Source organism: Crinia signifera, chromosome 3 (assembly GCF_055691185.1).
Source record: "Crinia signifera chromosome 3, ASM5569118v1, whole genome shotgun sequence".
Taxonomy (NCBI): Eukaryota; Metazoa; Chordata; class Amphibia; order Anura; family Myobatrachidae; genus Crinia; species Crinia signifera.
In genome coordinates this window covers 259,673,419-259,739,046 of record NC_139219.1, presented here as the reverse complement: position 1 = coordinate 259,739,046, position 65,628 = coordinate 259,673,419, and the positions used below count along the sequence as shown (strand labels likewise).

Here is a 65,628-nt window from a genome sequence, read left to right as displayed (position 1 = left end):
ACCCTTTTCACAAGGCCACTGTCCATTTTTGATGGCTTGATAGCCCAGTGGTGACGCCCCTGCTAAGGATACATTGCTAAAAGCGCATACATATTACCTAGGCTCCGTGCGAATCCTGGATGGCATGGCCTTGTTCCAAGGTCCATGAGAGTATTGGACCTTATAAAATGATTCAGTGTGAACTTTGGCGCTGAACCCCTACTCTCAACTGGGCAAAATGCATGGGGATTTATTTACTCTCCCAGAGTATTTCCTGAAATAACGGGTGTTAAGCTATGTAACACTGTGACATGCCAGTGTCCCTCATCCAGTAAACTAAGAGAAGAAAGTTATGGAGCTTTTTTGCTGTCCAGTTCTATAGGGTAAGGAAGCAGACTGTAAGGCAATGGAGTATCTGCAATGGGAGCAGGCTGTGACTTCGGTTCAAGGGGAACACCCTGAGCCTAGAAATAATTACCACACTGTATAGATAAGTGCAAACACTCTGCCTCCCTGTTATGTAGCTTTCACATCACATAAAACATTTTGAAACGTTTTGAAAAACTGTAATTTTAAATGGTATTTTAAACGGGTCTAGTGTTCATATTGCAGCAGATTACCATTTAAAAATACCGTTTAAGTACCATTCACATCACCAGTCAAGCCGTTTAACCTCTGAACACGTTTCTACCCACAGCTTATTTCCTGGTTCAGGGAAGGGACACAAGACAAGGGACAGCCTATCACAGTGCTCTAACCTTTATTTTTTACTAAATACCATTTCATTGCCATTCAGACAGCACAAAAAACGGCTCTGAATTGGCTTTAAAACGGGTAGGACTCTGCTTTTTAAACGTGTTGAAATACCAGTTAACTTTAAATGGTATTTCAACTATGACACTTTCACACTGCAGCCTTAAACGTTTTAAAAGCCAAAAAAACGGCAATATACCGTTTTAAAAGTGTGATGTGAAAGCTACAATAGTGTAGTATGTAGGAGTAGTGTGTGTATGTGGAGGGAGGGACTTAGTAATAATGCCTTATTTGTCTCTCCTTGTTATACTGTGTTAGTGTATTGATGTTCATGTGTATTTATATCATTAAATGAAGAAATGTGCTCTATACATGTTAATAACACAGAAAAATACATTTTCTTATTAGGAAATGCTATATTAAACATTAATTTATTTTCCATTTACTTATATAATGAAAATAGGTGTGGGTCAGAATGTGAACATGTTGAATGTCGTCATTGTCAGTGGCGATTTTTACCTATGGGCTGCTGCCCCCGAGGTAAAATCCGCCACTGTCTCTGCCTAAAGTGAAGCCAGATGCAGTCTGTGAGACTGTTCTGGCTTCACTGTGACTGGCAGTGACTTCCTATTGGAAGTCCGACCTGCCAGTCACTCAAGGCATCCCATCGGGAGGTGTTCCCTCCCTCTGGGATGCCTCTTTCTGCGCAAATGTGCAGCAGCCCCCAAAATGGGTTCTGCACATGCGCAGTATTGTGGACCATACTGCGCATGCGCCGGAGCCCGGGAACCTGATCAAGCCTCCGGGGGCTGCTGCAAAGGCAGCCCAACGGAGACTTGGGCCAGCGCATGCGCAGTATATATGAAGTTACTGCGCATGTGCTGGCCCCATACAGGGGACCAGCGCCAGTGGAGCGCGGCGGTGTTGGCGATGGCAGCGGAAGGGGGGGACACATTGCGGCAGCCCCCCTCCTCCCAAACAGTAAAAAATGCTACTGGTCATTGTGAATGTCAACATGGGTGTTATGTTAATGTCATAATGACAGAATTTCAATATTGTGAATGTCAAAGTGTTTACATGTGGTTGTAGAGTTTTTAGCTAAATTTAGCCCTATCCCTAGCCCTAATTGCAGCTATTCCTTACCCTGACCATAAATCTGAAATATTCATTATGTTGCAATGTATTACTAAATTGAAAACACTAAATGATCTATAAGAAGGCTTTCAATGGCTGTTCATACTGTATCAAGACAAAGGGCCTTATTCTAGTTCACTCTTTCTGACAAAATCCTTCTTAGATGGACAAAACCATGTGCACTGCAGGGGGGCAGATGTAAAATGTGCAGAGAGAATTAGATTTAGGAGAGTTATTTTGTTTCTGTGCAGGGTAAATACTGGCTGCTTTATTTTTACACTGCAATATAGATCTCACTTTGAAGTAAAAAGTGAAGCAAATCTAATTCTCTCTGCACAAGTAACATCTGCCCCACCTGCAGTGCACATGGTTTTGTCCATCTAAGAAGGATTTTGTCAGAAAGAGTGAACTAGAATAACCCCCAAAGTCACTGGAACAGAAACACAGACCAGCATGTGTATAAATAGCTGACCAGGTCAGTTGGGTGCCAAGCAGTGTTCCCTCTAAGCTGTGCGCACGTGCGCGCGCACACACCTTGACGAGCGTGCGCACAGACGTTACAACTCAGCGCACAAAGCAGCAGTGGTCCCTTTTTGCAGTTGTGGACTCAATTAATGTGTGTTTCACCCATTAACTACATTGTGTGCTGTGTTTTGAATGTTTAAATGCTTAATATCATTTTGAAGTAAAGTTAACACAAATGCTGAACGTCATTTTCCAGTTATATATAAGTGACGCACAAAAATGTAAATTTCCTTTCAAAGTTGCACAGCCAAAATCTTTTGCCGCACACAGCCTTCGTAAAATTAGAGGGAACATTGGTGCCAAGAGAACCATATAAGTTGGCTTATATGTGGTATAGGTTTCCGCACACTGTAGGCCCAGACTCCATTCCACTTTCTACAAAAATAAAAAATTTAAGTTTTACAAAATAATAGTAAGAATAAAATTAGTAAATACAAATTTACATAAAACAAAACAGAAAAAAAAGCATTCATTTTATAATATAGTCGGGTACTCTCATCCTGAACCAAGATACATTGGCTTTACAAGAGGAAATATCACAGAATGCCACCTGTAAAGGCTACTGACAGTAGGGGGATTTGATAAGTAGAAAAAATCCCTATATCCTTGGAAAATATCAGAGGATTTAGGGATTCCAGCATTTGAAAAATAGACTCCCGAGACTTATATTTTCTCTGCAGCATGCGGACATTAAGGGATTCTGTTGAGCTGTTGAGCTTTTGTCCCAATATTTAATGCATTATTGTACAGTATGTAATGTTTTCTGCATTATGCTGCAAGAAATGGCATAATGTCCCTTACAAATCAAAAGTCTGTAGATGCCTTGGTTAGGAGCATCGGTTAGGAGCGATTCAGTTTTTGTATATAGAAGACCATTACTGCTTCCTCACATTCTGTTAATTGCGTAGTTGAGACCCAGCAGAAGGCGGTGGAGTAACATTAGGCAAACTGGAACTGTAGGCTTAGGGCACCGCTGTGCAGTGAACCGTAGAGAAACAACTTTAGGGTAATACAGTATTCATTACTACTATTTTCTCTATACCAACCATTAACATAATAAAGCCAGTTAGAAAATATTGCGGAAAGTGACAATAGCACTCAAAGCGGTTTGTAAATTAGGACATTATAATTCACAGTAGCTCTAAACTCTGTTTCTTTTTTTAACCAGCCTGTTACCCTTATTAGACCTCCATTAAGGCCTCCTGAACATATTGTTCTTCTGTCCAAGACAAAGCATAAAGTGGTGAGCCTTGTCAATAATAGTGATTTGCAGTTTACAAAGAAGCAAGGGTAATAGCAAATGAGGCAATGTAGAAAATGTTTGTAATTGTGTAATTTCCTAGCTACAGTATGCCTGAGACTTACATATTGAGGCAAAAAGCTTTAGAAGTTGCTTCTTATATTAGCATCCACTGATCTGCACCAGGTTGCAGACAGTCCAGTGTTCACAATAAAATAACATTTAATACACCAAAAAACATACTTATATGCTTAGGGATGAATTCACACGAGGTCAAATTGCATTTGGAACTAATTGCATAGGCATCACATTTACCATGTACATTATACTGTGCTGAGCGAGAAGAAAAGAAATATCATAACAAATATATAACTGCTAACAAAAAACTCCAAATTGCAGACAGCAATGTTAGTATCGATACTTGCAAACTTTCCCAAAATATACTGTCTCCCTGATTGTAGTTTTCAAATGTAGGCACAGAGCCTGTGTTCTCTGCAGTAGCACTGGTCACAGACCTCTTGTCTGCGGGCCGCATGATAACATTTTTCAAGAGCCAATGGAAACCACCAAAGGGTGAAAAGAAAATTAAAATCTACATGGGGCTTTGTCAGGGATGGTGGCGCTCCAACTCCCACTGTGGTAGTTACACCTTAGGGCAGTGGTTCCCAAACTTTTTGGAATCACGGCGCCCTAGAGCATAAAAATATTTTCAAGGCACCCCTAGGCCAGATGTTTCTTATCGAGAAATTCTGCAAAAAAATATTAAATGAAGTGCATTGTGTGTATATGTCACAGTTATCTGGTGGGGGACAGGATTTGCTTCTGTTTGTGCACATATATTATGATTGGCAGCCACAAGCACTGGTTTTGCCTGGTACATTGACCATAAATATTATGAATTGATCTTGGTCCACCAACACAAGGCACCCCTGCAAGGCACCCCAGGGAGCCTAGGCACACATTTTGGGAACCACTGCCTTAGGGCCTCTATCACCAAAGATAGAGCTATGTACGCATCTGATAGTTGTTCTTTTTCTACCACTAAAAATAAAAAAAATCAGATTTAATCAATATGTCTTTAAGAGAACATATATTACTTAGGTAAAAACCTGGCTATATTCTTGTTTATTCTGAATTTACCTAGTCCTATTTTTACAGATCTAAACACCTATCAAACTTTTTGTGGTACGAAATAGAAGGGTCGTATCAGAACATGAATTTCCTGTATGATTAGCTCATTTTGTGTAATAAAATCTGCAAATTCATTGTGTACAAGTCTTTTCCATCAGTATGTATTAAGATGATCTTCGGTAAATAAAATTACAGTCTACATTACCAGCTGCAATCATTCACCTTCAGATGACTGTGAATGCGCATCCTGTCCAAAAATCAAAAGACTACATGCACACGGTCCAGTGCGTGTGCGTGGGGTTCCCCTGCGTACAGACCATGTGAAGGCTAGCCTTCACTAGCCATCTGCAAGGTGATTGGCAGGCGCCCTGTGTTTGGGGGTGGAACAACAGCATTTCTGAGAGTGCCCCAGAAAAGACAGGCATTGAACCGCCATTGGGAGAGTAAGAGAACATCTTCTTCTGTTCACACATTGCATTTAGCAGGATGCAGTTTTTCAGGAAAAAATGAGTGGGGGTCCCCTGTATTTTACGAACGAACACTGGACTCTTTGCGCCGGCCCTGGTTCCCAAAATAAGGGGTCAAAATGAGTGGGGGTCCCCCTGTATTATAGGGACCAGCATCTGTCTCTTAGAGTCCGCCCTGATTCCCAAAATATGGGGGACAAAATGAGTGTGTGTGGGGGGGTCCCCTGTATTGATTGGCATCTCTAAGATTGGGGTCTCTACGTGCTCTACATGAGCACTACACTAGGCATTGTGCAAGGGTCACTACTAGTAGCATTATGAGTTATAGGCACTACTGGGGCATTGAGTAAGGAGAACTATTGGTGGCATTATAAGTATAAGAAGGAGTACTGGGGATATTACATGTAGCATAATGTGGGACTGACATAATGTGATATGGGCATCACGGTGTAATGGGCTTCACTGTGTGTTGTATAATATGTACATACTGTATGTACATTGCATTATGTAGCATAATGTGTAATGGGCATTATAGTGTGCAGCATACAGTAATTTGTAATGGGCATTATGTGTGTGTCATAATGTGTAATAGGCTTTATGATGTGCAGCATAAAGTGTAATGGGCAGTACGATGTTATTGGTAACATTATGTGGCCATGCCCCTTCCACGTGAAGCAACACATCTAAATGTTCTTTAGCGCTTACTGTCCCTGTTTCAGTAGGTGGGCACCAATTACCTTTCTGGCATAAGGCACCAAAATGTCTAGTTACGCCACTGTCAATTGCACATGTTAGATGCACCACTCGGGGCCGGATTTCCTGTTAGGCAACCTAGGCGCTCACCTAGGGCCTGGCGGGTACCAAGGGGCCCACAATGGGCCCCAGAAAATCAGGAGAAATATGGATGTACAGCGCTAGGGTTAAACTGAAGAATGTACACTACCACTGTTAAAATAAATTTTATGACATTTATTAATTCATCAAAATTTATACAATTTAATGAGAATTCTCATAATAAACAATCGAATAATGTTTAAAACAACTCATATACATAAAAATAAGATAGATTGGGTTTCTTTGCTATGAATTAGCTCCACAAGGTAATTAAAAGAATAATTCACTGCACCAGCACGTAATAGTTACCAGAATGGAGACAACATGGTGTTGGAGGTCTCCTTATCAATGTAGCTGCATAGGTTTCTGTTCAAATTCCGGATAAGTACCCAGTGGGTCCAGGTGTTCAGAGCAGTTTTGTTGTAGGCAGTCCTTTTGGTATATGCATACCTTGCATGACACTGCTTGAAGCTGCTGAATGAACAGAGTCCTGGCAATATGTGGAAAACTGGTCCGGGATAAAGTGCAGGATATGGTGCAGTCTGGTATTGTGCAAAGGACCAGGTTGAGGTATGGTGGAAATAGAGCTCAACGCGTTTCAATGCAATCTCACGTCTTCACCAGAAAATCAGGCCTTGGCCCCCTCACAAAAGTTCCCAGAAGTTTCATGCGGGTCCCAGGTGCGTTGCGCCATGACATCAGCGCGTCGCTGCACTGCGGACACACCCACACAGCCATTGCAGGGCAAGTGTATTGAGCAGGCTGCAGAGTACACACAGACTCACGATTTTTGGGATAGTTCAGCCCACAGCTCCAGAAGAGTAGGTGATCCTAGTGAAGCAGTCAGGATGGTGTCATGACAATCATCGGAAATTGCGTGGCGGAAGGAAGGAGGCATGACTAAATGACTGGAATTACATCTTTAGCCCTGTCCCGTCTCCCATGGACCCATGGGAGACTTAACAATGTATGCAACAAGGTCTATAGATAGCACTAGTGACGTGTGGTGGTGGCTGGGCACTGCCACAGAAATCCACCTCACCCCTCCTCCCCCATCTGCCACCACCACCCCCCTACCACACACACACACACACACACACAGAATATGTTTCATAGCTATATTCTTTGTATAATTTTAAACACAATTACCAGCAGATTTATGAAGTGTCTTGTCTTATACAGTATTTAGAGAAATTATGTATAGTGTAACTGTAGAATGGAGCCCAAATACAGCAGTATAACTACATGAAGCTCAGCCATCCATATGCCTTTCATGATAATTAGCCCACACATACTTCTATTGAATGCAAATATTTAACATGTCGTTAAGCAGCTGTATTAGAAACTGTAATGGAAATGTGTTCATTCAGTGTATGTGTTTATCAGATGACTCCTAGAACTGTAATGAAAAATAAATGGAGTAATGGTGTGACAGGTCTACAGCTTCTCAGCGCCTACAGAAATAGTAAGACAGCACAACACACCGCAGAGGTTATGTAGAAAGTATTGTAAGCAGAGCAGATCTTATTCAGATAAGTAACAAACGCAAGTGCTGCTAATAGAATCCTTAATACAAACTATGCAGGGTGACACTGCTTACTGCTACCATGCAAAATGCTGATTCATTACAAAACACATTTATTCATACAATGAGAATGCATGGGGCCCAGTGGTGTAACTATAGTCCCACAGCCCCCGCGGTGGTGGGGAGGCACTAAGAAGGTGGGGGCGCTGGGGGGGGGGGGGTTGTCTGCGGGACTGTAGTTACCGCCGGCACTCCCCCCCCCCCCCCAGAAAAGTTAACACCCTCCTTACCCCGTTGCCGCCACCGCCTCTAACCCCAACACGCAGATCTGTCGGGTCCCCGGCTCTCCCGGCTACCGCTGCTAATAAGTGACACTCAGAAAATGGCTGCCCCCATACAGCAGACAGTTTTCAAGGTTGCTAGAGTAGCCCGCCGCCTTCCTCTAGCATCCTCAAAAACTGTCTGCATTATGTGGGCAGCCATTTTCCGAGTGTCACTTTATTAGGAGCCGAGAGAGTCGGGGACCCGACAGATCTGCGTGTCCGGCGGCAACGGGGTAAGGAGGGTGACAACTTTTCTGGGGTGGGGGGGGGGGAGGCGGCCAAAATTCCCGGGGGTGGGGGGCGCTTTAAATGTATGAGAATGGGGCCTGATGAGAATACATGGAGCCGGATTCTGATTTGCGAATAAAGTCAAGCTGGCCATACACTGTTGTCCGATATGGACACTTCTCACCCGATTCCGATGGATCGGACCGAGAAAGAGGGTGAAAAGTGGCCAAATTGGATGTGTTTGACCCCGATCAGATCTGATGCATGGTCCCAGTTCAAACCTTCTGCATGTCCAACCTCCAACTTGGACCCCTTCCTGGCAGCGGTCAACAGTTTTAGATGGAATACGTCACATGTCAAAGGACCACAAGGTCCCGGGCTGCTCAAGGGGGATGGCCTGGCCAATCACTGCTGCAAGAAGTCACAGTAATGTACCTGTATAACCACCCTAAGAAAGAGCAAGTAACTGTGCACCTGGGCAAAACCATGATGTAGTGCAGGTGGGGCAAAATTTAAATGTTAATATACAAAGAGGCTTCAGGCTCTCTCTGCTACCAGTCAAATATATTAATGAATTAAGCTATGACTGTGGCAGCATGTGCATGAGCAAACCTTGTGAACCAAATAGTGTAATTACTGCATTTTGCTACTGCGCTATTTAACCTGAGCACGGCATGGAATTCACAGACACACATCATATAATTAATATAGCACTTTTAGAGTGCTCATTTATCAACACAACAATTAACTTATATATATATATATATATATATATATATATATATACATATAGATACAGAAGTACCAACACACTCGCCATTCCTAGGAATGGGGTGCAAACAGCACCCACATCCCAGGGTGGGGTGCGGTGGCCTGTGACCACACACTAGTAAATACAAACACAGGGGGCCCAGCACTCACTACAACAAACTAACTCACCTTAACATTCAAATAATCAACAAATAAATAATGGGGTTTTAGTTCATGAATTGATCAATGCATTTAAGCTTGCAGCCCATCGCCAAGGGACCCCATTTCACTGCAAGTCCTACACTAACTGGTTTTCTTGGGAACCTGGCACCTGCTTACACATCATAGCTAAAATGAACATGTGTTTTTTCTCTGGGTTAATGCTCAACTGCCAAGTAACATGGCTTTTATAAGGTGAGACAATCCCAAACACAGCACCTGAATTAGTATTAAAGGGGCAGCTGTCACAGGTTTCAGGTAAATGAGCTTATCAAGGGTGCATGAGAAAGCTATGATCACAGTAACAGAGGTTAATTAAAAATTAACCCATTTATTTGTTGATTATTTGAATGTTAGGGTGAGTTAGTTTGTTGTAGTGAGTGCTGGGCCCCCTGTGTTTGTATATATATACATATATATATATATATATATATATATATGTTTTCCAATAGTGGAAAGGCGCCTATAATACAGAAACACAGTCCATAAGTGATAATTCTTTTTCAATGATGCAACGAGGATTTCATCCAATATTAGTTTTTATTTTGTCCTTCAATGGAGAGTCAATAGTACAATCAGATGTATAAAAATCGTCCCAATGCGTTTCGTCTTTAAAAAGACTTCATCAGGGGTACCATGATACAATCTACAAATACAAACAATTGCATCAATAAACATACATATATCACAAAATATTAGTTTGCAATTTCTCATAGGACTGTGTGAATTAAAGAATAGTAGCTTATTCCATGGGTGAATACCTTTCCGTGAAGAAAAGTCACTAAGATGCAATTGTTTGTATTTGTAGATTGTATCATGGTACCCCTGATGAAGTCTTTTTAAAGACAAAACGCGTTGGGACGATTTTTATACATCTGATTGTACTATTGACTCTCCATTGAAGGACAAAATAAAAACTAATATTGGATGAAATCCTCGTTGCATCATTGAAAAAGAATTATCACTTATGGACTGTGTTTCTGTATTATAGGCGCCTTTCCACTATTGGAAAACATTTTGTGGGCTTTATTCCTTGAACCCTCAGGGAATTTTGTGGTCAGGCAGCCAAGTCACGATTGTTTTAACTTGTATACCTTGTTATATTTGCATTTCTGGTAGCGCGTTTAGGAATATTGGGGAATATATATATATATATATATATATATATATATATATACATATATATATTGAAGTAAATTGTTGTGTCAATAAATGAGCACTTTAAAAGTGCTATATTAATTATATCCCCGGTGGCAGGGAGCCACTGAGAAGGTGAGGGCGTCGGGGAGTCTGCGGGGCTATAGTTACCCGCTGCCGCCTGCCCCTGATGTCGTTTTTAAGGTTGCTAGAGGAGGCCGCCGCCTACTCTAGCATCTTCAAAAACTGTCTGCATTATGGGGGCAGCCGTTTTCTGAGTCACTTTTTATATGCTGCAGGAGCTGGGACCTGACATAAGCGCCGGCCGCGCAGGAGGTAATGTGCACGGGGAGGGCACAGGGGGGTGGGGGGTGGGCTTGTTAACCCTAGATGGGGGAGGTGTTTGTTAACCCAAAAGGGGGGGCACTGCCCGAATTTGCGGCAGGGGGGCAGTAATTTAATAGTTACGCCACTTCAACCACAGAGAGGTGTATGCCAATCACACCATGGCATGGCAAGCGATTAAGCTTAAACAAAAGAAGGATAAAGTGCAAGTAATACAAATTGTTCAACCAAACCCAAGCAACACCGGGTACCTCAGCTGGTATATAATATAAGTTTTCAATAATAAGAGAGGTGGATCAGTTAATTATGTCTTAATAGCTGCACAGTTCGATATGATACTATTCAATATGGGTTAAGAGTTCCTTTAAAATAAAAGGGTATCAGGCATCTCCATATAACATATGGGGTGAAATGTAATAGGATGAGAGATTCAGAAAGTGAGAGATTTGGTAAGAAATCTCCAATTTTTTTAAAGCGTCAATCAAGCGTCAAAACCAGTTTGATTTTGCAGTGTAAATGATTGCCGCTTTAAAAAAAAAATTCTCAAATCTCTCACTTCTGATTCTCTCATCCGATGACATTTTCCTCATGGTATTTAGGGAAATAACAGTCAATCACAGTTAATGTGTTCTGAGCCCACTCTCAGATCCAGGAGGAAATGCTAGTAACGATAGATGATATTTCTCCACTCTGCTGTGTCCCAACCACACTTGTTCACCAGACTGGATGCCAGTACACACTACAACGATCATGTTACTCTGTCCTAGGAGTGGCATTGTGTGGATGCTATTGAATCATCATTGCCTTGTACACTCTAGAACAAAGTTCATGCCACTTTGTTCTAGGGAATGGCATGATGGACGTAAAAAATGGTCTGACAGTTCGCTGTACCCACTGCACGATAGCCACAAAATCGCTAACAATATTGCAGCACGGACAACAGTGCAATCATGCATACACACTGAGCAATGTATGCAATATGTTGTTACGGAAAACAGCATACAGTATCAGCCTGACGTCTCCAGTGTGTATCGGCTTTAGTCAGCATGATAACAAATCAGATACATTAGGGTTGCTACATCACACTCATGAAATTAAAATGGAAAACAAAAGGCACAAGTATGAATGAATATACCATATATTATGCACTAGGAATATATATCCTCCTAAGACATTTAAAAGCGGAAATTTACTAAGATAGTTCAATTTGACATGGGATGTTGCTATGGGCAATCAGATACTATCTATTAATAAATATGAAGCAGATTCGGTACTTGTTTCCTAGCACGGCCACACCGATTTACATCGGGGTGGTCGTGTCGGAAAAATCGGGTCGATCGCATCGCATGCGATTTGGTCGCATGCGATGCGATCGACGCGACCGACCCGATTTTTTGATTGAATGAAATGTAAATCGGGTCCCTGGGACCCGATTTTACATTGGATTCAATGTAAAATATTCCCAACCCCCCAAATTTAACGGCGTAAACCCCACCCCACGATAGACGCCAACCCGAAGCGTGGCGAGCGCAGCGAGCCCGCGAGGGGCGGCGGTGTGCGTCCTCCGACCTTTTCATTCCCCTACTATCCATGTCGGCGTGGAGTTGAGAATAGAATAGTGTGGCGAGCGCAGCGAGCCACCGAGCCCGAAGCGTGGTGAGCGCAGCGAGCCCCGCGAGGGGACGCGTATACCTGTGAAGTTATACGCGTCCGCTCGCCACGCTTCGGGCTCGGTGGCTCGCTGCGCTCGCCACACTATTCTATTCTCAACTCCACGCCGACGTGGATAGTAGGGGAATGAAAAGGTCGGAGGACGCGCACCGCCGCCCCTCGCGGGCTCGCTCCGCTCGCCACGCTTCGGGTTGGCGTCTATCGTGGGGTGACGACGGGGACATCTATAATGTGAAATGGGTCATATTGGCCCATTTCACATTTAAATGTTAATATACAAAGAGGCTTCAGGCTCTCTCTGCTACCAGTCAAATATATTAATGAATTAAGCTATGACTGTGGCAGCATGTGCATGAGCAAACCTTGTGAACCAAATAGTGTAATTACTGCATTTTGCTACTGCGCTATTTAACCTGAGCACGGCATGGAATTCACAGACACACATCATATAATTAATATAGCACTTTTAGAGTGCTCATTTATCAACACAACAATTAACTTCTATATATATATATATATATATATATATATATATATATATATATATATATATATATATATATATATATATATACATATATATATATATATATATATATATATATATATACATATAGATACAGAAGTACCAACACACTCGCCATTCCTAGGAATGGGGTGCAAACAGCACCCACATCCCAGGGTGGGGTGCGGTGGCCTGTGACCACACACTAGTAAATACAAACACAGGGGGCCCAGCACTCACTACAACAAACTAACTCACCTTAACATTCAAATAATCAACAAATAAATAATGGGGTTTTAGTTCATGAATTGATCAATGCATTTAAGCTTGCAGCCCATCGCCAAGGGACCCCATTTCACTGCAAGTCCTACACTAACTGGTTTTCTTGGGAACCTGGCACCTGCTTACACATCATAGCTAAAATGAACATGTGTTTTTTCTCTGGGTTAATGCTCAACTGCCAAGTAACATGGCTTTTATAAGGTGAGACAATCCCAAACACAGCACCTGAATTAGTATTAAAGGGGCAGCTGTCACAGGTTTCAGGTAAATGAGCTTATCAAGGGTGCATGAGAAAGCTATGATCACAGTAACAGAGGTTAATTAAAAATTAACCCATTTATTTGTTGATTATTTGAATGTTAGGGTGAGTTAGTTTGTTGTAGTGAGTGCTGGGCCCCCTGTGTTTGTATATATATACATATATATATATATATATATATATATATATATGTTTTCCAATAGTGGAAAGGCGCCTATAATACAGAAACACAGTCCATAAGTGATAATTCTTTTTCAATGATGCAACGAGGATTTCATCCAATATTAGTTTTTATTTTGTCCTTCAATGGAGAGTCAATAGTACAATCAGATGTATAAAAATCGTCCCAATGCGTTTCGTCTTTAAAAAGACTTCATCAGGGGTACCATGATACAATCTACAAATACAAACAATTGCATCAATAAACATACATATATCACAAAATATTAGTTTGCAATTTCTCATAGGACTGTGTGAATTAAAGAATAGTAGCTTATTCCATGGGTGAATACCTTTCCGTGAAGAAAAGTCACTAAGATGCAATTGTTTGTATTTGTAGATTGTATCATGGTACCCCTGATGAAGTCTTTTTAAAGACAAAACGCGTTGGGACGATTTTTATACATCTGATTGTACTATTGACTCTCCATTGAAGGACAAAATAAAAACTAATATTGGATGAAATCCTCGTTGCATCATTGAAAAAGAATTATCGGTACTTATGTAGTATCTGGGCTGCCGATTTCTAAATCGGGTCGGATCGGGAGATCGCATCGCATCGCATGCGACCATGCGATTCGATGCGATGCGATGCGATGCGATGACCCGATTTTTCCATAGGAATCAATGTTAAAATGGACTGAGTCCATTTTAACATGGAATTCAATGGGAAAAATGGGTCCTTTTCATACCCCTACTATCCAAGTGGGCATGGAGTTGGATATAAACCTGTGGCGAGCGTAGCGAGCCACCGAGCCCGAAGCGTGGCGAGCGAAGCGAGCCCCGCGAGGGGACGAATACCGTCCCCTCGCGGGGCTCGCTTCGCTCGCCACGCTTCGGGCTCGGTGGCTCGCTACGCTCGCCACAGGTTTATATCCAACTCCATGCCCACTTGGATAGTAGGGGTATGAAAAGGACCCATTTTTCCATAGGAATCATTTTAACATTGATTCCTATGGAAAAATCGGGTCATCGCATCCGATATCGGATGCGATGCGATGCGATATCGCATCGCATCGCATCTGATTGTATGCCTTAACTTAAGGCATACAATCAAAAAATCGGCAGCCCAGATACTACATAAGTACCGAATTATCACTTATGGACTGTGTTTCTGTATTATAGGCGCCTTTCCACTATTGGAAAACATTTTGTGGGCTTTATTCCTTGAACCCTCAGGGAATTTTGTGGTCAGGCAGCCAAGTCACGATTGTTTTAACTTGTATACCTTGTTATATTTGCATTTCTGGTAGCGCGTTTAGGAATATTGGGGAATATATATATATATATATATATATATATATATATACATATATATATTGAAGTAAATTGTTGTGTCAATAAATGAGCACTTTAAAAGTGCTATATTAATTATATCCCCGGTGGCAGGGAGCCACTGAGAAGGTGAGGGCGTCGGGGAGTCTGCGGGGCTATAGTTACCCGCTGCCGCCTGCCCCTGATGTCGTTTTTAAGGTTGCTAGAGGAGGCCGCCGCCTACTCTAGCATCTTCAAAAACTGTCTGCATTATGGGGGCAGCCGTTTTCTGAGTCACTTTTTATATGCTGCAGGAGCTGGGACCTGACATAAGCGCCGGCCGCGCAGGAGGTAATGTGCACGGGGAGGGCACAGGGGGGTGGGGGGTGGGCTTGTTAACCCTAGATGGGGGAGGTGTTTGTTAACCCAAAAGGGGGGGCACTGCCCGAATTTGCGGCAGGGGGGCAGTAATTTAATAGTTACGCCACTTCAACCACAGAGAGGTGTATGCCAATCACACCATGGCATGGCAAGCGATTAAGCTTAAACAAAAGAAGGATAAAGTGCAAGTAATACAAATTGTTCAACCAAACCCAAGCAACACCGGGTACCTCAGCTGGTATATAATATAAGTTTTCAATAATAAGAGAGGTGGATCAGTTAATTATGTCTTAATAGCTGCACAGTTCGATATGATACTATTCAATATGGGTTAAGAGTTCCTTTAAAATAAAAGGGTATCAGGCATCTCCATATAACATATGGGGTGAAATGTAATAGGATGAGAGATTCAGAAAGTGAGAGATTTGGTAAGAAATCTCCAATTTTTTTAAAGCGTCAATCAAGCGTCAAAACCAGTTTGATTTTGCAGTGTAAATGATTGCCGCTTTAAAAAAAAAATTCTCAAATCTCTCACTTCTGATTCTCTCATCCGATGACATTTTCCTCATGGTATTTAGGGAAATAACAGTCAATCACAGTTAATGTGTTCTGAGCCCACTCTCAGATCCAGGAGGAAATGCTAGTAACGATAGATGATATTTCTCCACTCTGCTGTGTCCCAACCACACTTGTTCACCAGACTGGATGCCAGTACACACTACAACGATCATGTTACTCTGTCCTAGGAGTGGCATTGTGTGGATGCTATTGAATCATCATTGCCTTGTACACTCTAGAACAAAGTTCATGCCACTTTGTTCTAGGGAATGGCATGATGGACGTAAAAAATGGTCTGACAGTTCGCTGTACCCACTGCACGATAGCCACAAAATCGCTAACAATATTGCAGCACGGACAACAGTGCAATCATGCATACACACTGAGCAATGTATGCAATATGTTGTTACGGAAAACAGCATACAGTATTAGCCTGACATGTCTCCAGTGTGTATCGGCTTTAGTCAGCATGATAACAAATCAGATACATTAGGGTTGCTACATCACACTCATGAAATTAAAATGGAAAACAAAAGGCACAAGTATGAATGAATATACCATATATTATGCACTAGGAATATATATCCTCCTAAGACATTTAAAAGCGGAAATTTACTAAGATAGTTCAATTTGACATGGGATGTTGCTATGGGCAATCAGATACTATCTATTAATAAATATGAAGCAGATTCGGTACTTGTTTCCTAGCACGGCCACACCGATTTACATCGGGGTGGTCGTGTCGGAAAAATCGGGTCGATCGCATCGCATGCGATTTGGTCGCATGCGATGCGATCGACGCGACCGACCCGATTTTTTGATTGAATGAAATGTAAATCGGGTCCCTGGGACCCGATTTTACATTGGATTCAATGTAAAATATTCCCAACCCCCCAAATTTAACGGCGTAAACCCCACCCCACGATAGACGCCAACCCGAAGCGTGGCGAGCGCAGCGAGCCCGCGAGGGGCGGCGGTGTGCGTCCTCCGACCTTTTCATTCCCCTACTATCCATGTCGGCGTGGAGTTGAGAATAGAATAGTGTGGCGAGCGCAGCGAGCCACCGAGCCCGAAGCGTGGTGAGCGCAGCGAGCCCCGCGAGGGGACGCGTATACCTGTGAAGTTATACGCGTCCGCTCGCCACGCTTCGGGCTCGGTGGCTCGCTGCGCTCGCCACACTATTCTATTCTCAACTCCACGCCGACGTGGATAGTAGGGGAATGAAAAGGTCGGAGGACGCGCACCGCCGCCCCTCGCGGGCTCGCTCCGCTCGCCACGCTTCGGGTTGGCGTCTATCGTGGGGTGACGACGGGGACATCTATAATGTGAAATGGGTCATATTGGCCCATTTCACATTTTTCACATTTTCTCACGATTTCAATGTTAAAAAATATTTTAACATTGAAGCCTATGGAAAAATCGGGGGCATCGCGTCGGGACCAATGTTAATGGTCCCGACCGATGCGATGCCCCCGATATTTTACCTTTCCCGACACGATTTCAATGTTAAAATATTTTTTAACATTGAAGCCTATGGAAAAATCGGGGGCATCGCGTCGGTCGCGTCGGGACCAATGTTAATGGTCCCGACCGACGCGATGCCCCCGATATTGTGTCTTAGCCGGCCAAGTGGACCTGATTTCAAAGGAAATCGGGTCCATCGTGTGGATCGTGTACCTTAACTTAAAGGTACACGATCCATAAGATTGTGGCCGTGCTAGGAAACAAGTACCGCAGATTCTGATTGGTTGCCCATAGGTAAATTCCCCCCTTAAAATCTTAACTTATTACTATATGACAAAAAAGGTGTCAGATGAACATCACAAATATTATTTAGAGAAATATAGTTAAACATATATGTGTGTGTTTTGTGTTACTTTTATATTGTAGCTTCCGCAGCATCATACAGTAATACAGACTATTTGCTACTAGCGCTGTATCCAGTATTATTCCTTGAATAACTTAACATTAATGAACCAGCAGGTCGGCAGCAGTGATAGTCTGTGTTCCATATTTATTAATGTATGTTGTATTTGTCACTGGATTCAGTGTATAAGCTGTGGCAAATGGTATTTTCTGAATAATCTATTTGTGGCTGTTAGCTTTCCAGTTTTATTGTTGTATAGAAAATCGGTCAACACGGCAAACACGTAAATAACATTTTCCTCCACTGTGTAAATGTAGAGTATGTAACTTTCTTTGTATAAAAATATACTGTTGTTTCTAAATTCTGTTATCTATTTTGTAACTTTATTTTGCTACGAATAAAGAGATATAGGGTATCCAATTACGTGCCTCGGGTCTGATTCTGGTTTGATCGGTCCCCGGCGTATTTGCACTGGGGACCGATGTTTTGGCTCTGCGCATGTGTATATTCACATATGCGCATGTGCAGGGCCACTCTGTGGATGCCTTCGGTGACTTGCACAGTTGTTGAGGCGTTTGCACAAGGAGGTTCGGGATTTCACATGGTCACATGGCGATGCCCAGTGTTTCCTGGAAGTGACTACAAAAATGGGTGTGCCTGGGCATCCCCATGTGAATGCATGTAGGCAGCAACCTGCCAGGGGGTGCCGCTGATGACACAGGATGTCAGCCGCCCACCCCGTTCTAAAAGCCAGACACCGCAAATATAGGTCAGTTGGGACTGACTTATATTTCCGAACAAGGGAAAAATAATTTGATGGTCCATAACTTTCAAATGATTTCACCCCCATATGCTCTCCTGCGAATGGGTGTTTATTCTAAACAGCCATGCGCACTGCGGCAGGGATATTTGCATGGCGGTGCAGTTCCCATTCGCTCACATGGCTGGAGGCGTTAGATGGCTCACTAAACAGCGAATTTACGCATGTATATATCTTCTGAAAATACCGATTTCCAGGGAACTGCCAGACTTTTGAATCAGGCCCTACATGCGATGATACATCAGGAGCAAAAAAAGGGAGTTTTTTTATGATTATTCCCAATATTTCACCAATATTTTTTGGGAGATATCCAATTAGATCTCCCATTGAAAAAAAAAGAAAAACAAAATACTTTTATGTGCACGAACACAATGGTTCAGTAAACAAAATCTCCAATCATGCCAGCTTATCTGGGCTAGTAGGATGGCCCTCAGCAAATTAATTACCCATGATCAATGATCACGGGTAATTGGTTACGCGTCACGCCACCTGGTAATAAGGGCAGTTAGCTATACTTATCGGTGCCTGCTGCCCCTGGGCTGCTGCACTCACCACATTTTGCCGGGGGAGCCGCTTAGCACATATAACCATACATGTTATGATGTACAGTATCTCCTATATAATATCCCATTATTATGCTGTGTGTATAACGCTGGGCGGAGTCATATGGTCGCTAAGCAGTTTTGGGTAAATATCTCTCAGCAATGTATTGCTCAGGGTATCGTTTTCATCAGCGAACATTGATTTTGGCTGAAAATTGCAAGCTATTCTGTCTCATTCTGTCTCTTCCTCATTTGACTAGAAATCGCTGGTCGCTGGTACACAGTGCATTGTGCACCAGCGACCAGCAAATTTTAGCCATAATTGCAGGAGCATGTTCTTGCGACCAGTGAGCACTGAGGGCTGACTGCGGTAGCTGGCTCCTAGAGATCTATCTCCCACAACCCCAAAAAAACACACTGGCAATATAGTGGCTCAGTGACCATTTAGCCAACGATAATGGCTTAAATCGCCCCGTGTGTACAGATTGGGGCTAAAAGCCTATCAGTGCAGCACTCACCGTGATCGCCCCTCCACAATCTCTCATCAAGAAAAAAGCATCACTCAGAGACTTGCAAGTGATAAAGCAGTGTAAGTAAGTAAGCACCACCTGCAGCACACCCGCCCCTTCCACCCCCACAGAACCACCGGACACCCTCCCCCACCTGTGGCCACCCACATTCACCACTTGACCACCTGCAGTACTAATGCACCCATGACACCCCCACACCTGGACCTCCTAAACCCGCAGTACCCCTGCACCCAGCCACCCTAACACCGAACCTGCCCATCCCTCACCTGCAGTACCCATGCACCCATCCCTTCCTTACCCACACCACCACCCCCGCAGCTCCCACACCTACAGCACCCCTGCAACTGCACATCACTCAAACGGTACACCCCCACACTTGACCAACCCACACAGGGCACCCTGCACATGTAACTTCATCAGCCGCAGCACACCAGCACCCGCCCCTCCCACACCCACAAAACCATGATACACCCTCCCCCACCTGCCGCAACTGCCACTCCCCCATGTGGTACTAATGCACCCACCCATGGCACCTCCGCATCCGGACCTCCTCAACCAGCAGTACCCTTGCACCTAGCCGTGGCAACACCACACCTGCCCATCCCCCACCAGCAGCACCCATGCACCTATTCCTCCCCCACCCACACCACCCCCGCTCCCACACCAGAAAATCCTCTATATAATACAAGCCATAAACCTGCAATATATTTTTTGGGGATATGGAGTAGTCCTTACAGAGACATTCAAAAGGTGTGAGGTCAAAGAGGAAGGAAGCTTAGAATCTGTCTAATTTGAAAATATTCAAAGGAATTAAGGGTTCGAGCAGGGGATTTATCTTGGAAAATTGAAAGGGGAAGCCAGATAATGCATCTATTTTAATTACAGAGAGAACATAAATATCCAAGCATTATTTACTAGGATCAGCATTATTTACTAGGATCATGGTTGCCCTATATGAATGTGGAAAATATTTAGTAACCACGTTCCTCAGGGCACACAAACAGTGCAGGTTTTAGTGATATCCAGGTTTCAGCACAGATGGTTTAATCAGAATAACTCAGGTACTAATTAAGTCACCTGTGCTCAAGTCTGGATATCACTAAAACCTGCACTGTTGGTGTGCCTTAAGGACCGTGGTTGGGAATGCCTGTTTTAGCACATAAAGGAGTGATTTGGTACATTGAGTGGCCTCTAGTGGTCACTGGCGGTACTTCATCTAATAATGGTGAGTATATATACATTGATGTTATTATTTAGGAACTACAGTACTACAATATTTGGTACTCTTTACCTAGAACGGCGCCCATTGCGGGCATCGCATGTACATCACATGCCATTATAATGGCATGCGATGCGACCGATGCGATGCCCGCGATGTCACATAGAAATGCATGTTAAAATGTAAATCTCGTCGGTCGCATCGCATGCGACCAAAAATCACATGCGTTGCGACCGACGTGATTACCGCGATTTTACATAGGAAACAATGTTAAATGGGCCAATTGACCCGATTTTACATAGGGAACAATGTTAAATGGCCCACAGAGCCCAAACAGCCACCCTCAAGTGTGAAATGGCCCCCCCAATTGTTAACGCCACACCACAATCAACGTCCGTCAACCGGCGGTACGCGTCCTCCGACCTTTTCATACCCCCACTGTGAAGGTATCTGCGTCCCCTCGCCACGCTTCGGGCTCACTGGCTCCCCTCGCCACGCTTCGGGCTAGGTGGCTCGCTGCGCTCGCCACACTTTCTATTCTCAACTCCACGCCGACGTGGATAGTGGGGGTATGAAAAGGTCGGAGTACGCGTACCGCCACGCTTCGGGTTGACGTTGATCGGGGGGTGGCGTTAACAATTGGGGGGGCCATTTCACACTTGAGGGTGGCTGTTTGGGCTCTGTGGGCCATTTAACATTGTTCCCTATGTAAAATCGTGTCAATTGGGCCATTTAACATTGTTCCCTATGTAAAATCGCTGTAATCGCGTCGGTCGCATCGCATGCGATTTTTTGGTCGCTTGCGATGCGACCGACGCGATTTTTTACCTTGCGATGCCCAAGATCAAAATCTTGGGCGCCGTTCTAGGTAAAGAGTACCCAATATTTTTTTACTATTCTTTATTTATATGGGATCCGCAGCAACCAAATACAGAGTACAGAAATGAATACATAAAACATTTTACAGTGACTTATAGATGAAGACAATAAAGAACAAGAACAAGGTACATACACTTAGCTGCATCAGCAGATAACAATGAAAAAAGTATCAAGGTGACAGAAAATACCCACGATTATTTAGCATTTTTGAGGTTTTCCCTGCAGTGCATAGTTTTTAAAGATTGATGAAGGATTTTGACCAAAGGGACCTTGTGACTTCAGTTCAGGGAATGTGCATTATCATGGCTTATACAAGGGCTGCCACTAGGTATTTTGTGGACCGGGATGGATTTTTAGTCCGGGCCCCCCTTCACTTACCATCTGTCTCCGGGTTCCAACCCCTTTTCACTGTGCTTCCTCCAGATTAGTGTTCTGTGGTGCTCTAGTACAGTTAGCCAATCAGATCTCGCAAGTTCTGATTGGCTACCAGCGTCCGGAGGTGAAGAAGCCTCCGGGACTCTTAAGGGCTTCATTCAGTGCACTGAGAGTGCAAGCAGCACAGCAGAGGTAGTTGCAGGGGGTGCGGTGGGCAAAATGAGTTGCCTGGGCCCTTTTCTCTCTCAGAGAGTCCAGGAAAGCTGTACCCACAACACCCACCTAATGGCGGCCCTGGCTGATACCATGGTGGTTTATGGTTAACATCTTTGTGGCACTTGGGGTTTCCCATATTGGAAATTACATTGTTTTATCTAAGTATGGGGAACACTTACAGGGTGACACTTTTTGAGCAGATTATTGGGGAGAGTGGTTCATCTATTATCTACATTGTTCAATTTCAATCACATCTACATGCTGACATTGAGGGGTCACGTCAATCTAATTAAACGTTATGCAGAATTTGTTGTAAGCATTAATAGGCTGGTGTGTGCCCTATGACCTTCAAACTTTTTTGTTCTAGGAAACAAGATTGCCACATAGACAAGCTCATTGGTCAGATGAGCAAGCTTCCCCGTTTTACCACTGTAATAAGATAGAGGAAAGAGGGGCATAGTTTCCACTCTTTGAGCTCGAAGTTATATGACCACATGAACACTTAGGCAGAAATTTTAGAAGCTTACTGATGGAAATCTTTGGGCAAAGACTTCGATAATACATGAAGGTACATCACTTTAATACAAGGAGAAAATACATTGACATGGATCTTTCCAAGTTATATAAGCGGTAACAAAAATCTAGTATGGGATATACTAGATCCTGCAATATAATGATAAATAATTTCTTTATTGTGTTGTGTATTTGTGTGTAAAAGTGTGTCTTTTGATGTAAATTTTCCTGTTTCTAGATTTTAAACAAATCAATTAAAAGTTAAATTTTAAATAAGAGTGCTCCCACAACACCACAGAGTAGTAAGTGGTGCTGGTCTTTTTGTTGGAGCACAGTCACAGGAGCTGGAAACCTGGAGTAATGAAGCAGGAAGTGACATCCAACAGGAGGTTAGACAACTAAAGCACTGACAAGGGAGGAATGCTTTTCCTAGCATACTTATACCTGCAGGAGGGTGAGGATTGGCTGATGAATTACCCATGGAGCAGGCTGCAGCAGATTGGCTGGGCAAAGCCATGTGATGCTGGCAAATATGGCTGTGCCCATGTTTGGCTGAAGAGAGAAAGTCTGTTTGTATGCAGTATGGCTGCGGCCTACTACAATAGCGCATACTTGCCTACCTGACCCTCTCCATGCAGGAGAAAATGTTCTGTTTCTGGACCTCCCTGGTAATGTATGATTGCCATCACCTGTGGGGAGCTAGGTAAAGGTGTTTCACCACAGGTGTTGGCAATCATACATTACCAGGGAAGTCCAGAAACAAAGCATTTTCTCCCGCATGGAGAGGGTCAGGTAGGTAAGTATGCAATAGTGGCTCCAGACAGTGTGGAGGACTGGGAAGGTTATCCAGCAGAGGGAGCAGGCTGAGCAGACACCATGACAGCGACGCCGGGACCACAGGAGAGAGTCTAAGGAGATGGCATACAGTGTGCTGAACACAGGCAGCGCCGATGGAAACCGGGTCTGGCGTGTTGAGCAAGTGTGAAGGCACTTAAAAGGTAAAAAGGTGTGCTTTAATACCCAGACCTTGACACTAACTTTCTTTGTTATAGGGAATGGGATTGTTACTTAGCAACAGCCCCTAACCTATACTTTGCTGGGACTGTTGGTTGCTCTGTCAGTATTTATATATGTGCAGGATTTGAAACATTCAACGATACACAGGAAATGTGTGTAGACACAATAAAGCAATAAATTGTACTGTCTATATCAGGGGTGGGGAACCTCAGACCCGGGGGCCCTATGCGGCCCCCGTAGCTGGTCTGAGTGGCCCTCCCACCTGCCCGGCGGCTTAGTACAAGTACAGGAGAATTCTCGTGAGAGGTTGCTAGTTGTAATGAGATTCCTCTTAATCAACACCAGCCAGAGACTGTCAGTCCTATTCAGCGGCAGCCATCGGAGCGTGGGACGGCTGCAGCAGGACAATTTGTAAGAGAAATTTTTACATATGGCCCCCGAAGAATTTTTTCCCCATACAAATGGCCCTTGGCACAAAATAGGTTCCCCACCCCTGGTCTATATTCGATAGATGGTCTGTCATTCCAATTACAGACACTAATTTCATGCAATCCACCTTCTATTCAATTTTATGCAGTGAATTGGTACAGTATCTATTCCTTAATAGGTGGGTGGTTTATGAGTGTGTGCAGGATTTGAGCATTCAAAGATGCACAGTAAATGTGTACAGACACAGTATTTCAATAAATTGTATGGTGTGTAGATGGTCTGTCAGATCAGTTGCAGAGACCTATACTTATTTGACACCTCATCTATTCAATAGTATACAGTGAGTCAATGGATTGGTACAGTACCTCTACCTTATTCCACCTCTTTTAATCTGTAATGTACAGTAAATAATCAGGTTAGTATTGTATCTATATCAAGACAAGTTGATGGATTGTCAGAAAATTTGTAAAATAAGTAAGTACTATCCACCTATACAGAAAAACACATAAATAAAGGTAAATGGCTATTTGCCACATAAGTAAAGCGTGTAAAATATGGTGCGCTGCAGCCCCGGGTCAGCTCCGGCAGCTGCAGCAGGATGGCACATTTAACTTCTGGCGTACCGGGGCAGTAAGCGACAGCTGTGCCACGCTGCCATCGAGTGCCGGGGGGGGGAGGGGGTGTGAGGGAAGCGGCCACCAGCAGGCTTGGGTGCGCCACAGCCCTGTGGCGAGGCAGCAATAATGTTCCCCCGATGCGCAGGGGCTAGGGGGCAGTGGCTGCGACACCTAGCCTTCCAGCACCACAGAGAGGGAGCTCATGCAGCCAGGATGGCTTTCCTGGGCTACCAGAAGCCCAGCGCTGAGCACAAAATATCAAATGACACAAATGTATGAAACACTGACATGCAATGTATTGTATATGTATTTAAAAGGTGTTGTGTGGCTTTTGGAGCCTGTGCAGTGCCCAGGGATTCAGTATTGAATCCCGGCGGTCGGGATCCCGGCGTTCAGGATCCCGACGCCGGAATCCCGACAGCCGAAATGCCGACAAGGGGGGGACGTGGATCGCCCCCCCTTGCGGGCTCGCTGCGCTCGCCACGCAGCGGGCCCGGTGCCTCGCTACGCTCGGCACGCTATTTTATTCTCCCTCCAGGGGTGTCGTGGGCACCCCAGGAGGGAGAAAGTGTCGGCATTTCGGCGGTCGGGATTCTGAACGCCGGGATCCCGACCGCCGGGATCTTAACTGCATCCCGTGCCCAGGCCCAGTGTGTACAATGTAACACATGTGTGCTTTAAATGTATTTTAAAGGAAAAGTGCACTTACTATAACTGCTGGATTCCCCCACAGTCTTTACGTCAAAAACAGAATGCTTTCCCAGGCAGCCTCCAAGCTGGGAGCTGCAGGGAAGGTAGCAGGTAACATCAGCTTTCTAATAAGCTGAGTGGTTCCTTGGAGCTCCATGGGGCTCTCCATCAGCAGGCAGGAAACCCGGGCAGGGGATCAGGGCTGCCCATCGCTGGAGCTCACGTCTGGGCTAACAGTGTTCAGCCGGTCCCCTGGCAGGCTCCTGGAAGTATGTTTTGGAGGGAAACCTTCCCTCTAGCCAGACAGACCCGGACCTGGGTGGTACCTGGCCCCCCAGGTGGGCTGCGGCTCAGAGGAGTAACCACTCCCCTCTGTCCATAAGGACAATGCTGAATGTGTATGTGCCCAGCGCATGCACGTCTCATGCACTTAAGCTGATTGGTTGAAGACCACAGGGTGGGCTTACCCCCTGTGGTAATGTGAATTGGAGTAGCATAAAAAGAGGGCCTGTGAGCCCTGGTTTTTGTATCTCTAACTGACTTGAATGCTGTTACATCTGCATGTTATGCCTCCTAGCAATAGAAGAGATCTTTTAGCAAATGAACACATTTCTGCCTCAAGGTGACCATCTTGTGACCAACAGAATATACCGCAATAATTCTGTTCTCCAGCTGTTCTGGGTATACTGCCCAGCGTCCTCCGAAGTTCTGCTCTGCCAGCTACCGAAACAGAGGTTTGGGCCGTGACCAGTGGGGAGCCAACTGACGCCAGTCAGGGGGGTGTGTGTGTGTGTGTGTGTGTGTGTGTGTGTGTCAGCAGCGTGTCGATACACACACTCCAGCAGGTAGTATTTAGGTGCCAGCGTTTGGGCCTGAGGAGGTATCCGTGGTCCCAGGCACCACTTAGTAGGAGTCTGGTTGTGACAGCGGTGTCCACGCCCTAGCAGGCGGTTACTGACGGTAACAGGGAGTCCCCTATTGGCCAGGTCCCATGAGACCAGGAACCGCCATCTGTGGACCCGAAGGGCGTAGCGAGAGCGTAAGGGCAGGCGTCCGGTCACAGATGGGTATATGCCAATACCTTAGTTTATCATCCGACAATCTGGAAATGGATCCATCAATACCCTAGAGAGTCAGATGCAGCCAACCTCGAACTTCATAACAGTGTTATATATCATTATATCATTGTGTGCCATCTATGAGGTGCGCACATATTACATGTGACAAAATCACAAATGCATATTATGTTAATGATACAGATGAATTCACTTTAGAATAGAGATAGAAATTAACAAGAGTGTGAATGCAAATAGATAGACATTGGTGACATAGATCGTTCCCACCAGTGGTTGGGAAAGCTGCTGCTTTCGCAGCACCGTCCCAGAGTTATATAGGTGGGTGTTGGTGGGGAAGTGAGCGTGCCTCAGTAAGGTCTCCGGTACTGGGATGAAAATAGAGGGTATCTGCTGTCCTTTTCTTTTTCACCTATGAGTCCTTGTTGCACAATTGCAGGAGCCCATAGGTGTGATTACAAGGGATGAGAGTACCCGTAGGAGTGTATAGAGAGGGTAGAGAATTAGTAAAGTGTTGTGGCTAGTAGAAAGTGTGATGCTGCTTCCCACATGTTATAAATAACAGAGGTGGAGAGTGAGCGATAACTTTGCTAATGCCACAAGCACTATGAGGGGAAGAAGAGGTGAGAGTGGAGTTTATGGGGTGCATCCATCTGGAGGCTTGGTAGGCCTCAGTGTGGTGTGCCCCAAAAGGGGAGAGGCTATGCGGGGGTGCACCTGTCAGTAGTTCTAGTAGGAGTCGCTGATCTTAAATAGGTGACTCCTAGGGAGATAGTGAGTTCTGCCGTGCACAGCAGAGACTCAGGTAACACAACAGACGATCGTTTCACCGTTTGGCTTCCTCACTCTGTGGTGCCGCCTGACTTCTGTTGATGTCCCAGCATCATTCCAGCTCCCCTGCGATGTGCTACTATTGTTCAGCATACTAACCTTCAAGAATTAATGGTTAGTTTCAACATTGATTTTTCATTCTCACCATCAATTGTTCATCTCATCATTAATTCTACATCTCATCATCGATTCTTCATCAAATATCATCATCCATCCTGTACACTTCGATCAGTACTTTCTCTGCATACCAAGTCATCTATTGCTGCACCTCTGGTCCGTTACCAACTATTGTGCATCTGCCACGACTGTCACCATCTATGCCATAACACCATCTCCACCCTGTGTGTATATAGCTGTTGTTTTAGAGACTGTCCTTCATTGGGCATTTGCATATGGATGTTTATTATTAAAGCCATTACCATCTGCCACTGTTAACACCTTTGCATGCTTAAAAAAAAATAAAGGCGACTTCCTTTAACCTTGTTGTCCTGGTCACGCCTTTGGGCTCAGTAGTGGCCGTGCATGTCTAGAAACCCTACACAGGCCTCCTGGTTTGTATACATTCCTGCACTTACACCTGAGGCTTCCCAGGCTCTGCCTCAACCCACAGGCATGGCAGTTTGCAGGTCATCATTTCATACAAACTACTGTTTGTTTGTTGGGAGGCTTCTAGTCTAGCAACAGATAGAGGGCAGACTACCATAACTTGGTATCTTTGTGAAAAAAAGTTCATATATTTTGCTGATTGGTTGGTGTCCAATAATGCTTGAAAAGTGTGCACTCAGATGAACAAGCAGCTTGCATTATGGATTTTGCAGCTATACTAAAGGTGGTAGAATCCTGGGAGGAGTGTCCCTTAAAGTTTGAAGTGTTGATGCCAATGCTGAGGGGTTTGCAGCAAATAACTGTAAAGCTTCACCTGTTAGTTAAACATTAAATTTCATATATGATGTAAGGCCAGTTACCAAAGACTTGTGTTTGTAATTTCTCAACTATATGTTTTTCTAAGGAGAATGTTTTGGAACGGTAATATAAATTATGGTTAACTAAGCACCCATAGGGTCAATGAGTGTCCAAACTGCCATCTTGCAGAAAAGGCATCAGTTTTGGACATGCATAGATCGGAAGGGGTTCTGATCTATTCAATGCCATATGTTTTTTTTCCCGCCAGGTCGCAATGTTTCGACCTGCCGAAAAACAGGTGGATTGACGGAATAGCCGCTAATCCACCTGCTTTTGACGGAAACGCAGCCAACACCGAATGGGAGGAAACTAGGGAGGTTATATAGACCTGTTCGCTGCTCTGCTAAATTGCCTGCGATCAGGTAATCGCTGCCCACCCAGAGTGAAATCCCACCCCATACAAGCCTGAAAATCAATTACCACGGCTTGAGGCTCATTACACTCAAGCTGTTAGGTGGCAAGTCTGCCAACAAACACATTCCAATGTCTCTAGTTGTGTTCTGTTACCTTAATGCCAACTTCTGTTTTCTCAGATATACTTCTATACATGCAGTTTAGTCAGTGTGAGGGGTACATAAGAACTGTAATCTGACTTCTAATCCAAATCATTAGATCTTAGGCCTAATTCAGACGTGCTCGCAGGCAAATTTGTTCTCAAAATTGGCAAAACCATGCTGTACTGCAGGTGGGGCTGTACCATCAGAATCAGCTTTACTGGCCAGGTATACTTGCGCATACTAGGAATTTGGTTTGGATTGCTGTGCAACAGCCAGTTAGGTAACAGTGAAACAGTGGCAGTACAGATATACATAACAGGTATATAGGTATACACTAGATGTACCCTGGGGATTATAGAAGCAGGGTACGTATACCCGCCGAGCTGCTCAGCACCTTTGCAGCCATCAACGGCACCAGTGGTCGTTGCAGCAGCCAGGCAGGCAACAATACAAGCAGAGATAGTACAGTTATCATACAGGGAACACATACCTGCAGAGCTGCACAGTGCATAGGCAGCCATTGGTGGCGCCACTGGTCGTTGCAACAGCCAGGTAGGAAACAATATAAGCAGATACAGTACAGTTATCATACAGGGAACACATACCTGCAGAGCTGCACAGTGCATAGGCAGCCATTGGTGGCGCCACTGGTCATTGCAGCAGCCAGGTAGGTAACAATAAAGGGAGAGACAGTACAGTTACCACACAGGGAACACATACCTGCGCCTGGGCAGCCATCAGCGGCGCCAGTGGTCGCCGCAACAGCCAGGTAGGTAACAAATATGCAGGAACAGTACAGTTATAGGTTGCTATGAAGTGCAGAGAGAGTTACATTTTGCTGAGTTTGCAGGGTGAATATTAGCTGCTTTATTTTTACACTGCAATTTATATTTCAGGCAGTATTTACCCTTCACAGACACAAAATACCTCAGCACTAGATCTATTCTGGAAAAGGTATCAAAGGATGCTGAATAGCAGGAGTATTGCCTCAAGTCACAGTTTCTATCCCGCCCAATGTCTATCCAGCCTGTTTCATCAACAAATTTAGAAAATGGAGTGGCCAATTTCCTCACATGCTCATCATCATCTCTCTCCCTTTTTAACCTCCTACCTGAAGCTGTGTACACACGGGGGCGATAGGGGCTGAAATCGCTGGAAATATGGTCCCTGGCGACCATATTGCCAGTGATGGGATTGTGCCCGGCGATAAATCGCCGGGTGTGCGCTCCCGTTCTAATCGCTGGTCTCCTCCTGCTCCTGCGACTAGCTGATTACCTCTGCGGCACCGCCGGCAGAGGTTCCCTTTCATCAGCGACCATCTCTGGTCGCTGATCAAAAGGAGAAACTGAGCAAAATATTGCTGAGCAATATATCTCCCCCGTGTGTATGCACCTTAAGTCTTTGCACATGACATTGTTAAAGTCTCCCATACAGATGACCTGTGTGTCACTAGAGCCAGATGTAAATTTAATTGCCTGCCGTAAAACTTTATTACTTTGGGCCTTATTCTAGTTCACTCTGACAAAATCCTTCTTAGATGGACAAAACCATGTGCACTGCAGGGGGGCAGATGTAAAATGTGCTGAGAGAATTAGATTTGGATGAGTTATTTTGTTTCTGTGCAAGGTAAATACTGGCTGCTTATTTCTACACTGCAATATAGATCTCACTTTGAAGTAAAACCCCACCCAAATCTAATTCTCTCTGCACGTTACATCTGCCCCACCTGCAGTGCACATGGTTTTGTCTATCCAAGAAGGATTTTGTCAGAAAGAGTGAACTAAAATATTCCCCTATATGGGGGAGGAATATATATTGCAAGTATATTCACTCGGGTCTATTCTTACTAAGACCGCTACCTCCCTGGAATACTGAGTGTGAGCTGAATGATATATATTATTTATCCATGGCCTCTTTAGAGTCTGGACCTTGTCCCCAACTAGATGGGTTTTGTATAGACACATCAAGTCTGCTCCATATTTCTTCAGTTAGGACATAACCAGAGATCTTTTGATCTTATTATTTAATCCTCTGACATTCTAGCTCACAATTTTTAATAGCAAAGTTATATCTAGAGAGAGAGAAGGTGCCCTGGACAGAGGAAGAGGATGGAGGGGGTAGACGGATGGCAGCACAGTGAACCCCCCCCCCCCGGCCAGGACGGGTGCACCGCTTCGGCAGGAGAAGCGGCACTGGATCAGGCTGCAGGCGCACTGCCTCATAAGGGAGATGCGGCACTGGACCAGGCCACAGCCGCCAGCGCAACACCAGCAGCGCACAGCCCGGCCCCCGGAGCACCAGAGGCTCTAGACCCGGCCGCAGGCTTGGTCCCCCGGCATGATGACCCTCATCAGCACACGGAGGCAGCTCCTGGCTGCAACAAAGGAAGATCAGTCCTGCAGGCCCCAGCCGCTGTTCCTCAGCATCAGCGCAGATGGGGAGCCCTCTATGCTGCGAGGAAGTAGGATTAGAATATAGGGGGCAGCGGCGTAGAACTCAGCCCGGGGAGGGCCCAACTCCAACCCCAGGCTTCACTGTCTCTACCTAGGCCTCAGTGACTCTCTCCCCCCCACCACCACCGGTCTCCTACAGAAGGTTGGCGCCGCAGATGGCTGCCTGGGATCTGTGCACTCAGCCACGTGTAACCTTATGTATAACCTCATGTCCCGTGTGATATCTGTAATGTCCCTGCTGTAACTGAGCTGTCTTTGCCCATAATGCATTGTCCCTGCTTATATCGTTACCTACCTGGCGGCTGCAGCGACCAGTGGAGCCGCTGATGGCTGCCTAGGTGCTGAGCTGCTCGGCGGGTATGTGTTCCCTGCATGTAATGTCTCATCCCTGCTGATGCTGCACTGTAAATCCACAAAAAAATTCTAGTGTGCGCAATGGCCAATAAAGTTGATTCTATTCTAATACTAATAGTTAACTGTTCTATTTTAATCTATTTTTACTTTTTATTTCACTGGCTAGTGATTTATTTAGAATTATTTATATTATGTTTGATTCCCAGCGCAGTGAACCGTCCTACATTTATTAGATTATTTGGTTGATTACGCTTACTGGTTTTCGCGCTAGTTCTTTATGTTCTATTTTAAAATCTAGTATTAATTTTTTTTAACTTTTTGTTTTTTTTATTAAAAAAAGAAAGTCAATTCTAAACAGCACAGATAGATAATTCAACTTGTTATGGGAGATTAACTTGACATATTTATTTCGATGTATGTGTATGACTACAGGAAGTCATATGCTCTCACACTAAATAGATTCCTTTATCCAGCAATCAGGATAAAAAATCCTTGTATTTATAAAACATTAAAACCCTTTATTTAAATGTGTTAAATACTTTATTCGTAAAAAACTGTTAATTGTCCAATTATTTATTACCTTCCACAATTGTCTGTTGTTTTCAAAATTAAATATACTTACATATAACAGCAATGTGCATTTCACTATTAAACAGATATAAATTATACTTTGACAGTACTTAGCAGCAGTATCCAATTACTAAATGATTCCAATATTCAGCCATTAGAACATCCCCTATTTACAATGTCTACTCTACACATTACAATTTGTGTGAATAAAACAGCACATACATGTACGTAATGAGAACATGCTTGTGTTAACAACTGATGACAAATTAGAATATAACTTTAGAAGACTAGCAGCAAGTAGCAAAAACTCAATAATATAACTAAGATAAGGTTGTGGTATATTACAAGGACAACGTCTAGGTCCCCCCCCAAAAGCTCGATATACACAAGGTCAACCTAAGCAAAAGATAGACATAGGAGAAGGTTGACATGAGTTCATCATTGTTTTATAGTGTCAATGTCGACACCTTAGCACGTAGACCCCCTATTAGTGTACCGCTATGAACACAATGCTTCAGGCCACTTAGATCAGGCATGGACAAACTATGGCCCTCCAGCTGTTGTGAAACTACAAGTCCCATCATGCCTTGCACAGTTTTGCTATAAGGGATTGCTAAAACTTTGGCAAGGCATGCTGGGATTTGTAGTTTCACAACAGCTGGAGGGATAATTTTGGCCATGCCTGCCGTAGATGGTAAAATATGAAACGGTTAAAAGATAAAAAAAAAATCCCAACAAAACTAATGTCAACCTTTTCATGTCTCAATCATAGCCATGTCAATCCTTCTGCATATGTCGACCTATGATTGTCCACCTAGACATGGTCTGTCAATCATCAGGATACGCTGAGGTTATCAAATGGGGATGTTGCCAGTATAACATATGAGAAATCAAGCTTTCTGCAACTTACCATACCTGGATCATAAAGGTCTGTTCACAATGGTGAGGCATAAACTATGCAAGGGATAAAAGATCATCTCATTCCCTTTGTATCCTGCCTCATTTACATTAACAATCATTTGTATGTGTTCCTGCCCTGGTTCCCTACTGTTACTTGAAGCCCTCATCATTTATAACAAGGTAGTCAATATACCGTAGTTCACAGAGGAAGACTCAACAAATCCATGACAATTCACTTCTCTCCATGATGCAGCGTTAAATTGATTGTATGCCAGTTTGCGTAACATAAACCTAACTATGGAAATGTGGACTTTGCATGAGCAGAGAGAGCACTTATTTGCCAATGCAGAAACAGAGCAGGGGAAAGTAATGACTTTATATAGCAGTAATGTATTGCTGCAATGTCCCGATCGCATGGCGGCTGGGCCAGGGGAAAATAAACATGATTAAATAGCCTAATCTTGACCATTTTTGGTCAGGATTTGGGGTAAACTGACTTTTTTTTAACATGTTTAATTTTTCCAATGTACCACCGACCATCGCTGGCCAATGATGTATGGGGGTCATAAAGCAAGGCCGGCTCATGTAGAACGGCAGTGACACAAATATATACCTGTTAGGATAAATATATTTTGCACCGGCTGTAAAAAACACACAATGTTGGAGAGTTGGTGTAAACTAGACATAAACATTTGTGTCACTTATGCCCATTTTACATTCTAGGGTAATTGCAGCAATCACAGGAAAAGAACCCAAATTGCAGGCGACACAGCGGGTCTGGTGCAATGCGCAGTCCTGTGCACATCGCACCAGACCCTCTGAGTCACCCCTACTGCAGACGCAATGTCTTGGATTGCTTCAGAGATCGGCAGGCTTGGCTGCGATTGCATGAGCACTGTGTGCAATTTTTTCTGAGGAGATAAGTCGCCGCAGTGTATGGGGACCTTAAATCTTCCTGTACAGTAAATAGGGGCAGATATCTTGTTCACAGTTGTGTGTGACTTTTTTGGAATTATCAGCAGAGGTACAGATGTAGCCGGCCACATCTTTGCAGGGGATGGAGAATCTATCGCCATCCCCCGCCGGCGGCCGGCTACCACCAGGGATGCGCGCACGAGACGCTCACGTCCCTGTGGCAACGGAGCCCAAAAAAGTTAGAAAAGACTTTGCTGTGCACAGCGGTCCACTATTCTCTGGGGCAGTTGTGCAACTACAATGTCTGTATGAGGTTTTTGTTGCAGAGGTTGCATGGAGTGAAGTAAATGACTACAAGTGCAATGCAATGCTAATCTATATATATCTAGGGTACGTTTGTGTGTCTCAAAAACACTGCCATCTGTTGGCAGCGACTGAAACTACATCTCTTTCTCTCTCACACATGCACAAACACAGAGGTAATCACAAGGTAGCAGACTAGCTTTCGAAGCACTTGCTTTGAGCGGGCTTACTAGTACAGAAATAGTTTGTCAAAGTTTCCTCTTTCAGGTGATACTAATCTTCAAAAGCAAAACCTGAAAAGGGCAATTTATGCTCATGTGAGTCACATTTATTGCCATACCAATAAAAATGTGATGTATAAATCCTCGGCATGATATATAGGAATTCCAGCAATGTTATTGGTATGACAATTTATACAGTCATTGACCGTCCTACACCAAGCTGCAAATAGGACATTTGCATGGTTGGGCAGGGCACTCAAGCAAGCATGGGTTAGAATTTCCACTAGCAGCTCAAACACCACCAGACTTCTACACATTCTTATATTAAATGAATGATTGTAATTTGTGTAAAATCAGCTTCCACAATAATAATCTCATGCGTAAATCTGATCATTTTTTAATCCATTCAGAAAGAATAAAAAATAAAAGCAGAAAAAAAAAGGTTGGTTCACAAATGTTGGAATTTTGACACTGGAAAAGAAATCATTTGTATGACTGTTAAAAAGCAATTATAAATTACACACAAACTTCAAATCAGAAGACCAACAATCCACTCTAAGGGCCTTATTTTGGTTCATTCTTTCTGACAAAATCCTTCTTAGATGGGCAAAACCATGTGCACTGCAGGTGGGGCAGATGTAACATGTGCAGAGAGAATTAGATTTGGGGGGGGGTTTACTTCAAAGTGAGATCTATATTGCAGTGTAAAAATAAAGCAGTCAGTATTTTCCCTGCAAAGAAACAAAATGACTCACCCAAATCTAATTCTCTCTGCACATGTTACATCTGCCCCCCCTGCAGTGCACATGGTTTTGTCCATCTAAAAAGGATTTTGTCAGAAAGAATGAACCAAAATAAGGCCCTAAATGAAAACTTTTCGCATAATGCAATTGAACCAATTTGTCTTTTCAATGTGGCCACCAACCTTTGACAGTACTGGAAAGATTGGCACTAAAGATTCCAAACTTAAAATAGATAAACAAACATTGATCAGATTGCAAAGTGTGTAACCACACACAACTAGATATGTGTAACCAGATTTGGGCTCACTCTATACAACAGTGGGTCCTGGGAAGAAGGTTGAATGGTGTAGTCTCTGCAGACACTCAGCTTACATCAAAGCAAACCAAGGCAGCACAACTGAGCTTTATAAAGGTAGGATGCTCTTAAAAATAAAGAATTAAATTATAAAAACACTGACACTACAAACATACATAGAAATTTGGTCTCTACATTGCTCACAAAACATTACACAGCAATATTCTGTTGAACGTGGTTGAAAGTGCTCAATGCAGTTCCCCCTGCATGTACAAAACATTTGACCTTTTAGTTCTGCATCATACAAGAATGCTACACTTCCATCTGCGGGACCAGAATTTTAAAAATATTTTCTGCAATCTTCTTTCAACAATCAAAGAGGACAGCCATTATTTTTTATGGTAAATAATTTAAGGATACAAAAAGAGGGATTGTACATATTGAGATTTTTAGATCTCAATAATATGCAACTTAAGTTTCTACAAAATGTTGGCAATTGTTAGGTTTGTTTGAAAACGTGAGTCACTAAAAATAAAAAACATCTAGACAGCACTATTCCATAGTAGCCACATAAATATCCACCTTCTTTTACAGAAAACACAAAACACGTATCATGGACAACAAGTAGATATGGTCACGTTGATGCCCAGGTTCCCATTATCTGCAAAAAGATGTGCAATTGCAGTGTCAAAAACTAGGCAATCACTGTTCATGATGGCTGCTGCAACGCCATCATGAATGGATCTTGGCGTGGCTTCCCAGGTTAAACGCCTGCGGTTCCCATTGAGTTCAAGTCTGTAAGCGAAGTTCTCAGCTTGTTTTCGAGTTCCTATTAACAGGACGATGGCAAAGAACTGCTGGTGGCCTTCGTACTTCTCTTGTTTCTCCAGAACCAACATGAAGTGGTGGCTGAAACAGAACTGCATCATGACCCAGTCGACGGCCCCTGGCAAGTTAATGTCTGTAGCAAGGAAGACTATGTCTTCACCTTGAAGGGTGGTGATGCTCTTGTGGGCATGTGTGAGGTGTGGCATGACCGCTTCCAGTGAACCCTGCCACTTGCAGGAGGCTCCAGGACAGGGACAGGAGTAGGGGCGATATTCACAGATGTCCTCGTGTTCGGGTTTTTCAGTGTGATGGAGAGACAGAGCACAACCTGTAGAAGCATACTAAAAGAGAAATGACAATGAATTAATGTTCACATTATTTTAATACACAAAACAGATGTATACGCGTAAAAATTGCTAAAATTAAATACTGAAATAGAAAACCTACATGATTTGTTATTAAATAATTAATTTGATGACTTTTTGATAATTGCACAATAAATTTAGAATTTAATAAAATTGAATTTTATAACAAAACACCAAACGTGGTAACATCTAGCTGCTAGAAACTGGATAGTTATGCTAGGCATGCAATTTGCCATAGGTTTTCAGACAAAACAATTCATGTTTCCCAGATCGTCTGTCAGACTTACAAAAGATACAGTATACACAGTCCCACAATTTACAATTTGTCCACGAGAAATGAATGCACCTGCTAGGGGACTTACAAAACTGTTCTTGGGATGCCCAACAGTACAGGAGTTTGAGAACCACTGCATTATATATATATATTTCTGAGCTGTAGTTTGCTGTCCTTGCCAGACCAACCAACATTTCTCCGGAGTAGTCTTCTCCACAGAGAAGAAAAGCAGATATTGTGGGACCATAAATTATAAACTGAAAGTACTGTGTTCAGCACAGTGATGGTGTTAAGAAAAAAAAGAAAAGCCTATAAGACAGAATGTGAAACTATGGGGTCGATTTATAAATGGCAGTTAGGAGCTGATTGGCCGGTGATAAAAAACAGACACTTTATCACTTCACCAGGCTTAATAAATCTACCCCTATATTACTTGTTAAAAGGTCTTTGCCACTAAAATATGCATATAAACTAACAGATACCCAGTATAAACCTAAACCAATTTGTCAGTTTGTCCCCATTACAAATGGAATATAGTTTACAGTCTAACATAATAATACAGAGCAATAAAGTGTACACTAGAGCAGAGGTCCTTATGGCATGTTAATGGTCCAGGTTGTAAAGTTATCCAGGGCTAAACACAGATGGTTAGATCAAACTGACTGGTAGAACACATTGAGTCACCTGTGGCCTAGCATGCATATACGTAAATCCTGGACCCTCTGCACTACACTATAAACTATACTCAATTTGTAATGGGGACAAACGCTCGCATTCTAACAGATTGGTTTAGGTTAATATTGTGCATATGCACTTATCTGTCAGCTTATGTGCATCCTTATACATCTTTGCTACAGTCACACCAAATAGCCCACTTTGGCACACCAGGGCACGTGAAAATCTTCTAGTGCTGGGCGTCTACCATATATACTCGAGTATAAGCCTCCCCATGGCTTATACTCGAGTGAGGGTCCCACTTGGGTCAATAAGTTTTCCCAGTTTTTTTTGTTGTAAAATTAGGTGCCTCGGCTTATATACGGGTCGACTTATACTCGAGTATATAGGGTATTTTTCTTTTTTTTTGCCGAAAGTCAGTCTTGCAAACAATGTGACTAGAATGATTTCATATAAGACTGTACACAAATTGCTACAATATAGCAGCTTTGTCTTTTATCCAATATTATGGTAAATACCAGCAGATGAGCGGCTTTGGAGGACGGCTTTGCATAGCTCTGCGCTACTCAAAGCCGTGCGCCACATGCTGTCTGCTCCGGGCAGTGGGAAAGCCGCTCAGTGTGTATGCACTGAGCGGCTTTCCCCCCAGCGATGAAAATGATTATCGCTGTCCCAACAGCCCAGTGTGTATGGACTGTTAGTCACATACAATATACAAGTTTTATATATACCAAATTAATCAGCTGTCTCTCTTTTGGGTGTCCTAGCACATTGCATTAGCTGCTACTAAAACATGTTTCATGGGGGTGGCGAGTTACAACTGGAGTAAAACCTGGCATATTGAGGTTATAGAAGAAAAAGGTCTGTGTTGCTATTTTAGGGACATTTTTTCCAAATAACCTCAAGTGGCAACCACAGCTGGCCCCACAATTCCCAAGAGGGAAAAGTGCTATCTCCGTTTCTGGCTACTATACCAGATGGGTTTACGGCGGTCAGATAAAAAGTCTGTAGGTCTAAATGGAATGAGAAGACTGAGGGAAGGGATGTATTAATGCATGTGGGACGTATGACCGGTATTACACGGTGATCTAAAAAACACCCAGGAGTTTTCAGTAGGTGGACATTGAGGGCTGCATTGGATTTAGTTGGTATTAACTGGCACATCCACAAATCTAAAGGGCATATTGAAGTGAAGCGGGCAAACAATGTCTAATATTAACCCTTTGTTAGCAATGTTAAAAATATCCACAAATAAAAGACAGCGTCCCTCACATTTGTTATATAAATCCAAAAAACAAATGTGTTAAAAATTCAATTGCCACTTAAAATGTTAAGTTATTTGATCACTGGGAGCAAAAGGTAATGTGTTGCCTCTTTGAAGGTTAGAGATCTACATATTAAGAAATATTTAAACATTCCAATATACACTAGAAATGCCCTGTTCCCTTCCATAACGGACTCTCTGATAACCCCCACACTGACAGAGCACGTATTGCTTCCACTGCAATCAACAGTAACATTTAGGAAAGAGTCCAGACAAAGGAGGCAATTGTACAGTTAGGTAACCAGGCCATAAGATACACTACGCTCCTAAGAGCACAGAGCAAGCATTTACTAGCAGCTGAATCAAGTAGGAATCTATTTCTTTAGACATACACCCACATATTGGACATTGTTTTGCTCTTTGATAACTATAATAGGGCTCGACACATCCCGGGGGCCAGAGGCCACAGCAACCAGATTCTGCTTCCTGGAAACCGTATTTTTTTTTTGCAAGGAGGGAGGAAGCGGAATCCGGTCTTGGGCAGAGGTGCCCAACTCCCCATTTCCCCCTCCGTACAGACAGCGGCAGCATGGGCATCGGTGTCCTGCCCGGCTGTATTCAGACTCAGAGCAGGTTCGTGGCTATTTTTTAAATTTTACGCTGGCTTGCGAGCCAATGGGAGGTCGCAGCCTGGCTGCCAATCAGTAGTCACCTTTGACGTTCCCGATTGGCTGCTGGACCTAGAGCTCCAATTGGCTAGCAAGCCAGCGGGAGATTTCAAAATAGCCACTGCTCTGAGTATGACAACAACCAGGCAGCCCACCACTATCTGCCCGGCTGTCATCGCTTTCGAGTTTGCCCAGGTGGGGGCTTTCCTCGCTACCGCCAGTGGCAGCATTTCAATCCCCCTTTGCTGCAAGCTTTTAACCTCACCCCCCTCCACCACTACCACGACAACAAGCATTTAACTCCCCCCTTCCCTGGCAACAAGCATTTAACTCACCCCCCACGACAACAAGCATTTAACTCCCCCATTCCCTAGCAACAAGCATTTTAATCCCCCCTTGCAAATAGCATCAGTACTGTCATGGCCCCTAAAACAGAAATGTACATATACAATCATGTACTTGTCCTACAGTGGGCGGTATTCAATTAGCTGCAGTAATTTATCAAAGCTAACTAATTTGCCAGAGGGCCATTCAATTAGCTCCGATACATGGCACTTCTATAAGTGATTTGTTTCCACAATAAATGCTGCAAAAGTACATAGGTCTGCAGCTTATCATAGGTCTTCTATATTTTTGCATGAACTGGGTTTCTTTGTGCAAGATAATTGAATAGTGTTGATAAAAAAATTGTGAAATAACCATGTTTTTCAGCGCCACTGCAATATTGTTGTTTATGTACTTTGTTAGGTGCTGGGGTACTCTTGTGGGGCCATATAAACTAAAACAAATACATGCCATATTAAAAGATCCAGATTAACAAAACTAAAAAAATATTGGTACTTATGTAGTATCTGGGCTGCCGATTTTGTGATTGTATGCCTTACCTTAAGGCATACAATCAGATGCGATGCGATGCGATTTGATGCGATTTTGCATAGGATTCAATGTTAAGAAGGTCCTGTTCATTTCCCCACTATCCAAGTGGGCATAGAGTTGATTTTATATAGCGTGGCGAGCGCAGCGAGCCCGAAGCGTGGCGAGCGGACGCATATTTCTTAAAAAGTATTCTGTGTCCCCTCGCGGGGCTCGCTACGCTCGCCACAGGTTTCTATCCAACTCCATGCCCACTTGGATAGTAGGGGTATGAAAAGGACCCCTTTTTCCCCATTGAATTCTATGTTAAAATGGACTCAGACCATTTTAACATTGAATCCTATGGAAAAATCTTGACCATCGCATCACATACGATTTGGTCACATGCGATGCGATGCGATCCGATTTCTAAATCGGACGCCCAGATACTACATAAGTACCAAAATATTTTATAAATTTGCAATAATGGGACAAATATTTCCCTGCACAAAGCAGAATAAAGATGTCCATACAAAGCGATTTTGCTGTATCGGGTCGTGCTTTTTTTGCGTTTTACATCCGTTATGCGGTCCCAGATCGGATCCTCTAGATCGCAAGTTCTGCATTAAGGGATAGGTTTTCAGAATAAATAACTTTTTGCTCTTAATAGAAAGATGTGAGCTGGATTATCATGTACAAAACAGTGGCGGACTTGGCTTGGCCCGTACATGACAACGTAATTGGTACTTGTGTAGTTTCACGGCGCCAGCGGGGCTCGCTTCGCTTGCCCACGCTGCGGGCTCGGTGGCTCGCTACGCTATTTAAAATCAACTCCATGCCAACATGGATAGTGGGGGTATGAACTATCCATGTTGGCATGGAGTTAAGTTACTTTTTTTAACCTAGTTTGTGGCGAGCGTAGAACCCGGAAGTAGCCATGAAACTACACAAGTACCACTTAATTTTGTGATACTGTGTTGCATATAATGGACACATTATTTCATCTGCCTAATAAATAAGCCTAGTTATGTACTTTGATATTACATCCATCTTTTAAAAAATATATAAAACTTTGTTGTTTAAAGTTTTAAAAAACACTGATATGCTAACGCTTGTACAAATACACCGTACATGACAGTGTCATTATTTGCATAAAATAAGTGTTAACAAGGAACATTAGCTTGTACCTTCCTAAACACAAAATGCAAATAAACCTGCAAATATTTAACTTTGAAATATACAGTATATTTGAATAGGATTTGTAGGCTTTTAATACAAGGATACATAAATATGTACAAAAAGTTGGATGGGGGTCATGTGGTAGGTTATGCTGGCAATCATCGGCAGAACAGGTTGGGCCATCCTATAGATTGTTAGCTTATGAACAGGGACAAATGTGTTCTATGACCAAGTCTTGCTTTATTACTACTGGTCTCAAATGGAAAGTGCAAAAGAATTTCACTGTGCCATGCAGAGACTGGACCAGAACACTGCAAGGACGTTCAGGACTACCGATATATGACAAAAAAAAAAGGTCAAGTGGGCAAAGGCAGCGGGGCCAACGTACTGAACAGCGTCTGTAAGGGACTACAGCTGGCAACTTCTAGTTTAGATTCAGCAGGCTGCAGAATACACATCATACGCACTACAGGTAGAGTCTCCCGTATCCGTAGATCTCTTATCCAAAATATTCCAAAAACAGTGTTTTTTTAAGAACATTTCTGTGTTGTTTTTTTTCATACTCCCCAATCCCCCCATGTCCACGGCGGCCTTCAGGGTCTTCTTCAACGGTCCAAGGAGTGCATTGTGCGAGTGCACCGGTGACCTGCAAACTCGCGCAATGCACCCCTGGGACCGCTGAAGAGCCTGAAGGCCGCCAGGGTACCACCAGGGGGACCAGGTACGTATGTTAAAAAATATATATTAAAAAAAACGGAAAAACCCCTTATCCAAAATGCTTGTGGTCCCCTCGGATAAGGGATACTCAACCTGTATTAGAATTCAGATATTAAGGCAATGGATCAAATATATAGTACGCAAGATGCAGCATGGTTGTTTTGCCTTTATTAACCCTAAAAACTCACTAAAATCTTCCTAGTAGCTGGTTATTTGCAGTCTATTACACTTGGCTCAAGAAAATTCCTTCAGGCCCATACCGTGGGTGATTTTGAGCTGAAAGTAGCTCAATTTTACAGTTTGAGCTGCTTTCAGCTCAAAAGCCACCAAGTGTGTATGGCCCGGCGATTAGCACTGATGCGCGCTCCTGTATCAGCTCCAGCCGCCGCTCTTCTGCTGGCATTATTAGACGAGTGAGCGGCTTTCCATAGCTATGCCATAGCTTTCCTACTATGGGAAGCCTTCCACCCCTGTGAAATTTGCTTGGACAAGCGAAAATTGATCAGCAATAACGCCCAATGTGTATGCACCTTTACACTCTGGTTTCCCCTTTTATGTGTCTCTGTGCAACTAGAACTTTCAAAATGACTCATCATCCTGTGCTCACATCCGTACTCGGTGTGTCAACCTACTTAGCTGCTATTGCATCATAGTAAAAAATAGTAAAATGTTCCATTTTAAAATACTTGTAGCCAATACCAAGAAACAACAGCTCAATAAGTTGGATGCGTGCATATAATTCTAATAATGTTCAGAGAAAGCTGTGTATTTTTTAAGTCCGTAAGAAAATATAATCTTTGCTCCGTGAAGCTTTATTTTGTTCACCTATAAATAACCGAGAATGTGAACGTTTTTTCCTGTCCTAGAATCACACCATTTAGGGAAAGTGAGATCTGAACAAATAAGCATGTTTTGTACATTTAAAATTATCCCAGTGATTGGCAAATGTACAGTCCTAAAATAACTAAGTTGTTTACTTTGTCTGGCTTATATTAACCTATGGTATGCTGAATGTAGGGATGGATGTAGAAAGGTCAGCAACGAATGGTTACCCAGCTTCCAACTTCAGATCCAAACATGCGATGGCTAAAAGCCAACAGATTGCAACAATTCAATGATTATCACCACTGATTGTGTTTACTGCAAAGCTTTCCGCATATGCACACTGAAGCAGCTAGCCATCAGATGAGCATTGAAAAGCTGGGTTCAAGTTCAGAACTTGGGACCACCTGCAACTAAACTGCTTCAGATCATTAAAGTTATTCGGATCATAAACAAGTTTACCCTCATTGGCCATGCTTCGGACATGGTGGTTCTCTCACCACATTCGCACTAAATGTCCACGTGGACCTAATAGCCAAGGTGTCCCATGTGCACCAGGAAGTTGCATCTGATTGCAGGCAACCATGGAATGCCTGCAACTCAGTGGGAACATTACTGAATCGTCGTATTGGGAACTTTGATGGTTGCTAACCATTGTCTATTCCTTAGCAGATATGCAATGACCACTTATACCCCTTTCACACCAGAAATGCAGAGACAAACCCGGGAATTAAATTCCAGGTACAAGCAGGGACATTCCCGGGCTGGGACCCATTCACACATGCTTTTGAAGCAGGAACAACCCGGGTCGGCACCTTTCACACTGAACCCAGGATGACCCTGCATTTCTATGAGAATAGCATTGAAAAAAGGGATTTTTGTAAGAACTTACCGTTCGAATCCCTTTCTCTGATATGGTCCTGGTGACACAGCTTCACATTGGGATGTAGGAGGGTCCGCAGGAGCCAGGCACCTATCCTAAAGCTTTTGGAGGGTAGGCTCCTCCCCTACTGCATCCCAGATTCCTCAGTTCAATCTTTCAAAGCCACTGGAATACATTAACTCAGTACAACGCCTGCACATATCATATGCACAATTTTAAATTTAACTTTTCAACCAATTATAACATGAAACATCATGAACACTGGCATACTTACTGAGCGTAAGGGAGGGATCGCTGTGTCACCAGGACCATATCAGAGAAAGGGATTCGAACGGTAAGTTCTTACAAAAATCCCTTTTTCTCTTTCAATGGTCCTGGTGACACAGCTTCACATTGGGACGTTCCAGAGCCGGTCCTTTTGGGTGGGTACGCTCAGGTCTGCAGTTCTCATCACTGCTCGCCCGAATGATGCGTCCACCGACGCGAACTCATGGAACCTATTGAATTTGGCAAAAGTATGAACAGATGACCAAATGGCAGCCCTGCAAACCTGCTCAGCTGTTGCCCCAAGTCGAACCGCCCAAGAGGTGGTAACCGACCTGGTGGTATGCGCATTAATCCTGGCCGGTACAGGCCTACCAACTTTAGCATATGCAAACGCAATAACAGAGCGCAACCACCTAGCAATGGTCTGCTTAGAAGCAGCCCAACCAATTTTGTGTATGTCATACAAAACCAGTAAAGTATCAGTCTTTCTGACACTCTTAACTCTGTCCACCTAAACGCGCAAGACGCGCACAACATCCAAATTCCTCAATTTGTCCCTTTTCCTAGAACCCTCTGGGGGTTGAAACACAGGCAGAACCATCTCCTGATTTAGATGAAAAGCAGAGACTACTTTTGGTAAAAATCTTGGGGTACTGTCCGAAAGACAGCCCTATCATCATGACATATAAGGGAGGGAGACTTGTAGAACAAAGCTCCCAACTCCAATACTCTTTTTGCTGACGCCACCGCCAACAAAATACCAGCTTCCCTGTAAGGAAACTAAGGTCAGCCAACCTTAACGGCTCAAAAGGCGCCTTTTTAAGGTACTCCAGAACCAGAGATAATTCCCCTGGCGCTACTGGTTGCTTGTAGGGAGGGTTCAATAGAGAAAACCCCCTGCAGGAAGGTCTGACTTCCAGTATTTTTTTTTTTTTTTTTTTTATATATTTTATTAGTTTTATATTACATACAGATACATTTCACATACATATCAACCATTACAGCAGTTCTCTTATCATATTACATTACATTGTCACATTTTGTCAGGCGTACGCCCGTATCTTGCTTGATAAGGACCTTTTATCTAGACATTTTATACCTCTGTCAACGCCATGACTGGATTGCCTAATGGTTAACATCTTATACATAACAAACTATACATTACATGACATAACACCCCCGCTTGCCCAGCTATAGATTTCTACCCCTGCCTGCTGTCTTATTCTGCATGATCTTAGGCTCATATTCTTATCGCATACCTTGAACACTACCTTTGGACAATCCTACACTACACAGTTCATTACCCATCCCGAACATCCTGTCGTCTACCCCTAAGATCGATCTAGAACTATCGCACCTACTCCCCTCTCTAGAGCTAATACCCCATCTGGTTGTACAAATTAATTTGTCTTTCTATGAGAAACTACCGCTCCTACTACCACAATTAGTGCCCTTTAGGATTATAACATATTATTGGCCTTCGATTGGTCATATTTGCCAATTTCGACGCTGATGGATTATCCCCTCACATTGTACATACTAACTATAATGTGTTGTTTGTGTTTGTGAAATTAATTACTCTTTTAACTACTCATACTATGTGAAATTTGTGTTATCCCTAACCCCTACCTTCCTCTGTTACTTTCTTATTCTACCTCTTCCTTATTAATACTTGTGCACTCTACTGGTTATTTGTATTATTTTATGTGCCATTAACCCATCCCCCCTCCCTTTTTTTTTTTTTTTTTTTTTTTAATTCTTATTATTATGATTTTATTATTATATATTCCTTTTAGTGATGATTTGTGCATTTACTTCCATTGGATTGTCTAAGTCCAATGGACTATTTTAGTGTCGGGCTCCCTTACCCCATGTGCCCCAAATCTTTTCATACTTACATATAGTGTTCCTGTGCATATATATGTATCTTTCATGTGAGGCCGTATAATCCACCAGCGTTTCCCACTTCTTATAGTCTGGACCTACATCAGCCAGCCAAGTCCTTGCAATCATTACTTTCGCTAGGGCACACATATTTAAGATCAGTGCTTTTGTATACCTACTTATACCACTGCTTATAAATATACCCAACAGGCAGCATTTGACTGATAGCCACTCTTCATTGATGCCCATATCACTCATTGTTTGCTTAACCTTGACCCAGAACTCCTGTACATACGGGCATTCCCAAATCAGATGATAAAATGTTCCCTGGGTAAGTTTACATTTTGGGCATTTATCCGAGGTTCTTCCTCCGAACTTTATTAACCTTAACGGCGTTAGATATGACCGATGCAACACATACATTTGCACTTGCTGCACTCTGATTGAGTTTGTTGCCTTTGCAACTGCTGCCATCGCATCGGACCATTCCTCTATCCCCATCGGGCCCAAATCTCCCTCCCATTTTTTTTTTCGTCTCGTCCATCTCCCCCACTTTTGACCGCAACAACATATTATATAGTTTGGATGTTAGTTTCCGTTTATTATTCTCTCTCAGCATTTTCTTAATTGGGGAGTCCCCAAACACCGGAGGGTGTTCCTTAAATTGTACCTCCAGCACACTCCTTAACTGGAGATATCTAATGGCATAGCCCCTGGGAACAGAGAACTCTTCTTGCAGTTGACTATATGATTTCATCTTGCTGTTGTCATAAATTTGACACAGCCTAGTTATCCCCAATTTTCCCCAGGCCTGGGCTATTTGCTGTTCCCTCGTTTCCCTAGTTCCCCGGGGTATGTCCAATGGATACTCCTTATCTAATTCCGTAAATTCCATAATCTTATTCGCTTCCCTCCATATTTTTACTGCTTGAGTAAGTATCGGAGCTTCTTTCCTATTTACCTGCCCTTTTACCAATTTTTGGATCATAGTTATCCCTCTTTCTTCCTGGCTCAACAGCTCATAAATCCCCTCATCTTGCGGTGTCGTTCCTATCCAGTCAGCTAGTGACGTCAGTTGGCTTGCCACATAATATAATCGGAGGTCTGGCAAACCCATTCCCCCCCCATCCCTTCTCCTCATTAATGCCGCCAGTTGTATTTTGGGGCGCGAGTTGCCCCATATAAAGGACGAGAGCAGACTATTTGTTTTTCTAAAAAAGGATTCTGGTACATACAGTGGTGCATGTTGCAGGGCATATAAATATTTGGGAAGCACTACCATTGAAATTAAATTTACCCTGCCCATATTTGTCAGGGGTAACCTCCGCCATACCTTGATTTTGTCAGTTAAGTATATTATTAATGGATCCAAATTTAATTTCTGGTACTCCCTGGGGTCTCTAGAGATCCAGATTCCCAAATACTTGAAGGTTTGGGCCCATTTTAATGGTGTAACCAAATTGGGTACCCCCCGATTCTCTTGCTTTATTGCAAATATATTGGACTTGTTCCAATTTATTCTAAAGCCTGAATAGTCTCCATACGTTTTTATTTCCTCCATCACTATTGGCACCGCCTGTGTGCCATCGGCAGCAAAAATTAATAAATCATCAGCATATAATGCTGTTACATCTGTGGTGGATCCTGCTTTTAACCCCCTAATTCCAAGGTGTCCCCGCAGGATACAAGCCAGGGGCTCTATGGCCAAGGCGAATAAAGCAGGTGATAACGGGCACCCCTGCCTTGTACCCCTATGGAGACAAAATGGAAGTGATGTTTGTCCATTTATCGCCATTCTTGCCGATGGGGACGCGTATAACATTTTTACCCATTTGATAAAGTTGGGACCCACTTTCATTATTCTCATTACTTCCCATAGGTAATGCCACTCGACCGCGTCAAAAGCCTTGACGGCGTCGAGTGACATCACCACTGGGAACGGATCGTCCACATTAGGACTCTGTAAGTGTCTATGGAGTTTCCTCAAATTAATTGCGGTCGATTTTCCCGGCATAAAGCCGGTTTGATCTTTATTGACTATTTTTTCAATATGTTTATTTAATCTTGACGCAAGAATTTTTGCAATAATCTTCGCTTCCGTATTTATCAAAGATATTGGGCGATAAGAGTCCAATAAAAGTGGGTCCTTATCCGCCTTGAGCAGTATTACTATTTTCGCCTCTAACATGGATTGAGGGAGTCTATTCTCATTATAGCTGGAGTTAAATGTTTCTAGTATGAAGGGAGCGAGTGTATCAATGTATCTTTTATATATCTCCCCTGGGATTCCATCAAGTCCCGGGGATTTCCCACTTGGTAGAGATTTAATTGCCTCCTTTATTTCTTGAATACTTAATGGACTATCCAATTCCCTCGTAGCCTCTAACGGGAGTGATGGTATGTTTATTTTACCCAGGTATTCTCCAATATCTACTTGACTATATTTAACCCTTGATTCATATATCCCCTCGAAATAGTCCCTAAACACTTCTCCAATTCCTTCCTTGTCGGAGACCACATTCCCCATTTTATCTTTTATTTTCAATATAATATTAGATGGCTTATCTGCCTGGGCTATATTGGCTAGGAATTTCCCCATTCTGTCAGCGGATGCATATCTGACATGGGAGCCGTGTTGCATCATCTTACAATTTTCATCCTCAATACACTCAAGCCACTCCTTCTGAGCTTTTAACCAGGCATTTTTCCTCCCTTCATCCTTACTTGTAATATACAGCCTTTCACATTCTACACATTCCTTCTCCAGCTGCAATACTTTATTCCTGCTAGTTCTTTTAACTTCAGAGACTCCACTTTTCAATGTACCTCTCATGTAGGCTTTAAAACTGTCCCACACCACACCCCCGGATGCCGTATCCCTATTTATCTCCCAATATTCTGTCCAGTATTCCCTAAATTTCTCCTTATCTTTCAGCTTCTCCAACCACCTAGCATCAAATTTCCAAAACCCCTGCTCTCTCCCTTTATTTTCAGATATCTTAATCGCCACTGGGGAGTGATCCGATATGCCTCTATTTTTATAATCTACTTTTATCACCTCAGGCATCAATTTCCTAGATACTAACATCAAGTCTATTCTCGAAAAAGAGTGGTAGGCGGATGAGAAGCAGGAGTATTGGACAGAATCTGGGTTTTTTTCCCTCCAAGCATCCACCCAATTTAAATCCTTAATAAACTCATCAAATCCTCTATTATTTCTTCCGCTCCCCGCTGGTGACTTACTCCATCTGTCCATTTTGGGATTTAATACGTTGTTAAAGTCTCCTGTACAGATTATCGGTAGGTCAGGAGCTATGGAGACGAATTCTACCGCCATCTTTAAGACCTCGTATGTGAATGGAGGTGGAATATAAGTCACCAGTAGGAGCACTCGTCTTGTACCCAATGTACAATCCAGAAATATAAACCGTCCCGATGGGTCAATTTTCTTCCCATGAAGAACAAAGGGGAGGGATTTTTTAACTAAGATCGAGATACCCCGAGAGGTGTTGGTAAATGGGGCATGATATGTCCATCCCACCCAGGGTTTCTTGAGAGATAGGAGCTTGCTCCCGGTGAGGTGGGTTTCCACCAAGCATGTTACATCCGCATTATAGTGCCTTATTTGTTTTAGCACTAATGATCTTTTTATTTTATCGTTTATACCCCTGATATTCCAGGACAGTATTACCACCATACTATCTTGTTAACCACATGGGATTTATACAGAATGATCGACATAGAAACTCCTCCATCCCCCAGATCCCCAATATTATGCTTATTGAGCTCATCCGGGTAGTTACAAGGAAACTTATCAACCCCCTCTAGATATATTTGGGCACTAGGACCGCATGCAGAAAAAATTATCACAAATACATTTACACATATAGCTGGGCACATAAACACATTAAACAAACTCCCCCCCCCCTCCCCCCACCCCGTATACCAACCTCCCTCTGGCATACATTACATCCCCCCTTTACCCACAATCTTTTCCCCGAGGCTATTATCAAATGGCACACCCTAGCACGGTGAGCCCCCCAGACATTCAACTTATATCATTATCTTTTATCAAGTTGTGCATCCAGTTGCTAATTGAAAGCTACCCGGAGTCCATTTATCAACCCAGACAGCCGCTTCATTTGCCGTCTGGAAAAAAAGGGTTTCCCCATTGGCCACCACCCTCAATTTGGATGGAAACATCATCGAATATTTAATTCCCTTTTCCCGAAGCCTTTGCTTGACTTAAAAATTTTGCGGTACTCTTTACTTAGAAGGGCGCCCATCTCGGGCATCTCGGGGATTGAATGCACTAAAAAATCGGGTGCGATCAACCGACGAGATGCCCGAGATTTCCCATAGGGAACAATGTTAAATGTCTCAATTGACGCGATTTTCCTGTTCAATGCCTCAATTGACCCAATTTTTCCATAGGAAACAATGTTAAATGGGCCACAGAGGCCAAATAGGCACCCTGAAGTGAATAATGGCCACCCGAATTGTTAACGCCACCCCACGATCAACGTCAACCCGAAGCGTGGCGAGCGCAGCGAGCCCGCGAGGGGCGGCGGTACGCGTCCTACGACCTTTTCATACCCCCACTATCCACGTCGGCGTGGAGTTGAGAATAGAAAGTGTGGCGAGCGCAGCGAGCCACCGAGCCCGAAGCGTGGCGAGCGCAGCGAGCCCCGCGAGGGGACGCGGATACCTTCACAGGTATCCGCGTCCCCTCGCGGGCTTCACAGCTGTCCGCGTACCCTCGCGGGGCTCGCTGCGCTCGCCACGCTTCGGGCTCGGTGGCTCGCTGCGCTCGCCACACTTTCTATTCTCAACTCCACGCCGACGTGGATAGTGGGGGTATGAAAAGGTCGTAGGACGCGTACCGCCGCCCCTCGCGAGCTCGCTGCGCTCGCCACGCATCGGGTTGACGTTGATCGTGGGGTGGCGTTAACAATTCGGGTGGCCATTATACACTTCAGGGTGCCTATTTGGCCTCTGTGGCCCATTTAACATTGTTTCCTATGGAAAAATCGGGTCAATTGAGGCATTGAACAGGAAAATTGGGTCAATTGAGACATTTAACATTGTTCCCTATGGGAAATCTCGGGCATCTCGTCGGTTGATCGCACCCGATTTTTTAGTGCATTCAATCCCCGAGATTTTTTACTAACGATGCCCACGATCAAAATCGTGGGCGCCCTTCTAAGTAAAGAGTACCAATTTTGCTCTGTCCTTTTGAACCTGGATTGCAAAATCGGGAAAAAAGGATAGCTTCGAGCCATTATGCTCCAGGGGACCCTTCTCCCTAGCCAGGCGAAGTAGAGTGTCCCGGTCTTGGAAATTCAGGAATTTGATAAGTAGAGTACGAGGCGCTGAGCCAGGTGGTAATGGTCTAGTTGGCACTCTATGCGCTCTTTCAATAATGAACGCTTTGGAGAATGGTTCACTGCCAAACTTATCCATTTCTCTACATAGGCTGTTGTGTTTGCCCCTTCCTCTCGCTCCGGCAAACCCACCAGCCTTACATTGTTCCTGCGGATCCGTCCCTCCATATCGGACATTTTATGCTTAATCTCGCGAACTTGCTCTGACAGCAGATTGACTTTAGTAATTAAGATATTATTACTGTCTTCCAGATTGGAAACCCTTGTCTCTGCTTCTTTTATTTGGCTTTTAACCTCTTTGATGTCCTGCTTCACAGTGCTGACATCCATTTGGACGTCATAAATTTTTCCATAAGGCGTTGCTCGCTGCCTTTAATGGCTTCTAACACCTGCTGCAAAGATATCTCAGGAGGGGGTGGGAGATCCTGACCCTTTACAGGTGTACTGTGTGGGGTTGTGACCGGGGTTTGTGAATTACTGCTGGGCTGGGACCTGGCATATCTTTCCAGTCGAGCTGCTGCGGCTGTGTTCCCTGTTTTCCCCATTTTTTCAGTATTTATTTTGGCACAGGGGGGGGTTAATTTTATCGTTTTACAGCTTTATGGCCGCAAATACTGCCGGTCTTTTCAGCACACGCTTTTTAACAGTCTTGGCCCCTGTGAGCACACACAATAAGCAGGTTATGTACAGCGTGTTCGACTGCAACAGCGATAGTCTGTAACGAATTTAAGCACAACAGTCACTTTGTTTCAAGTGGACCCTTAGAGTCAAATAATAATGAATTTCCAACAGTGTTCACTTAAGAATTGTAATGGATTCCAGTACCGCAGTCTTCCTGTCAGAACAGATCCCTGGAACCGGATCTCAGCAAGTTTGTAACAGCCTCTGTTACTAATTTGAACACAACAGTTACTTTGTTTCAGGCAGACCCCTCGAGTCAGATACTGGTAATTTGTAACAGATTCCAATACCACAGTCTCCTTCAGACAGACCCCTGACGTCCAATAGCCATGGCTTCCCGACCGTATTTACTTGATAGTCTATTAATGAGTACAGCAGTCACTTTATTCAAACAACCCCTGGAGTCGGCATACATTAGGTTATCACCACATTTGCTGGTGCTTTTTCAAGCCCCACTGCAGCCACCGTCTTCAGCTCTCATCATGTCTAGCCAATACAGGGCAGCATACACCAGGGGAGCAGTGTACTCCTTCTGCTATTTACTCTCAGGTGCCACTTACTTGACTTTCGTTGTGCTCACAGGGGGAGGGGGGGGGGGATGCTGTCCCCACTACCCAGCTCTCACTCCGGGTCCTCCGCTGCCCACCTTGGGGATACTGCCAAACAACCGGTCAGTCTTCCTGGCTGTCCACGACCTGCTGCTGCAGCCTTCCCTCCTCGCGCTGCCGCTAGCTGCTGTATATTGCTCTCGAGGGGAGGGGGGGGGGAGATGTTATCCCTGCGGCCCGACTCTCACTCTGCGGCCGCCGCTACCCGCCTCGAGGAGTGAACGCCAGCCGGCCGTCAGCTGACCAGCACGTCACAGCCCGGCGCCGCGTATCCTCCTCTCTCCACTCGTCGGTCTCTGCCGCTGGTGCTGCGTCCTGACGGGGAGGGACACCGCCTTCCACCCGCTCTCCGGTCACCAACGGTCTCGCCAGCCAGTCACTCCACGCACGGAGTCCGCCGCCAGGTATATTTTTTATTTTCCGCCGGTCAATTACTCATTGACGGAGGTTTGTCCAGGGAGCTCGCTCACCTAGCTCCCTCACTCCCGCCCTGCCGTGGCCACGCCTCGTCTGACTTCCAGTATTAATGCAACCCTTCTTCGGAAAGAAATTGACAAGGCCGAGATATGTACTTTGAGTTACTGAAGGCTTAACCCAGAGGAAAGTCCATTCTGTAAAAAAACTCCAACAATTTTAGCCACTTTAAATCGGGATGTGTGTGATTTCTATCTTTCACACCATCGAATATAGGTCTTCCAGACCCTATAATAATTTTCAGAAGACTCTCTGGCTTTAATCATCGTGTTAACCACCACCTCTGAGAATCCTATATTCCTCAAAATGGCGGTTTCAACTGCCAGGCCATCAAAATTAATCAAGCTGAATCCAGATAGTTAAACGGTCCTTGTCTTAGACGGTCTGACCTCAGAGGTAGACGCCATGAGTCCACAGAGAATTTCTGAAGCCTCGAGTACTAGGACCTCCTTGGCCAATCTGGGGCCACTAAAATTACTGGAATGGTCAAGGCCTGTATCTTTTTCAACACTCTTGCCAGCATTGGAACTGGTGGAAAAACATAAAGAGAATTCCCCTCCCAGGGGATAGACATGGCATCCACCGCTTCTGCCAGTGGATCCCTCATCCTGGCATAAAACCTGGGTACCTGATGGATGAATCTGGATGCCATCAGGTCCCCCTCCAAGGTTCCCCACCTCCATGTAATCTGGTGGAATACTTGTGGGTTCAGGCTCCATTTCCCTTCCATCAGCTCCTTCCTGCTCAGGAAGTCGGCCTCTATATTCTCCATTCCTGGTATAAATATTGCTGATAATGCTGGAACATTCTGTTCCGCCCACAAGAAGATTCGGGACACCTCCCACATAGCCAGCTTGCTGCGTGTGCCTCCCTGGTGGTTCAGATAAGCCACAGCTGTGGCGTTGTCAGTCTGAATCCTTAAAGGGAGCCTCTGCAACCTGTCTCCCGCTAGAGAAAACACTTTCCACACAGCTCTCAGTTTCAAGATACTGATCGGTAAGGCAGATTCCTATGGAGTCCACAAACTCTGCAGACGCAGGTCCAAGACTACTGCCCCCCCAGCCCCTGAGACTGGCGTCGGTAGTGACTACCAGCCAGCTCCAGGACTGCAGTGACCAACCCCACTGAAGGGAGTCCACGTCTGTCCACCATTTCAGGGAGGCTCGAGTTTCCGAAGACAGCACTATCTGTTCAGATTTCATGGTCTGTGTGATTCCTGACCAAGCCTTCAAAATATTCTCACTGGAACACCCGAGAGTGGAACCTGGCAAACTGCCGCGTCTCGAAAGACGCCACCATCTTCCCCAGCAGCTTGAGGCACCTCCATACTGATGTGCTCCGAGAGCTGAAAATCTCCTGGACTAAGGCAACCAGATCCCTGGCCTTTGCCTCCAGTAAAAATACCCGATGTAGATGGGTAACCCGAATGACCCCCAAGAATTGGAGTCTCTGTGACGGCACCAACTGAGACTTTTGTAAGTTTAAAAACAAGCCGTGAGCCTGCCAAAAACCCAATGGCTTTTGCCAAGTGACTCTTCAACATGTCTGCTGACTCCGCTCTGAACAGCAGGTCGTCCAAATATGGGATCACGGTGTTTCCCCTCAGTCGAAGCACAGCCGCCATTACAGACATTATCTTGGTGAATACCCTTGGCGCTGAGGCCAGGCCGAAGTGCAACGCCTGGAATTGCAAGTGTATGGTCTCCTATCTCAATAGGGCCTGATGTCCTGGGTGAACAGGAACATGAAGGTACGCGTCCTGGACATCCATGAACGCAAAAAATTCTCCCTGGTCCAGGCTTCACAGCACTGACCATAGAGACTCCATTTTGAAATGGTCTACCCACAAATGGATAATTAACGACTTTAAATTGAGAATCGGTCTGAAAGACCCGTCTGGTTTGGACACCCGACACAGTGGAATAAAAGCCTTTTTTTTTTTTTGTTCCGCTCTGGGGACCGGGATCACCACACCCTTCTCTAAAAAAGAATGAGCCGCTCCCAAGGGAGCTGTATGGAGCCGAGCCCCTTTTGGTATTGGCGTGGGAATGAATCTTCTTGGAAGAAGACCCTTGAAGGGAATTCTGTAACCCTGGGTTGTAATTTCTAACACCCAAGAATCCCGGTCTAACAATGCCCATGCGTCTTTGAACAGTGTCAGATGTCCCCCCATCTAGACCACCGCCGGGCAAAACCCTTGGCAGTCATGCAGATGGTTTGTCCTCTTCTTTGTGTTTTGGTTTCTTATTTTTGAAAGGAACCAAATTTAGACTTTAGGACCTTTCCCCTGAAGGGCTGCCCTCAGAAAGACTCACCTCCTCTAAGGGAGGGCCGCAAGGCTGGCCTGAAAGCAGAAACCTTGATGTCTGCTTGGCTGCAGGGACTGGCAGGAAACTACTTTTGCCACCTGTGGCCTGCTTAATAACCTCTTCCAGTTCAGAAGCAAATAACAGCTTTCCTTTAAAAGCTATTGTCTCTAAGGCTTTCTTAGACACATTATCTGCCTCCCAAGCCTTAAGCCAGAGGACTCTCCTGTCATTTACAGACACTGTGGAAACTCTGGCAGCCATTTTGAGAGCTTCCTCTCAGACTTCAATACATGCTCTGCAGCCGTTTTTAAGCTTCTCTGCAAGCAATAACACACAAGGGTCAACGTGTAAAATAGTGCACAAATTTCTGGCCCACAAGATCATGGCCTTAGAGACCCAGGCTGAAATCATCAGAGGGCGTAGGGTGTATCCCACCCATTAAAATAATGCTTTGAGGTTATCCTCCAGCTTTTAGTCTGCGGGGTCCTTAAACGCTGCTACCCCTTGTACTGGTAGCACAGTGGCTCCACCTGAGGTCTTGATACACGTGTCACAGAAGCATCTACCACTGGGACTTTTTTCCAGAGGTCAGCATGCGCCTCAGGCATGGGGTACAGGCTTAGAAATCTTTTAAGTATCTGAAGCCTTTTATCAGGGGTTTTTTAGGCCCCTTTGCAGGGAGATATCAGAATCTTTACGCTGTCTCATAAAAAACAACCTTTGCAGGAGTTTATCCTTCACAGACAAATTTAATGCCTGTTTAACAGCAGTAATAAAATCCTCTACCCCTGAGGCTGAGGACTCTTCAGAAATATCACCCTGGTTTGGTTCTGAGTAGTCTCCTACCTCATCAGCAGCTAATAATGGCCCTGAATAAGACCTTTTAGGTGTCCCCACAGAATAACCATAAAACTTGTGCAACAAGTAATTTAAACCTGCTGATTCCCATAGCAGTATCCTGCATGACCAGTAATAAATCAGGATCTGTCTGGGTCCGAGGCACAGAGCTAGGGGACTGCTGAGAGAATGGCAATGGTCTAGGGAAATTACCAGCCATCACTCTGCCTGTCCAGTAATGCACCAAAGCATTTTCAGACCTGCCTAGGGCTTGGCCCATGCAAGTTCCGATGTACTACCCTCTGGAGTTCACTCCCCATGGGTTTCACAGCAGCGCATATAAATACATAAGCCCCCCTCAGGGACAATTCTCAGTGTACAACCACTGCAAGCGCTCAATGCATTTGAGGCTCCCTCCCCCAAGACCACAGGCTGTTGCTCAGACCTGATGTTCTCAATTAACACAGTCCCAGCATTAAATGTACAAACATTATATACAGAACCAATATACTCAGTTCACTTAGCTTTCTGTAGTCTTCAGAATGGGGAAAGCGATGCCCAGGAAATCCAATCACTCTGTCAGGATCTGTAAGCCAGCTCAGCTCCGCTGCAAGCGTTCTGAATGGCGCCAAAACAGAGTGAGGGAAGGGATCAAGTCCCTGCTGCTGCGGGGTCTGTGACTTTTGGCGCCAACTACCCCCAGACAGCCGCTCCCATTGTAGGATCTCCTTGTTCCAGTATCTCCCCCTCAGCTGGGGACCACTCGGAACATGCCTGTAACAACACTGCTGTCCTCTCGTATCAGGAGCTCAGTGTGTAAGCGCCGCATAAAATGGCCGCCGCCATCACGGAGCGCCTGTCCCCCATGATCCCCACCTAGCGTGAAGCCGGTTTCAGAGCGCTCCGGAGCCCAGGCAGCTTCTTAAAAGAAGCTGTAAGCGCTGCACAGGGAGGCCAGACAGCGTCTCCCATGTGCACAGTGAGCTGACAGGACGCGCTTCTGTCAGCTCCTGCTGCGCTAGCAGTGTGAAGATTCACTAATGAGAATCCTCACACTGTGCCTACCTAGCTAGTGTAAAAGTTAATAAAATAATAAAAACCCTAACTAGCTCTACTCCTTCGGCTGCTCCGGCAGCCCTTTAGAATAGCACCCACTCCAGTGGGCACCTAACACGAACTGAGGAATCTGGGATGCAGTAGGGGAGGAGCCTACCCTCCAAAAGCTTTAGGATAGGTGACTGGCTCCTGCGGACCCTCCTACATCCCAATGTGAAGCTGTGTCACCAGGACCATTGAAAGAGAAATGGCCTTTTTTAGGCTCACATTAGATTATTGATTATTAATAATTAAGACACAAAACATTTGTAGTGTTTCAGCCTTTGTTTACTTGTATAAAACAAATTAAAAGGCATACGAAAGCATGTTCCCCTCTAATGATTAATAGCTCTCTCACTTCCTCATTTGTCAAAGACATGGCACACCTTGCAGGCTTTCAGGGGTTAAAATGAACTTCTGGGGTCTGTGGTGCCACAGAACATGCACACTGTCTCCCTGCACGCTGTATGCTGTCTCTGGGCGTGTCTGTGAGTGTCCACCACAACAGGAAGTTGACCTGCTAGCAAATCAGCACTAGCAGAGGCAACACGGGAAGCAGGGACATGTCCCTGCACCTTTCACACCAGCCAGTAACCCTGGAAGGACCCGGGAGCAACCCTGCTACCTAGCAGGGTTGAATTGCCGGCAAATTAACCCGGGAATTTGTCCCTGGAACCTTTCACACCAGAGCTAGTCCCGGGTTGTTCCCAGACCCAACCCGGGAATTTAAGCTGGTGTGAAAGAGGTATTACTGGCTGCAATTTGTCACCAGAACTAAATTGTACAAGCGATTATTTCAAGTTTCCAATGGCTGTAATCACTCTTATTCCGTTAAGGTATACCACAGTCAGTGTTTATCTAAATCAGGGGTGGGGAACCTCAGGCCCGGGGGCTGTTTGAGGGCCCCCAAAGCTGTTCTGAGTGGTCCGCCCACCTGCCCGGCGGCTTTGCCGGGAGTCAAGTACAGAGGAATTCTCGTGAGAGTCTGTAGTTCTACAAATGGCCCTTGGCACAAAAAAGGTTCCCCACCCCTGATCTAAAATGAAGGAGAGACGTTTGCTTATTGGAGGCATGGCCAGATTGTGCCCCTTCAGCTGTTGTGAAACTACACATCCCAGCATGCCTTGTAATAGTTTTAGCATTCCCCAATAGCAAAACTGTGGCAAGGCATGATTGTAGTTTCACAACAGTAGGAGGGTCATAGTTTGGCCATGCCTGGCTTACACAGCTGACTTTCATGTGTACATATAATCACAGGGACTGATGTACTATTGGTAGATAATGTAAGCTTATTTACAATAATCAATTGCTGGAAACGTGCACAACTTTTCTTCCTCTGGTTTAAGTGTAAGACTAGATTAAACCATCTTAACACGGGACAAAATCACACGGGAATAAAATCACTGGCAATATGGTGGCTGAGCGACCATATTGCCAGTGTTTGGTGTGCACCGCCGATAAAACGCTGGGTGCGCGCTCCCATTTTCAGACCCCTAATGGTCGCTGGACAGAGGAGCATGCTCCTCCAACCAGCGACTTCCCCTGCCTCTTCACCCAGCAGTGTGTCATTTTAATCAGCAACCCTCTCTGGTTGTTGATGAAAACAGAAAACACTGAGCAATATGATTGCTGAACAATATATTGCCAGCGATCCTATTGCTTCGTGTGTACACAGCTTTAATTGGATGTATGAACAGTATTAAAGGCTTTTGTTATAAAACAAACAGGTTTGGTAGCCTTCTTAAGCAGCTACGTTCTAGAATAAAATGCGCATGCACAGTCATTGCCAAATCTGAACAGCATTTAACCTAAAGGTGCCCATACACTGAGCGTTTTGGGCTTGCGATGCACGCTCCTGCACATATCACATTGCATAGCACAAAAAGTATGTGCTGTACATAGTTTTTGGACTAGATCGCATCGCATCTAGTTCAAAATGCATGCTGCTTTAGCATATCACATGCGTTTTGAAGTAGATGCAATGTGATCTAGTCCAAAACACATGGTGCGCATCGCACCGTGTTGGAGGCATCATAACACTACATGTTACGTATACACTGCTCTTTAACATAGCAAGTGTTCTGTCAAATGGTATACACTGGGCCAGATGTACTAAGCTTCAAAAGTGCCAAAATGGAGAGTGATTAACAACCAACCAATCAGCTCCTGTCTGACATTGTTTAAACACAGTCTGTGATGTGGCAGGTAGGAGCTGATTGGCTGGCTGTTTATCACTCTCAATTTAATCACTTTTGAAGCTTAGTGCATGTGGATCACTGTCACTGATTTACTTTGTCAATTCTTGAAGCTGAGGTTGGAGAAGATAAGAGGTGGACAGCACCAAAATGTGGAATAACTGAACTGGATTCATCACAAGTCCTATGACTTTTTGTTTTGTTGATAAATCAAATTTTGTTTAGTTTAATGTAAACAACCAATTATTGACAACGTATATCATGTTTATGCCCAACTGTAAAAACACTTCTAGTACTGTTTGTCTAGTAAACACATCACCCCTTTAAATATCAACAATAAACATGACCAGAAGTGCTGGGTTTTACAACCAAACCCTTTGTCACTATGTAGCTTTCACATCACATAAAACATTTTGAAACTTTTGAAAAACTGTAATTTTAAAACGGGTCTAGTGTTCTTATTGCAGCAGATTACCATTTAAAAATACCGTTTAAGTACCATTCACATCACCAGTCAAGCCGTTTAACCTCTGAACACATTTCTACCCACAGCTTATTTCCTGGTTCAGGGAAGGGACACAAGACAAGGGACAGCCTATCACAGTGCTCTAACCTTTATTTTTTACTAAATACCATTTCAGTGCCATTCAGACAGCACAAAAAACGGCTCTGAATTGGCTTTAAAACGGGTAGGACTCTGCTTTTTAAACGTGTTGAAAAAGCAGTTAACTTTAAATGGTATTTCAACTATGACACTTTCACACTGCAGCCTTAAACGTTTTAAAAGGCAAAAAAACAGCAATATACCGTTTTAAAAGTGTGATGTGAAAGCTAAATCTTTGTTGACATCCCCACAAATAAAAAACACATTTAACTGCATATGAGCCATAAGTTTTTAGAACCCCTTGCTAAGTGGATGGGATGCATCATGTAAGCGTGTCCAAAGCTTAGTAAATGTGTGTTCCAGCAAAATGAGTCCCATACCACACAAAAGGTGGATTGTTTGCGGGTGGTAGACCCCTAGTGTTCATTCTAGCACCCGTTATCTTTGAAAACCCATGCAGTTCCTCTTCCCTGCCTGGGGAGTCACTGTCTGCTGTAGTGCTTCTAGCACTGTGTGGTCTGTATATCAGCACTGATATGCAAACCAGACTTGTGCCAGAAACACCACAGCAGACAGTAACACCCCAGGCAGGGAAGAGGAACTGCATGGGTTTTCAAAGATAGCTGGTGCTAGAATGAACACTAGACCCCGGATGCTTAATTTAAATGAATGATTACAATAATTGGTGTACAAGTCTGACTAACTGAATGCATCGGAGTCCCTTTACTAATGCTAATAATTGGTGAAGTGGATTCGGCAATCTATTTACAATTTAACTGAAACATTTGCAGTTTTCAGCAATAAAGAATGTTTTAATTTGATTCTTTAAAGGGGAGAGCTGTATATGGAGTTTAACATACTAGTTTCATTTGAGCTTTGTGCCTTTTTCTAAACTTCCTATCAAATGGTAAATGTGTCTATTAATGGCTACCGGCACTATCCAGCAATGTACTCTATGGCGTATAACTTACTACCATTACATTTCTTGGTGTAAACCAGGCACACATACAACTGTCTGCTACAGGAATAAGCGGACTTAAGGTGGGTACACACGGAACGATGTCGGAAGCGTTCCGACATCGTTAACGAGTGTATCAAATCGTTCATCGTGCGTACACACGGAACGATTGGATACACTTGACAAAAGATTTGTCTATGATCTTCCTGCATGCAGGAAAGATCATAGACCATCGTTAACGATTCACGGGTACGCGCATCGTTAACGATGCACGGAACGATTTGAACGATTGGTCGTTCCCATCGATCGGGAACGCCCACATCGGGCTTCAAATCTATCCGTGTATACCCAGCTTTAGAAGTCACACTTTAGACTCTTTTAAAAACTCACACATAGGAGGTCATTCTAGACTGATCGCTCCCATGTGCGTTCGCACGGAGGAGCAATGTTTTGCTTCTCCGTTTGAAAGCGGAAGTGGTGACTTGTATAGTCGCCGGCCTGTTTGCATGGAGCAGTGCGAGCGAGGGTGTGGGGTGGAGGGCACGGGTTGCGCCCATGGGAACACCAAGCATTTGCATGCGTGTGGGGAAAACCGGTGTGCCTGCGGAGTTTAGTTGTATTGCAAATTTACAGCTTTGCAAGTCAACCAGAATGACCTCCATAGTTCCAAACCCGTTCAAACCGCAGTCTGGACCCAGCACATTGGTTCAGACTGCACCATGTGAATTCTCCCTGTTCTGCAGCAGCTTCAAGATGACATCACTACAAGGTCTGGTGATTTAACCAAACTTTTAGTGTGATCTGGTATGGATAAAGCTGGGCACACAATACATTGTGCACTCATACTACCCATAGCTAATTTGCACAATCATCGTACAGTGTGCACACTCAATGTAGCATTTACACACATCATGTAAACAATGTACAATGTGTAGTGTGTACGAAGAACCCAGAATGTGTGTTTGCAGGACCAATAATATGTCGGTATAAAAATGTTAAGTTTGACAGTGTTTACAGGAGCAACAATTAACTACATACAATCCCTAGACACAATATAACAGTACAATCCACTCAACTCAGGGTAAGTTCCTGCAGGGACATTCTCCAGTGTACTCCATTGCATTGGTAAAGTTATAGGTGTGTTCACACGCATCCATTTGCTTTCGATTTCCCCTATTCCACCCCCTTTTGATTTGGCCTTTACTGTCCATTCGATAAGGATTTTGATATATTGAATTCAGGGTGCATTTAAGTGTACATTCAGTGTACACATTCGATTTACTGGATCGAATTTGATATTTCCTTGCCTGCACAGACTATTTTTCTTTTCGATACAGAGAAAACAGGAGCACGCATCGAATTAAATGCACATCCCAAATGGAAAGTAGGAATGGCCATCGACGATTCGAAATCATCGATGATTCATAGCCGATGTTGAATACTTTTGCCAACGATTGGGGGAGAACCAGATGGTTTCCCTCCATCGATGGAATAGCAAAAGAGGTTTTGCTTTTTTTTTTCCAAGTGCCGGGGCACGGATCATAGCTCCGCCCTTGACACCCGTGAAGCCCTGCCCCCCATGTTTTGATTGGCCCACAGGCCAATCAAATACAATGGATGACCATCGATATGTAAAAATATCGATGGTCATCCATTGCATATTTAAGCAATGATGGCCATCCCTAATCGAAAGCATCTTAACAGAACTATTAGATTTCAATTAGATTTTGCTTCTAGAAGCAAAATCAAATCAAAAACATGTCAAAATTGAAGAGTGTGTACACCCCTTCTTGATGTACAGGAAAGGACCCTAGGGGTGCCTGACGGGATCCCGACAGTCATTTACCCGAACTCGGGATCCTGACTGTTAAAACACCGACAGACGGGTTCCCGCCGGCCACCGGCTATTCTCCCTCGTGGGGGTCCACGACCCCCATAGAGGAAGAATAGAACCGTTAGTGAGCCACCGTGCCCACAGCGTGGCAAGCGCAGCAGTCTGAGTCCGGCCAGTCGGGATCCTGACATCGAACTAATGACTGTCGGGGATTGCGACTGTCAGAACCCTATACCACACCCGGACCCTAGAGCTCAGCAGCTACAGCAGAGGACAGTATAGCAGTGTATAAGGTGTGTATTGCACAGGAAAGCATCTGTGCCGGGCACTGCTGGTGGTGTCCACTGTTTACTTGTTCCCACCTTAGCTGTTGCACAGCAAACCAAAAACATAGTATACGCAAGTATACCTGGCCAATAAAACTGATTCTGATGCCCAATACTAGCAGCAGCCTATATGGGTGTGATCCCCCCATTACTGATATCCCCTGTTACCTTGCATGGGAAGAGGACAGCGGAGGCCACCTTCTCCATCGCCAGGTTCCGGATGCTGGGGGTCAGGGATGCCCTGCAGGAGGGGCAGCAGCTCAGCTTCTGGCGGCATTGGTTGCAGACCAAGTGCCCGGCCTGGCACTGCAGGATCGGGGGTAGGACATAGTCGAAGCAGACCGGGCACTCGAAGAGAGAAGTCAGCTCGTGATGCTGCTGCTGGGAAACCGGCCCCGGGATCGCCGCCGCCGCTGCTGCCGCCGCCGGGGAGGGTGGAGGCGCGGCGGGGCCGGAGGCAGCGGAGATCGTTGTGGTAATGGCAGGAGACGGGGTGTGCAGCGGCGGCGGCTGCTTCTGCTTACCGCAGGGTTTGCTAGCACACGGTCCGGCGGAGGACGGGCGGCTCATCTCGGTCCGAATGAACCATCGATCTTTGTGGATGTTTGTGTCTAGATCCACTTCTATTCTTTAACAAGGATGTGACATTAGGTGAGCAGCAACCCTTATCATTGCTAGAGGGTGAGAAGGAAACTTCCTGTTACTGCTGGAGCTATGGGACATACAGCGGCGTCTCCCCATCAGCGCGCAGCCTGGCCCGGTACAGGAGAATGCCCGGAAGACGCTGTGACCCCGCCCCCTCCAGCAGCGCTGCTGTCACCTGCTGCTGCTGCTACATGGCGGCGGAGGCCCCGGCTCTCGCAGCTACCTTCCTTCTGGAACATTGTCACACGTCATCCGCGCTGACGTCACGGCTGTCATGTGACTGTCAGCGCGTCTGATGGGTGGGGCCGGGCACTGGGTCACGTCACACGTGATCATCATCTGACAGCGCGGTAGGGGGTGCTGGCGGCGCCGCTATTTCCTCGGCACTGTCTCACAGTCACTACTAGTAGTAGTTACCTAATACTTCCGTCCTAGCGTGCGGCGCTCTCACCTCCTGTCTCCTCACAGAGAACATATACTTATAACCGCTTATTGCTGAAGCTGTCTCACTAGTGACATCGCGATGATATAAGAGAGATAGTAAGCAACAAATAACTACACTGAGCATAACAGACAGCAGGCCTCTCTTTAATAACGGTACTTGTGTAGTTTCACGGCGTCAACTATCTAAAATAAACTAACTTAACTCCATGCCAACATGGATAGTTCATACCCCCACTATCCATGTTGTCATGGAGTTGATTTTAGATAGCATAGCGAGCCACCGAGCCCGCAGCGTGGTCGAGCAAAGCGAGCCCCGCAAGGGGACTCAGACGCATGCCATGCTGGCGCCGTGAAACTACACAAGTACCTTAATAACTACTATATCACAAAATTCACATTAGAGGCTAGTGATGATTTAACATTTAAGTCATCTTCTTGATTACTTTCAGACATTGGCCTTTATTCAGATCTGATCGCAGTACAAATTTGTTCTCAAAATGGGCAAAATCGTGCACTACAGGCAGAGGCGTAACAAGTTTTGAGGGCCCCATAGCAAAATATTGAAAGGGGCCCCCCCTCCTGTCAGAGCCACTACAATGCCCTTTGGGGGGAACGGAAGAAAGAGTGAGGGGAGTGAGCAACAAAAAGATGTCAGGAAAATAGAGAGAAAAAGAAAGGAGGGATAGAGGTGTGGTCAGGGAGAGAGGGAGAAAGAAAGAGAGAGAGAGAGAGAGGGTTAGGGAGGAAATAGAACATATGGAGAGAGTTAAATATAGGAAAGAGATGGGGTGGAGGGGAAAGAGAGGGAGGGGGAGACAGAGTGAGAGGAGGGGGTGAAAAGAGTAAGGGGGAAGAGGGTGAGAGAGGGATAGGATAAGAGAGGGGAAGGGGGGCGGGGGGGAGAGAAGGCAATGTAATCCCCCCACAATACAAATGGTGCTGTGTACCTCAATCACCGATGCCTGCCTCCTTTTCACTGCCGCCGGCCACTCCTCTTGCTTCTGG

The 65,628-nt window shown here is 44.5% G+C and overlaps 1 protein-coding gene across 1 annotated transcript; it reads right to left on the bottom strand.

Annotated features, from left to right (window-relative positions):
- Positions 1 to 34,894: 34,894 nt before the first annotated feature.
- On the bottom strand, positions 34,895 to 64,456 carry SIAH2 (siah E3 ubiquitin protein ligase 2). The gene is made up of 2 exons (XM_083177955.1): positions 63,703 to 64,456; positions 34,895 to 36,720 (listed from the first exon to the last, which is right to left on the bottom strand). The coding sequence occupies exons 1-2, from the start codon at positions 64,102 to 64,104 to the stop codon at positions 36,163 to 36,165; spliced, it is 960 nt and encodes a 319-aa protein (XP_083034081.1). The 5' UTR covers positions 64,105 to 64,456; the 3' UTR covers positions 34,895 to 36,162.
- Positions 64,457 to 65,628: the final 1,172 nt, after the last annotated feature.

Coding starts and splice junctions, on each gene's coding strand:
- SIAH2 (XM_083177955.1), bottom strand. CDS start 64,104: ATGAGCCGCCCGTCCTCCGCCGGACCGTGTGCTAGCAAACCCTGCGGT. Junction 36,721..63,702: donor CTGTCCTCTTCCCATGCAAG/GTAACAGGGGAT, acceptor TTTCTCTTTTAG/TATGCTTCTACAGGTTGTGC.